Genomic DNA, 72,089 nt, shown 5'->3' with positions numbered 1-72,089 from the left:
TTGACCATCTCTATTCACATGTCAGTATAGTGTTCAAATTTAGTCATTACTACCTTGAAAAATCATGGGGCCCACTGCCCAGGAAACCATAATAGGAAAAAAAAAGAGTTGACCCGAAAGTATGGACTTTGGAATTACACAAGACTACTTTGGATTCTCACTCTGATATTTAATTGCTCTGTGACTTTGAGCAGCTAGGTCAAACTCTCTGAATACCAGTTTGCTCAAATGGAAAGCATGGGAAATATATACCTATCTCTATGGGTTATTCTGAGGATTAAATGAGGTAATGTATGTAAAATACTTGGCATTGTAACTAGATCACACATGTGCACATAGCATATTCTCACTAAATGTTAGCTGCTATTATTAGCTTTATGTCACCAGATTTACTGTTCCTTAGGTACACAGTGAAGGGAGAAGCCACCTCACTATACCTGGCACATAGTAATCACTCAGTAAATGTTGGTTGAATGAATGAAAAAGTTCAACGTTTATTTCTTTCCCTGCAACAGGGGCATTCATTTTGTAGAACAAGAGCTCATCCTATTGAACCAAAGTTGGTGTCCCTCCCTTTCTCTTTCTCTTTTTAATAAGCTTACTCTAGAATTGTATACCTAATATTCCCTACAATTCTAGATCATTTGTGAGGACTGCATGCAGAAGCAGTGGTGATGACCTTGGGAAAAGTGGTCTCATGCCCCAGACTGATACCTGTCATTTATTTTCTGTGGGATTCTAAACTCTATGATCACTCAAGGTATTTTTCAGGGGCTAGCACTTACTCAGATTTACTTCACTCATTTCAATTCACCTTATTGAAAGAAGAGAAGGAAGGAAGGAAGGAAGGAAGGAAAGAAGGAAGGAAAATAAAAGGGAAGGGAAAAGAAATAGAAAGGAAAAGAAAAGAAAAGAAAAGGATCATCTTTCTGTCTCATTTGGGGCCCCTTTAAGGAAGCAGGGAGCAAAGTGGACCAACATGGATTTTGGTTTATATCTTTCCCTTATTCTGTCTCTGTCCACTGTATTTAACCGCTCAGGGCCTGGCAGTCATACCTGGCCGGCCTCTTCCTGACTCCCATGGAAAGTCACCTCAACAGTACCTGCTGACATCTGTATCCATCCAGGCCCTTGAGGAAACCACTCTTTCCCATCCGCTGACATGCTGCTGAGCTGCTGGGCCAGTTCAGATGCTGACACCTTGCTTCGGTGGCCCACTTTCCTGATGATGACCTTAGAACTCTTCCTCAGCAATCACCATCTGGCTCCACAAAGAACGACAGTTAGGAGACAGGTGCTCGTATTTCTACCCTTGCTTCTCAGAGAGCCTGGCCTCCAACGGGGAAGGGGGTAGGATAGAAACAGGTGGCTGCCCCCACCCCCCCACAGCCACATGTGTCACATGACTCACCAGATCCACATAGATCCTGCTTGGGGTCTGTGAGACTGCTTTTCCACCTCACTACCCAAAGGCAGGTTTTCCCAAGGCTGTTCTTTCCATTGTCAGCCCCTTCCTTGGTCAGTTGCTAATTTCCAAATCCTATCTGTTTATAACTCTGCTTTTGTGATGCTGGGACTCTGAAAATTATATTTCTCATTTGTCAGCTGGCACCCTGCTAGGTTTTGCCAACAGGGATTTCGAGAGGGAGACTGTTCTGGGCTGAATTTTGCCCCCTGCACCCCTCCAAATTGTTTACTTTGAAGTCTTAGTGCCCAATGTCTCAGAATATGACTGGATTTAGAGATAGGGCCTTTGAAGCAGTAATTAAGTTAGAATGAGGCCTTTAGGATGGGCCTTAATGCAATTTGACTGGTACCCTAATAAAAGGAGGAAATTTGAACACACAGAGAGACCCCGGAGATGTACACAGAGGAAAGGCCCTCTCAGGAACTGGTGAGAAGCTAGCCCTTTGCAAGCCAAGGAGACAAGCCACAGGAGAAGCCAAATCTGCCTACCCTTGATCTCGTCTTTCCACCCTCCAGAACGGGAGAAAATAAATGTCTGTTGTGTAAACCACCTGGTCTGTGGTGGTTTTTGTTAATGGCAGCCTGAACAGTATGAGAGAGAGTGCAGATAAGGGGCAGGAGGTGGGATCTGCTTCGTGGACATGCTAGCTGTTCCCATCAGTACTGCCCCAGCAGGGCCTTTACCACCCAACCCTCCCCTCGGCAGCAGCTCTCCCAGGCTCCAGTCCTCTCACCAGAACCCCCAGGACCAGCCCATCATGCCCCCACCCTCCAAGGGCTGAGTCCCCCCCAGCTCCATGGGCCCCCTTCTGAACTTCCAGTTTCTCATAACTCCAACCCTTGCCCTTTGTTTTCTCAGCCCTGAGGGGAGTTAGTTTTGTGTGGTAGTTACTATCTTTGTTCACTCTTACTACCTTCAAAGTCCCCGGGCTCCTCCCTCCTGGCCTCCATGCCATCCACTTCACACCCGCTGGCCCACCCCAGGATCTCCTTCACCAGCCACGGTCTGTCAAAAGTTAGAATTGCTGGGGCGCTTGGGTGGTTTAGTCAGTAGGGCATCTGACTTTGGCTCAGGTCATGATCTCATGGTTCATGGGTTCAAGCCCCCTGTCGGGCTCTGTGCTGACAGCTCAATGCCTGGAGCCTGCTTTGGATTCTCTGTCTCCCTCACTCTGTCTCTCTCTCTGCCTCTCTCTCCTTCCTCCACTCACACTCTGTCTCTCTCTCTCTCTCTCTCTCTCTCTCTCAAAAATAAATAAATATTTAAAAATTTGTTTTTAATTTAAAAAAGGTAGAACTGCTGAGTGGAGAAGATATTTGCTATGAGAAGTTCTGTCTGTATGAGTTTTCCATTGCTGCTCTAACAAATTACCATGAATTTGTTGTTTTGAACAATACAAATGAATTATCTTATAGCCATGTAGGATGGCAATCTGACCCAGCTCTGTCTGGGTGAAAATCAAGCTGTGAGGAGCAGGTTGTGTTCTCTTCCGGAGGCTCAAGGGGAGGGTTTATTTCCTGGTCTTTTCCATCTTCAGATCCAGCCCAGTTGAAACTCTCTCTTATGCCACCATTTCTCTGGTTCTATGCGGCCTGAAAAGGCTCTCTGTAAGGATTTATGTGGTTTAGATTTGGCCCACCCATATAATCCAGGATAATCTCATCTCAAGGCCCTTAACGTTAGTCGTATTTGCAAATCTGTTTGCCAAGTAAGAGAACAATTCACAGGTTCCCAGGATAAGGGCAAGCATAGGTCATTACTCTGTCTACATAGGATCTTTCTAGCTTTCACCTAATCTTCCTTCTTTCTTATTTGACATGACTTCCCACTTCAACTGAGAGCTGAGTATTCTGTTTAGACATATGGAAGCCTGTCTGTGTACTTTGAAGGGGCCAGTGGGAAACACAGAGTTCCTATGATCCAGGTCCTGGAAGCTAACAGTGTACTTCCCTTCGTCCTCAATTTTCTTATCTATGAGAAAAGTCGACCCTAACGATACAAGCTGATGCTAAAATATCGGGATTCCCGGGGCACCTGTGTGGCTCAGTCAGTTGAGCATCTGACTTCGGCTCAGGTCATGATCTCGCCATTCGTGAGTTCAAGCCCCACGTCAGGCTCACTGCTGTCAGTGAAGAGCCCACTTCAGATCCTCTGTCCCTCCCCTGCTGGTGCTCTCTCAAAAATAAATTTAAAAAAACATTAAAAAAAATAAATAAAATATTGGGATTCCAGGGAAAGGCTGTGCAAAGTACTCTCATTACTCTATGTGAGGAGAGCTAAGAGTAAAGCAGCCTGGCTGATTACTGGGCCCTGGTGTCAGGCAGATAGGCATCAGTAATATATTGGCCCCTCTCACCTCAAGCTCAGTTTTCTCCATTCTCCTCGGAGTGGCCTCTGAGTGGGGGTGGGGCCACCCCTCACATGATCCCTGCAGCTAAAGGGGCCTATTCTCGTGCAAGGCCACGTTTGCGGTTTTCAATAGCTATATGAGGGTTAGAGTCTGATCTTGGGACTCATGAGTTAAATTGAAGAACGTCCTCAGAGGTCATTCTTACAAGGGAAGGACTCAGAGAAAAGAAGTGGAGTGGAGTAGAGGGGACTCAACTGGTTAGCTTTCAGGCACATTTTCTCCCTGTTCTTTTTTTTCTTTTTCTCTTTTCCTTTTTTTCCCCTTTTCTTTTCTTTTCCTTTCTTTTCTTTTCTTTTTTCTTTTTTCTTTTCTTTTCTTTCCTTTCCTTTCCTTTTTGAGAAAGAAACAGCATTGGGAACATAACTAATTCCATGCAGGATTTGGACCCATTCCAAAACTCAAGGCTACTCTTCCTTTACTTTCAGACCAGGTGATTTCTCTAAGTTTTATGCCAAGCATACCATATCTTGGGACTTACTGAAGAACTGTTTGTCCATGAAATTTGGTGCAGGCAATTCCAGAGCACATCAGTGTTAAGTCCGTGTCGTTGGGTTTCCTGGGAGAAGGTGAGGCCTCGCAGCTCTACGACGCCCTTCACACTGGCGCTGTCTTGCCAGTTCTTTGCCGTGTGTGTTCCTATATCCTTTGAGTGTGTGTGGATGTGAAGGGAAGAAAAAGAAAAACGTGCTTCACTCCCTGATCTACGATCAGTTTTGCACATACTTTCTATTTTTTAGGGATTTATTTTTCTTAGTGCTGGGCTTCATTGCAGAAGGCATTGGGGTGGCTCTCTGATGATTTATTTGTGTAGAAGAGTGAGGTTATTGGTTTTTCCTCATTTATATGTAGGGCCCCTCATGGAGAAATATTTTTGGAAACATTTTTATTTCTCCTCATATTTTTTCCAGTTACGGTGTATTTGCTTGCTCTGGGGGCCGGCTGCCTGTAGCCCTTCAGTGTGCCGAGTTAAGAAAAATTTAAACAATAGGAAGCCTTCGTGGCCCTTATCACAATTTCATTTGTGTAGGTGTCATCTGATTAATACCGGAGGCGTCTCGAGCTGCTTCCTGAGGTGGTGTGGCTTTCATGGACGCTGAGGCCGAACATGGATGCTAAGAGGCACCGCATTCCTTCTACACTGTTCTACCCATCTACATTCATGGATGAACTGCACTGTTGACAGGTCTGATTTTCTTTCTGCCACAGTCAGCTCTATTATCCTGCCTCAGGCTTGAACCTGCAGCAGCTGAATCTTGTATTTGCTCTGCCCGAGGCCTTAACCTGCTGCTCTTCCCTTCATCCTTTATTTGTTCCTTCCCTGTGCCACCTGTTTGTCTCATCTGGCACTATAAGAAGGCATCCCTCCATCTCCTTATTTCACCTCTAGTATTAAAAAAAAAAAAATCCCAGGTGTCTTTCTTTCACCTTGCGTGTGCTTGAAGCTGCCCCAGCAGCTGTCGAGATGAGTTTTCTTCAGGCACATGAATTCCAAAGCCGATTTCCATTTGTTCTGTAAGAACAGACCTCGCTACAAGACGTCAGAAAGGCACATGAGTAATATGTAAACACTTAAAAGAAAAATTAACAAACAGAAATGGTGATGCGTCCAAAACCGATGACACGGAAAGGCAAAGGCCCTACTAACATTTCCTTTTGAGTAGAGACTCGAAGCATAGCTCTTACCAAGGCCAACAGATGCCACCTTGCTGCCTTTCTAAAGCACAGTCCCCGCACCCCTTGCTCTAGAACCGTGCCGTGCAGTCTGGTAGCCACTCGTCACATGAGGCTACGAGCAATTGAAATGTGGTCGGGGTGGGTTGAGATGTGCCATAATTGGAAACTGCACAGCAGATTTCAAAGACTTAGTATGGAAAAAGATGAATATGGAATATCTCGTTGATAATTTTTTACACTGATTACATGTGAAACGAAAACATTTTGGACATCCGGGTTAAACAAAATATGTTACTTAAAATTAATTTTGGGGGCGCCTGGGTGGCTCAGTCAGTTAAGCGCCTGACTTCGGCTCAGGTCATGATCTCACGGTTCATGAGTTCAAGCCCCACATCAGGGTCTGTACTGACAGTGCAGAGCCCACTTCAGATCCTCTGTCCCCCTCTCTCTCTCTGCCCTTTCCCTATTCATGCTTTCTCTCTCTCTCTCTCAAAAATATAGAAACATTAAACATTTTCTAATTCAAAAAATTAAATTTGCCAGTTTTTTACTTTTTTCAATGCAGCGAATAGAAAAATTAAAATGACATGGCTTGTATTATATTTCTATTGAACATTGCTGTTCTAAAACTTGGTTAAGAAATGACACCAGATTTTTGTTTTCTACCACTCTGAAAAATAATTTTAAAACACTGACATTGAGGAATATGTGATTCTTTAGTTTCATTTCAAGAGATTTGGCATGATTGAGTCACTAGAATCAGTTTTTATAAAATTTGGACATATTTATTATGAAGTCAGTTATTAAAAAGATTGCTTTTCGGGGTGCCTGGGTGGTTCAGTCAATTAGGCGTCTGACTTCGGCTCAGGTCATGATCTCACAGCTTATAAGTTCAAGCCCAAATTGGGCTCTGTGCTGACAGCAGCCTGGAGCCTGCTTCAGATTCTGTGTCTCATCTCTGCCCCTCCCTGCCTCATGATCTGTCTCTCTCTCTCTCTCTCTCTCTCTCAAAAATAAATAAACATTTAAAAAAATTTTAAAGATTGCTTTCCACTTTTATGCACTGGTTTTTCCTTAACATTGTCTGGTTTCTTTCCTTAAAACACTGCCTGTCCAACACACTCAATCTGTTTTGAGATTAGTTTAACATTTATGAAGTGCTCCCAGCTTGCACAAGAACTTATAAAATTATATACTCTCTGCCCTCAAGGAGAATATACTCCTAATGAATAAAAACTGGCAAAGTGGAACTTCCTCTGTTTACAGAATTTTAATAGACCAAGTTTTAAGTATTATAACGAAAAAAGGGGCATGATATAGATTATATTTCCATCATGTTTTGTATGTTTTTTGGAAGTGACTTTTCTACAAAGTTTAAACTAAGGGAACACTATGGCTTCATTGCTAAGAAACCCCTAGGCACAAATCACTGAGTTGTGAAGTCCTGAAAGATATGTTTCAGGATTTGAAAAATATTAATAGTGAGCATTTATATAGCACCTTCTACGTACTAGATACTGGTAAATACTTTGCATGTAAGACATCATATAACACAAGAATTCCATGAGGCAGAAACAGTATTCACGCTCACGTTACAGATGGAGAAACTGAAGCATAGAGAGGTCGAGCAAATTTTCCTAGGTCACACAGCTAACAAGCCCGTAGGGAGTAGTGATCAACGCAAGCATTCTGGCTGAAAAGACTGACTTTTAACCCTGTGCCGCACTGTTGCACGGAAGTGATATTGGACAATTCACTATGACAACTACATCCTGATTTTGCCTGCTAAACTTTGAAGGCCACCTGAAGTTTGAGGGACTAAATTTTGCTCTCACTTTGATTTTTATCCCACTACATCCTTTACCACAACTTAATATGTGACAAAATTATTCACCTTAGTTTCACCTTGTTTTCCTTTGCATTAGTACTAACTGACCCTGAAATAACTAAAACACAAGTGAAAAAACAGTGCCAAGATGTGGCCTAGACTATCCATCAAATATCTAGAATCTTGTTTTCTTTTCTTTTTTTTTTTTTTTTTGCAGCTCTTTAGTGAACATAGGCCAAATCTTACTCTTGTTCATGGATTTCTATAGAAAATCCATTTGCATATCTGAAGAAGGAATGTGGCTTTTAATGATCTTAATGGAAACTAGAAATATATCATTTTCCTGATAAGTTGTCATTTTGGATGTTCATCTCCCTGGCACCAGAATACAAGCATGTAAATCTATGAGCCACTTGCCTGTCATTAAAGGAACTAATGTGACATTCCCAACTCCTGCAGTCTGTCCCCACACCTGATTTTTGTACTACATGCTGGTTTGAGTTCATTTTTCTCCCCTCTGGATTTTTGTTCTCAAAAGCTAATTTCCAATGTCAGCTCGTAATGATTCATGTAACTCGTGACACAAAAGTGCATTATTTACAGATAACACTCCCTGGTTGATCCAAGGATTCTCTCCAAACAAGCCTCTGAACTACCCTGTGCAATCTTTAGCAATATTCCTGGAACCTTCTGACATTATTCTTAATTAAGGTTTACATGTTAATATTGAACGATAAAATGAGGACCGCATAATAACACATACACACACACAAAACAGAACCAGAGTAATTAGCAGCTATGATATTTCTTCATTGAATTGTATCATTGCACGTATGTGTGCTTGGCAATTTATAATTTTTTCAAGTTATTAATTATAGCTTCTGAAGCAGTATCTTTTAAAATACCTCAGGAGCCATCTCCTAAACGTCCCTAGATTTAATGAAAAGCTGGTGATTATTGCCTTAAATAGCAGTAGAGATGCCTCCCCACCTTACTGAAATCAGTTAATCTCTAATTTCTCTTGTCTGTGTGAACAAGCAACTATTATTTCTCACATTTTTCCTGAAGTTCATTACCAATAAAATAACTTGGCTTTGTTTACATATTCCCTACAACTCAGATGGGATTTTTTTTTTTCCTTGTCTCTGGGTTGCTTTCTTTTTTTGAAGAAGAAAACAATACCAATATATTTTATGGTTGAAAACTATTAGGAAAAAATCTAATAGATATATTAGAAATAGAAAAGTTGTTTAAAAATGTGCTAGCAAGTGGGGGAAAAAAAGCCCAAGGTGTGTGAGACACATAAAAATTACTTTACACATGTCCTTCAAAAAAGTTTAATACATAGTCAGGTCACATTACTGCACATCAAATTCTCTAGGTCTCTGGCTGCCAGTAGCAATTATCTGTAAAAGAACATGTTTTCCCCAGTGACTCGCTATCGGGAATTTTTGAGTATACCTAAGCATAGCCTTGAGCAAAACTCCTACGGGGCATATTTGGAATACAGGATTTCATTTGGATGCAATATCAAGGTTTCAGTGCAATATGTCTATCTATATATTTTTACATCTGTTTTAACATATTGATGTGTTTATCTGTTGGCTTTAATTACATGATATAAGTATATATAAATGTAAATAGTACTCCTGAGCTTCCACTCAACTTTTGTCATGAGGTATACAAATATATTTCCCTTGATGCCTGGATGATTTTATATTATAATGATGCCTCCTGAATTTTCATGATTACTTTGCTAAAAAGGTGTTGAATATTTGCAGACTGCTGAGGCATCAGGTCTCATTCTATCTGACCAGGTCACATTTCATTCGTTTCCAATGATCAGGGGAGTCTCAGCTAGTAAAATCTTTGGTGTCCATCCTGATTCTGTTCCAACTAATGATGATGTCACATTTTGAAGGCAGTTAAAATATGAGGCCGATTTTTTCAAAACATTGCTGTGCCATTTTGCAGAGTCACTGAGAACTGAAAAAATAGGTGTTTTCAATTGATAATTGTGAAGGATTCATATAAGCAAGTTCAGATACTCAGAGGTTTAAGTGTATTAATGCCATCCCAGGAGTTTCAGGCATTGACTGTGCGTGCTGTGGTTTGGATCAGGATACCCCTGTAAAGAGATAGCAGTTCCCAGAAATATATATTTTTTTAATATATAAGTCAGTGTTGGGGTGCCTACTGGGTTAGGATTTAGAAAGTAGCAAAAAGGTGTCATTGGCTGGCAAAAAAAAAGGGGGGGGTGTGGGAGGATTTATCTAAGAATCACCTTTAGTGATCAGCCTTTTTCTTAGCAAGCTTTTGAGTAGGGAAGACTTTCTCTACATTTGAGGCATTGAGCTAACCCAAATGAAACAATTCACATTTACATCTGTTTTCACATGGCAGTACGTGTCACTCCCTATATCCCCACCAGCCCACTCAAGGTGGCCTAAAGAGACCACAGTCCCCCCCAAAAGCAGTGATAAATATGTTGCCGGATTGGTAAGGCACTTCATTTGTAAATGGCTCACTGATGGAGCCCAGACACTGGTGAGTAGGAGCTGGCTCAGGTGAACAAACGGGATGAACAGTGATGCTCTAATACTTGAGTTGGGCCACATGTCCACCCAACTTAGCTGATGCGAAATCCAAAAAGGATCTTATCAACCCTTCACCGTGGGGACTTTCCCAAGAGATTTATGAAGGGTGAGAATCTGGAAGGTAGGTTTATAGGTAGCCTGGGATTTATCAAGAATATATCATCTGAGGGCTTCAGGTGATCCTTCTCTAAGAAAAAAGTTTAGAGGCCAGCATTTCCTGTAAGCCCACAATAGTTGGGGAAAGCTGGAGAACATCAGTTTTTACCCTAATACATTAGGTTTAATGTTTGCAAGGGCCATGTAAACCATTCGGGATTTTTATAGAGCCATATGCACTTTTATTACTGCAAAAGACAACACTGTTACAGTCATGATAAATAAAATTATTTGCAGGCCTTTGCAGCTTGGCCAATCCAACAGTACTGCATTTTAACTTCTGCGGCCACAAAATGTAAATGAAGTTGAAACGGCAGAAATTTTCATCTTTTCCACTTGTAGTAATTCTCACAGAATCATGAATGCCTTTCTTCCTCCTTCCTGGATCTCTCCAAATAGATCCCATTTATCTGATTGGATTTCTGTCCCATCTTTCTACATATTACAGCTAATTAGTACCCCCTGATGAGAAACAGTCCACTGATGGAAAAAGCAGTTAGATAAGATCTGCATTAACAAATGTAGTTCATTTAATATCATTTGTGCTGCTGCATTATTAATAATACATAATTACCCTGCACAGGCTGGAAGGGGAGAATAAAACTGTTCTTTAATTTCTTGGCCTTTGCAGAGAAACAGTATATTAGAGAGAATAAAACAGTATTGGACTATTGGTTGCCATCCATCATAGAGCTTTATGTGTCACACAATTTTATTAACTTTGGGTCTAGCTACAGTTTCTATATTTCAACACAATCGCAGACTACCCAGAGACAACGACTTTGTGGGATTTTGAACCGTCAGTTTCTTGTTTCAGCATGTGAAATTGGGAGGTCCAACCGATGGCTATCAGAAAGTTGAGATTTTCCGCCTGTCATCGAGAGTATTTGATAGCAGTAGTTAATGAACGCCATTGTGGTCAATAACCAAAGCTCATGAAACCTGATGGAACACGATGGAGGGACCTGACTTCCTTCTCCCCATTCTCCAGAGTTAGGGTGTGCTGGATTAGAAAGATGGTGGCATAAGACCTGTCTTAAAATAATAAGACAAGCAGTGGTGACAGCATCAGAAGGAGAATAGCCAGCATTGACTGAATGCGTGCTTCACACCAAGTTTCAGGCTAAGCTTTTTATGTGGATTCATTCTCATGATAATCCTATGCTGGGGGTTGTTACCATCTTTATGGAAGAAGTCATCCAAATCTGGCAAGACCTCTCTCACTGTCTTGAAAGAAAAGTCTTTAGAAAAGAGGCCACACTCCCTGCATTTTTCTTTGCTGTTGCATCCTCCCTAGTGAAGCCAAGCCTCTTGAACACGGTTTGCCAGATGGGACAGTGTGAGCACGTGCAGAGCCGTTGTAAGTGTGTTTGTTTGCACAGGTGAAGCAGGCCAGCTATGTAGGCAGCTAGCTCAGGAAACCAAGGATCCTCCAATGTCAGGTCTGGTTTAACCCAAAGGAATGAGGTGTGTTTGTTTTCTCTAATTAAAGTAACACGTAAACCACTCTACTGCATTCATCAGCCCACTTTTTTATTCGTCAAATAGTTCCTGAGCCCCTACGAGAGCTGTCATCTGATAGGGGAATAATTCCTCAAAGGAGGAGTTTGAAATATTATATGGGGATAAGAATATGGTATCAGAGAGCTCCTATGCTGATCTAAATTATAACAATCCAGTGTGTTCCAGATACAATGTGGGCACAAAGGAGGGAATGCTCAACTTGGCCCAAGTGGGTCAAAGGAGGTATGACAAAGAGATAATAAACTGATTCTTGCAGAATGAATGCTGTTTTCCAGGTAACCTGGGAAGAACTTGTTTTCTCTCTTTGCAGTGATCTTATTATCATGTTAAACAATAAGCTACAAATACCACGCGGCCTAATAGTTGACTGTATGGAAATTCTGTTGCTTAGTAGAACAAGGTATCTTCCTTCTGAGAATCATGATTACCTATCAATATTTCAATATTGCTTTGAAATATTTTTAAACTGGAAGCAGGGAGGAATGGTTTGTGTATATGCCAACAATCCTGATAAAGAGAGAGAGAGGGGCGCCTGGGTGGCTCAGTCGGTTAAGCGGCCGACTTTGGCTCAGGTCACGATCTCGCAGTCCGTGAGTTCGAGCCCCGTGTCGGGCTCTGTGCTGACAGCTCAGAGCCTGGAGCCCGCTTCAGATTCTGTGTCTCCCTCTCTCTCTCTGCCCCTCCCCTGTTCATGCTCTGTCTCTCTCTGTCTCAAAAATAAATAAAAAACGTTAAAAAAAAATTTAAAAAAAAAAAAAAAAAAAAAAAGAGAGAGAGAGATGGGTAGTATGTGGATTGGTAATGGGATTTATAACATAACTAGTGGAATATTATTAAAGCAACTTTATCCATGGTGGATTTTTTTTCATGGCACATTCTCAGATGAATCACAATTTTGAAATACAAACGATTGTGTCTTTCCCTCCAAAGACTTTGGTGTCTACAAGGTACTACAGAACAGAATAAAAGCCCTCTGAAAGTTAAGACAACATCTGTCCCGTCAAAAGCAATTAGTTCAGGTTTTAGTGCATCAAAAGTCATTTCATCTGTGATTTTCTGTGTCATCCACTTCCCCTTGCTAAAAAGTGGACACCTGGCTCTCCATTTCAGACTAAAGGCGCTGCCACACTCTGCCTGGGGCATTGCATAGAAATTCACTAAATTCACTAAACCATAGCGAAGACTGCCAAGTCTTCACCCAAACTCTCTTCCTTGTGCGAAGGCAGCTGGACTACATTCACACTCTTCCCTGAAGTTGGATAGGGCGTCTGACTGAGTTCTAGCCAGGTAGCTGTTGAGCGGCAGGGATGTGCCCCCCACCAAGGCTCAGCCCACAAAATCTCCCGCAGGCACGCTCCATTCTCTGTTCGTCCTCTGCCTGGAAGTAAAGTGGAGAACTCTGTGGAGAATGGAGACTCAATATGGACGGAGCCCGAGCCTACATCCCTGCTGAGATGAGAGCAATTCAGGAGCGCACCAAACCAGGAATGCCTATTCTTAATTGTTGCATAAACAAGATATCAACTTCTATTGTGAATTTTTAGCTTGTCGTTTGCTTTGGCAGTCGGCCTATGCCCTTCGCTTAGATGACCAAAATAAGTAAGATATACAGTGTATGGAGCAGAAGATAACTGAAGACTTCACATGAAGCACTGTGACCATAATGCAGATGAGAGGCAGAGGTGGGTGGCATTGAGTCCTACCATTAGAGGTAGGGGCTAGAGCGGCACTGGTCACCACTCCCATGGGGGGTGTGAGAGGGCACTGAACAACTGCCATGCAGGGGGACTGGAGATTTCTCAATTTAAATGTCACATCCTTTTATAAGGCTTTCCTAATCCCACTCAAGTTGGGTCTCCTGTTATATGCTTCCTTAGAATATTGTACTCTTCCTCCGTGGCACTGTAGACACATAATTAAATAATTGATTTCTTTGTTGTTGTTGAATGACTGTCTTCTTCCCTAGACTATAAACTTTCCTGAAGACTGGGACTACTTCCTTTGTCACTGCATCCACCTTGTCAAGAATTGTGCCCGATACACAGTTGTTTATCAAATATCCACTCGCTGGCTAGTGCCTCACCGTTTGGTCATTTATTCCAGCTTAGTCTTTCATCTTCCCAATAGACAAGAGATTTTTGTTTGGGAGGTTCCACTCAATGACCTGCAAAAACCCCTGTGATTATCAGAGATGATGATTTCAAGCGCTCATTCCGAATAAACACCCACTCATACACCCATAGAAAACAAATACATATACATAAAATGCTACCACCATAAATGCACACAGATATCCGGCCCCCCAAAGATTTTCTCAGATGCTCTTCAAGAGCCATCCCCTTACCACCTGCACAGCTACCGACATGCATCCCAAAACACACACAAAACAGCCAAAGACACCGAGACCCGAACATACCTCCAAAGACACCCCCCTCTGGTACTGACACATGCTCAGACAAATACATGCACACACGTTAAAAGCATTTAACACCTGTCATTTGGGTGACATTTATTCTATGCCTTTCTACCTCATCCAATAAAAGAGAAATGCATAAATCTAAAATTAAAATAACATTCTCACCTCTATTATCTATTCTGTTTTTGGAGCTGCTTTCCTTAAATCAGTGTCCTCTGTGGGAAGACGTACACGGGGCACAGAGGGGAACAAATGTCTCTCCCAAAGTCTTCCATTATTCTATCATTTACATTGCAAATGTCATCAAAAATGCAAATATATGTGACATCTCTAATTGTTTCCAGATCTTATGCTACAATAAACATTGGCTTGGTTAAATCATATTTCCAAGAATAAAAGAGATGGAGGTTCTGTTGTTGCTGTCCTTTATATTTAAAGGTGCTTAGAGAAGGCTACGATAATATTGTTTTTAAAAGTTATCCATCCAAACTAATATATTTAGCACTCAAGGTATACAATATTTAGATTAAAAAATACTATAGACAATGTCACAAGTCCATTGGCAATCTATGAGGATTATCCATGAGTATTTAGCCTGCTGGGGAAGGAAGAAATCAGAAGATATGAAGTATAACAACAATAATAAACAAGTCACTACGGGGTACCCTCCAGGGTACCCCAGGGTATATAATCGGCTCTGTTTTTTTCTTTCCATCTGGAAGTTTATAAACATGGCTGCCCCACCTCAGAATAGAAATTATTGTTCTGTCCATTCCCTGAGTAGTCCCTGATGCCCAGTCCACAGACAGAATAATATTTAGGAGAACGTGGTCAACCTCTTTCAGATGCTGAGTAGACAGGTCTTGGCAACATGAGGAGAACCAGCAGTCAATTGTGCCTGGTCTTTTGCCCCACATACCCTCTTTCTTTTTCCCAATGAGTCTCATCCATGCATGTCATAAAGTTGCTAGGATGTAGGCCAGAGCCAGCCTGAATAGGACATAAAGTGAATCAGACTGTTGTTCTTTTCATCATTGCTGCAAATTAACACACACATCCAGCGTTTTATGCAGGGAGACCAGGGACAATGAGCATCGAGGGCAGCACTCAAGAAGGTGGCATGTGAAAGACAAGTGGTGGCCCCACCCTTTTGCTGGTTAGACTTTGACTATATAAAAGACTCCGTGCTTTATCTGAATATCAGTTTCTGAAGCCACTTTCTCCCCACCTTCTGTGTTTCTCCATTACTATCTAGCAATAGATTTGCTTAGAACTGTGCTTCCCAGTGGGCCTGAGAAAATACATATTTAGAGCAGTGGTAATGCCAAGAGGAAGTTATCCACAAACACTCTAGGGAAAAAAACAGGTCTGCACTGACAGAGCTTTCATGAGAATTTGATGAAAGCTATAGATCCTCTCTCCAGAAAAAGAAATGCATATATCAACACGCAAGCATACTTTTGCATTAAATCTCATATGTTTTTTTTATTCTTAGTCAACCCTTCCATAGATTCCAGAACTCAAGTCCCTAGAGTCTGTGTCAACCTGCTCCAGTAGTCAAGCTTACTGCTACACCTTGTGGAAAGAGCATGGGCCTGGCAGCTAGACCGGCTCCACGAGATTAACCAAGTCCATTAACTTCACTTAATGTTCATCCCGGCATTCCGTAAATAAAGACAATAATAATACCACTACATAGAGTTATTGTTAGTTCTAATAGAACATATCTTTTTCACCACCACATCCCTGCTGTTTTATGACTCATGTGGGGCATATCAGAGGCTCAATGCATGACCTTGAATTACTGAATATGTGTAAACCCCCAAGTATAGTGACTGACACCAACTAGGTACTCAATGTTATTTTCCATGTCTTCATTGCAGAAGCAGGAAATAAATGCTGATTCCCAGGTGCTCTGTGGCTGAAAACCTCATCCCTCTCCTGGGTTGGCCATTCTAGGGCACATTTGAGCAGCAGCAGTTAAAATGAAGGTGTCAGAGGGTTCTTTAAATGACATCATTGTCAGTCATACCGGAATATTTTTTAAATGCTTTCACATATACCTTCATCTTCCATTTATCCCATTGTCTTGTGAATTCCCCTCATTGAATTAATGGTATTTATCCACTTGAGGGTCATCATTTCAAAGCTTATTCCTGTTTTGAGTCAGCAGACTGGAAATAGACTTGAGAATCAAATTTATAGCGACAGAAAAAGGAATCCTAATTTTATTAGGTTTTAATTAACCAAGAAACAGCGTCAGACATGAGCAACTTGACAATAGAGTATTACATAAGGGAGGTGCCTTCCGGAAAGAGAAGGAAGAGGAGAGCTTGTCCTATCTGGTTGGTGGAAAAGGGAAATGGGAGACACAGAGTCAAAGTGACCTTGGAGAGGCATGGCTTCAGGCTGACGTCTGATAGTAGAGGGAGGGGAAAGCTGAATCCAGGCAGAGAAGGGGCTTTTATCCCATTCTCAAGGACTGTCCCAGCCGTCCTACTGGCCACCTGCAGCATGGGCAGACAGACAGGGAGTCTGAGTTGGAGAGTGAACCACGTTGCCCTAGGCTCTCCTGCGGCCTGGGAACAACAACAAAATAACAATGATAAGGCTTCTTTTGTGCCAAACTGTGTTCTAATTTCTTTACATATTAAGTCATTTAATTTTCAAAGAAAGCTATGAGGGAGTTATTATGATCTTTGTTTTACATATGGGAACACTTAAGCATAGAGAGGTTAAATAACTTGCCACATCCTATTTTCTAGTTTTCTACTAGCTAATACTTACTAAGCATGTACCCCGTGCTTACCAAGCACAATTCTAAACACTTTTCATGTAGTCACTCCTGTAACCCTCATAAAGCTTCTACCCAGAAGGTAGGTATTATGAATAACCCCATTTTACAGAGGAGCAAATGGAGGCACAGTTATGTTAAGCAGCTTGTCTTAGGTTACTAAGCTCGTAAATGGCAGAGTTGGACATCAAACCCATCAAACCCAGGTTGGCTCCAGAGTCCGTGCTGTTAATGAAGGTTTCTTTAATTACTCTGATGAGGGACACAGAACTTAGCTGAAAATCTGGCTGTGGACTTGAGCAACAGAAACCTGTTGAGTGAGTGTCATTTGAGTGACCCTGTGGCCAACACATACAGACTGGGCCTCTGAAATTGAGACCCGATGAGAGTCAGAGCCAGACCTTAGAGGGTGCACAGAGCCAGAGCGGAGTAAAGTGAGTCCAAGTTGACAAGGAAGGGGACCAAGCTCTCCGAGAGTCTTATATATGCAAGAGAACAGACACTGAGTTGTGTCAGCTATTAACTTCAGTGTGGACAGCAGGGTAGAGGCAGAACTACCACACCTCAACAGGCACACTCACCAGGGCACACTTACTAAACTGAGCACCTCCGACTACCACCATAGGAGAGACCAGCCCAAGGACCTGCACAAGGTTAGGAGGGTCCAAGCCTTTTAACCCAATTCTACCAGGTCGCATAAGATTCTACCAGGTCACATCTGAAAAAAGAGCCGGGACGAAAGCAAATCCGGAGGCTGAGCATTCACTCCCTCCAGGCTGCGTTCAAAACAAGACCACTTAACCACAAAAAAAAATGAGATATTTCAGACTGGAAAGTTTAAAATAAAGCTATTTTCATCTGCAAGGCACTGGGATGAGAAGCTCATAAGGAAGATTAGATTGGTTATTGGAAATAAAGGAACTACATTTTCTTTGAACATCTGAGTGCCGTGTGAATGCATGTGAGCTTACAGCTCCAAAGGACTCCAAGAGCCTGTCTAATGAAACACCTGCAGTATATTTATTAACAATTAGGATGAGGAAATGGACAACATACTGATCAAATTTGTGGTTGATGCGAAGCCAAGAGTTACAGTGAATGCATTAGGTGGCAGAATTCGGATCTCAAAAGCTAGCCACCAGTGAGCCATGCCTAGCCAGAACAGATTTTATCTGGAGAGAGTTAAACAGAGGTACAAAGAACCAATTGTACAAAAACAATGGCTGAAAAAGAGTGCCCAACTCTTTGAAAGTTCGCTCTATAGAAGATGGATTAGATTATAAGGTCCAAGGGAAGACGAGTAAGAACCATTTCTTGAGTCCTTACTATGTACCAGGTGTACATATACACCATCTCACTTAATCCTATGAAGTGCGTAGTAGTATTTCTATTCTACTGCATCAGGAAGCTGTGGTTGAGTTTGACTTCAAAGTCTAGGTTCTTTACACAAAACTGCCTCCCAACATATGGCCAATGAACTTAAGGAGGATTCTAACAGTCAGCACTTTGCCCTGAAACTAAGCTCTGGGAACAAAGTGTGACCAACCCCAGGGGTACTGTGGGTACTTGCCATAAGCAAGACTACTTATTCTGAGACTTCATGAGTCCTATCTCTGGAAATTTGCAGAAGCCATAGTCTCTGTATCAGGTGGCTTTTGCTGCAAACACCCCCCCCCCCCAAATCTGCATCTCACAACAGAAAAACCTTTATCTCACCCAGGGATCTGGGTGCCAGTAGGGTTCTGTTGGCCTCACCTCGCTTCTCATTCTGGGCTGCAAGTTCAGGGAGTAACCGCTAGCTGGGCATGTTGTTCATGTGAGGGCAGGAGCTCCAAAGCACATGTAAAGCCTCTGTTTCAGATGTGAGCATCTTCGTATTTGCTTGCACTCAGTTCTCCGCCAGAGGAGGCTCTGTGCCCACTCAGTAGCCTGCATTTGAACCGCGGCAGAGTTCAGCCATTCCCCTGGTAGAGAAAAAAATCAGTTCTTATGAATTCTCCATTGCCCATGAATGGTACTACTCCACTGAGACTTTGTTTCCTTTTACTTTTGGCTTGTTCATTTTGTTTTGCTTTTGTTTTACCTGCGAAAGAAACTATCAGAGGAAATGGCAATCTCAGAACAATCTAGAATAAAGGGGTGAGTGAAATGAGGTGAAAGGAAATGTTCCAAATCTCCCCATAGCGTCCATGCTACGATGAGTGTAGATTGTTATGTGATTGCATCTTTGGCTATGGATGCTTATTATTTACGTCTTTAAACTTTGGATACATTTCTCACATATAAGCCCCAGGGCACATTTACAAGCACTGTTGAAAGAAAAAAAAAAAAAGAAGATTGAGAAAGCTGTGTTATCTATTTATTCCAGGGGAGATTTACTTCATTTTTTTCTTTATTTATTTATTTATTTATTTATTTATTTGATTTATACAGCTGGGTCCAGCACAAGCCCCTGGGCACGTTCACATCAATTAAAACCACAGATAGAAGCAGAATGCTGAATACAAACAAAATCAACAATTAATGGACTATCCCCAACTGTAAAGCACTTCGGCAGAAACTTCAAATCATTCCTCCCCACGAAGCCCCTTGGGCAGGAGGCTGGGTTAACAGATGGTTAAACAATGTTAAGAGAAGACAATCCAACACGAGTACTGAGTACCGTATGTGGAGGCTGGAAGAAAGAAGGTACGTGAAACCCACTGAAGAATTTATCAGCAGAGCTATCGCTTGAATTCATGAACTTGGAGCTGGAGTTGGATGTAGCAGTAATCTGGCAAAAGTGAGCAGACAGCACAGTCCTAGCAATAGAAGGAGGAAAGGGAAGAGTCAGACATTAACTAAAATGAACTTAGTGGGACTCTAGCCAATGAGAGTGATCTGGTCGGGATTAGTCGTTCATTACAGACACAATCAAGTTTTTGACTAAGCCACAAGTTAACTTTCCTTAATCACGTGCTACTTCACCTGAGCACCCATGTAGCTGCTATATACCGCAGTGATATCTTTGGACGGGGATGAGAATAAGGCACGCAATTTTCGTTTTTGGTGTTACACTTTAGTGAAAATTGGTAATATGAGATTAAGAAAAACCTACAATTGTTGTTATTATTTTGAGGTATAACACATATACAATAAATACAAATATCTTAAGTAATAGGGCAACAAATTCTTTACTTATACATTATGGAAATATGGAACATACACATATACATACATATGCATATACAAATGAAAATATGGAACATTTCCAGCATCACCAAAGTCTCCATCAGGCCCCTTCACAGGCAATATTCCACCCCCAGAGATAATCACTATTCTGATTTCTGTCACCATAAGTTAGTCTTGACTGTTCTCAAACTTCATGTAAATGATATACAGTATGCATTCTTTTGTAGCTGGCTTCTTTCACTCAATATTGTATCTGTGTTACTTATTCATGTTGTTGCAGGTAGCAATTGTACATATTTTTATTGCTAGGGGGTATTATATTGTATGAATACACTGCAATTTATCCATTCAATTGTGGATGGACTTTTGGATTGTTTTGTGTTTTGATGATGAGGAGGAGGAGGAGGAGCGTGGGAAGGAGGATGATAGAACTGCTATGAACAGAGTAGTGCATTATAGTACATGACTATATAGCACAGGATAGTCTTTGGGCATTTATCTAGGAATGGCATTGTTGGGTCATGAGATAAACGTATGTTCAGTCTCAATATGTATTGCTAAACAATTTTCCTAAGTGGCTGTACCAATTTACCTTTTCATGAAAAATATAAATGTTCAAGTTGCACCACATCCTTGTCAACACTTGGCATCATCAGTCTATTTAAGTGTACCCATCATGGTACATGGTGACATCTCACTGTAGTTTTGATTCGCATTTTCCAGATGATTATTGCACAATCTTTTATAGCCCTGTTGACCTTTTTGATATTCTCATCTGTGAAGGCCTACTTAATTTTTTTGTCCAGCGCTTTATTGGGTGGTCCGTCCCTGTCTTTAAATTGAATTTGTAGGAATTTATAATACATCATGGATATAAGTTCTAGCTGCGTGGATGTATTGTCAATTTCTTCTCTTTGTGGCTTGCATTTTCACCCTCTTAATGGTGTTTTTGATTAAAAGGAGTCTTAAGTTTTATTGAAGTTCAATTTATCAATCTTTCATTTATATGGTTAGTGAGTTTTGTGTCCTCTTTAAGAAATGAGAGCCTATTCCAAGGTTGTGAGATTCTCCTGTGTTTTCTTCTAGAAACTTTATTGCTTTACCTTTCACATTCAGGTCTATCCATGTCAAATAAATTATTGTTCCATACTGATATCCCATTGCACCCTTCACTGAGGCGTCCATCCTTCCCCTACCAAACTGCAATGGTGTCTTTGTTGTAGAGTAGGTGGCCATATATGTGTGGGTATGTTTCTGCATTCTTTATTCAGTCTCTTTGGTCTATTTGTCCACCTTTGCACAAATACCACATCCCAAGTCTTGATACTTCAATTTTAGCTCCACTAATCTTTAAATTTTTTTAATATTTATTTATTTTTGAAGTACAGAGACACAGCACATGAGCGAGAGAGGGGCAGAGAGAGAGGGCGACACAGAAGCCGAAGCAGACTCCAGGCTCTGAGCTGTCGGCACAGAACCCGACACAGGGCTTGAATTCATGAGGCATGAGATCTTGACCTGAGCCAAAGTTGGACACTTGACCAACTGAGCCACCCAGGCTCCCCTAACTCCACTAATTTTAATATCTTTATATGATTATCTTTCTCCTTTCCGTGATTTTGTTGGTTTTTCTTTTTTGTCTCTGGATCTGATTCTTGACTGAAACTATCTCTAGAGCCTATTTCTCTTCCATGACTTTATTTCTTTCTCCCTGTTATGTAAGGGGGTCCCCAAAGCTACACAGTGTATGTATGATATGGGGCTTATTTGGAAAACACTTAGAAGCAGAAAAGAAGCACACTGCCCCTGAATCCATGTCTGTTCCATAAATACGTTTACATGAAAACAACAAGGCTTCAGTGAAGCAGGGCCTGCCTCAGCCAGCAGGCTGGACTTGCTCCCAGGAGCACAGCAAGACAAAACAAGCTCTGCTCCACACTGTGATACGTGTTTATAGGATAGCTTAGGAAGAGCTAAAGAACACCTAGCTTCTCTAAGTGAGATCTCTAACAAAGATAGGGAAGGATCTCCAAGCTCAGAAACATTGCTAAGAAGTATATGGACCATTGGGCGCCTGGGTGGCTCAGTCGGTTAAGCGTCCGACTTCAGCTCAGGTCACGATCTCACGGTCCGTGAGTTTGAGCCCCGTGTCGGGCTCTGGGCTGACGGCTCAGAGCCTGGAGCCTGCTTCTGATTCTGTGTCTCCCTCTCTCTCTGCCCCTCCCCCATTCATGCTCTGTCTCTCTCAGTCTCAAAAATAAATAAACATTAAAAAAAAATTTTTTTTTTAAAAAAAAGAAGTGTATGGACCGAGGGTCAAGGTCTTTATTCTGAGGTCCCTGGGAACAGTTTTGCCTGGCAGGACCACCAACAACCAAATGTCTTTTCTCTGATCAAGCTGAGGCAGCTCTCTGCTAAGCTACCTAAAGGAGGAAGAAAATTTGCCTCCAGACCATCTGGATTTATCTGTCATCACTCCCCACTCCCTACATTCTTTACTGTTTGTTATATTTAAATTTTAGTTAGTTAACATACAGTGCAATATCAACTTCAAGAGTAGAATTCGCTGATTCATCACTTACGTAAAACATCCAGTGCTCATCACAAGTGCCCTCCTTAATACCCATCACCCATCTAGCCCATCCCCCCACCCACTTCCCTCCGTCAACCCACAGTTGTTCTCCATCACTAACAGTCTCCTGTGGTTTGTTTCCCTCTCTTCTCTTTCCCCCTGATTTCCATATGTTCATCTGTTTTGTTTCATTATTATTATTGTTATTATTATTATTAAATTATGTTACGCACCAACATTCCTTGAACGCCTACTATGCAGTTGACATGCTACCAAGCTTTCCAGATATAAGGTTACACGATATGGTCACTGCCACGAAAGCATCCACATTCTCATCAACAAGCATGGTATAGAGATCTATCTAACTGCGAGGATAAGCAGTTGCCATTAGGCCCAGTCCCTCTTTTAAAGTAAAGCCCAAACTTTCATTATTCTAAGATTTCAAATGTATTTATGGCTTGTACATTTGTAAAATAATTGAAGTGAGTAGTTTTTAAAATTACTTGTTGCATTATATTTGTGTCTGCTAATTTTAAAAGCAGATGTATTTATCACTGCAAAATTTAGAAACACTTTAAATATCCAGTAGGAAGGGAATAGTTAAATAAATTATGGTAAATTAACGAGATGGAATATTAATGTAGCATTAAAAGTGATCATTAAAAAGACCAAGTAACAAAACGGAAAGTGCTCCAAATTGTGTATATGCAAAAATACTAATATTTATGGACAAAACATGATGCAAATACAAAACATGTTGCAGTGATAAAATTTTAGCAAAACACAATTGTTTTCTCCTAAAATTTCCTTTAATACTATTATTTTTATAATAAATTTAAATGTAAGAGAAAAAGAAGCTAGTCTTTATTTCTTTCTCTTTGCCCATATATATTTCCACTGTATATTGATATAGACATAAAATAAGCATTTTTTTTTACTTGTGTGAATATGTATACATGTACGTCAGTTCTCCTCCATTGAAAATAGATCCTATATGGGGCGCCTGGGTGGCTCAGTCGGTTAAGCGGCCGACTTCGGCTCAGGTCACGATCTCGCGGTCCGTGAGTTCGAGCCCCGCGTCGGGCTCTGTGCTAACAGCTCAGAGCCTGGAGCCCGTTTCAGATTCTGTGTCTCCCTCTCTCTGACCCTCCCCTGTTCATGCTCTGTCTCTCTCTGTCTCAAAAATAAATAAACGTTAAAAAAAAAAATTAAAAAAAAAAAGAAAAAAAAGAAAATAGATCCTATCAAAATGGACACAGGAGCAGTGCCACTCAGGATGAGTAGCAAAGGAATTCATCCTGGAGTCTTGAACTTAAGCACTGAAAATTCTCTTTGGTTCTGTGCTTTCCATTCCTAAGAGAGCAGTAGGTAATTGCACCGTTTCTTTTGAACAACAATAGAAACAAATGTCAAAAGCACATCCACTTCCCTGTAGTACCCTGCAAGAACTGTGGCCTCTCTTGCTCCTGAAACCAGGAGCTTGGCTCTCTGGTCGTGCTACGGGAGGAGAGGGCTGGGAGCCGCTGCCCATTCCTGGTGTTCCTCTCACAGGGAGGGAGTGCCACTAGGGTAACCATCCGGCCTCTTTCTGCACCCCCTCACTCCTCTCCAAGAGCAAGCCAGGTGTAGGATCTGAGCATGCAGGATCCCTCTCAAAGCCCCGCTTTGCTGTAATTTACAGGATGAGGCTTTGTCTCTGTGGGGTGAGTCTTGCCCAGCCTTGTGCCGCTGGGGAATACATGGGTGTCAATCTATTATTCAGGATGAGGCAGCACAGTTCACGGTTGTATTTCACATTTTGCAATATCAGTTTTATCAGTAATAACAATGATATTTTGGTTTCCAATCTCTTTTATTCTTTTGTCTTATTTTGGGTATGCTCAGAATTCAAGCAAGTAAGACGGATGCTATTTATTGGGCCCCTTGAGCCTGCTGCCAGTTCCTTTTGGGAAGCTGACTTTGAGATAGGACTAGTGTACAAGAAGTTTATTAGGGAATGCTATTAGAATATCACCTGTGACAGAAGAGAAGGAAGCCAGATTGGGCAGAGGGAAAACAAGGCCGTCAACCAACTATATGAGGAGCTCAGGCCCTCAGATGGTCCCTTCAGAGTTCTACTTAGTTGGGATGAAGGGGCTGAGCCTTTATGCCTCTGCTTTTCACCACAGACCAATTATTGGATGCTAAGGAAGGGGGGTGACCTTGAGTGAGACTGCTCTCTTCCGCCAAGGACACTGCACTGAGAGGGCTGAGTGAGGCCTGAGGCCTTCAAGGAACAGATTTCCCAGAAGCTGGGGGACACTCATTCCTTCCGCGGGAGATGAGGCTCCAGATTTAGCTGTGTCTGCTACAAAGCCAGTTTCCTGAGTCGTAGGTTCTCTCAAACTAGCCTAATATTCGGCAAACAGTTTTCAAGGTCATGTGGCATACATGTACGTGTATTAACTAAATTCTCTCTGAATGTGCATATATACACATACGCACATTTTATCTGGATATTACAGAGCCCTTACACTGTTAAAATGAGTTGGCAGAAATTAAACTCTAAGCAAGTCCTCAAACTGCCACTGTGGTTGTATAGTACATTCAGTCGTTCATTGGTTCCACGAGCTTTTACTGAGTGACTGTCAGGTGCTATGTATGAAGATACACGGTGCATAAACCGTTCTGCCTACACCGAGGGTTCAACTCTCAGCTCGAACATTTGTTCCTACCTGAGGCCCTCTCAAAGCCCTGAATTACATTGCCCCTCCACCAATCTATGTTCCCATATGTGATATACTTCTTCACGCTAATTTAATCATTGATACTTTTAAAATCATCTATGACTTTGATCATCGTTATCGGAAACTATATCTGCTTTATTCACCACTCTGTTCACAGTGCCCTACAGTGGTTGGCACACAGTAACGAATTAAAGAAACCTGTTGAATCAATGAATGAATAAACAAACTGAAGAAATGTGTCCAATACTGTGACAGATCAAAACAGGAAAGCAAGCTGCCTGAGGGGCTCAGAAAATCTTCACAAAGGGAAAGACAATCGAACAAGCTCTCGGCAGCAGTGTAAGAGTCTGCCCGGTGAGTAAGGTGCAGGGCATTTGAGGGAAGAAAAAAGCTCTCAAGGATGCACAATCACATCAAGGTCTAGTAGGTTTAGTGATCAGTTGTTAATTCAGTGTGGCCAGAGCACAGGGTGATGAGGCTGCAGATATTAGATCAGGTTAGGGTCACGAGCTGCATGAATTAAACATTTCCGAAGAGAAAACTGGGAGTCAAATGAATGAGATCACGGGCAGAGTCAGAGCCAGGGGAGAGAAATACACAAAGGCATGAAAAGCACAATGTCCATCGGCTGATGCTGCAGCCCTCATTTCACATAAGGCAAGCCCCTCAGGACATTTGGCACTAGTTCAGAGCAGAGGGTAGAATAGCAATCTTGGAAAAAATGAAATAGAACCCCTGGTTCTGATGCCCAACAGCAGATGGCCTATAGGGCCCATGCACCTTTTCTTTCTGAGGCGGGAATACAGCCATCAACCCCATGAAGATTCCTCTTGCCAATGTCACAGAAAACCATCTTTTTTTCTTTGGTTGGACCAAAATTATTTTCTAAATAAACATGAGCAGATTCAAGAGGTGCTGAGCAAGAAGTCTGTTGGCAGCCAGGTGAGACAAGGACTTGACATGATCCAACCTCTGCACAAGCAGATTCAGCAGAAAGCAAGAAGCTGGCAGGTCACGAAGCTCCCTGGAAGAGTTCTCTGGAGGAGGAATCAAAATAAATAAATAAATAAGTAGATAGATAGATAGCTAGATAAATAAATGAATACATAAATAAATAAATCAGGCTTGGGTTCACCGTTAACCAGGTGCAGCAGCCCCAAAGCTGAAGGGCCATCATTAACTCCATTAGCCATGCACACAAAATAAACCCAGGGAGGTAGAGGCAGGTGAAAAAAAGAAACTGGAACATCTGAGGGAACGTGCCAAGTTTCACACACTTTCTGGCCAAACCTTTGACCATGGAGATTGAAAGCTGAATCTGATTTTTCAAAAGTGTTTGTCTAAGACTGCCAGATTAAAAGCCATTAAATTTAGGACAAATTGTGGTTAAATATTTAAAAAATATTTTTAATTTATGATTATAATTAGATGCCTACATATGTGATAGAGATCCAGAGAGATTAACTCCAGTTATCAGAACCGAGTCAAAACAAAACAAAACAAAATTTAGCAAAGTCGTGGTCCTTGATCATCATCTTCCAAATATAATTTTAAGAAATGCATTTTCACTGCCATTTTTAGAAACTCCAATCAATTCCTAGCTCTAGGCTTCTGGAGGTTCTTATAGATCTGGCGCCTTCTCTCCTCTTTGCTTGTATGCCCTAGGTTTTATTAGAATAAAATTTGTACTTAATTTTTTTAACATATATTTATTTGAGTCTCCATCCTAATCATTGTTCACACACACAGAATCTGGTTCAATACTCTTATTTTTGGAATTCTAACCAATGAAATGACCTGGGGAGGTACAGGTTTTCAAAGATCTTAGAACTGCCTTTGAAAATAAAATCATACCTTCTCACCGTATTTATAAAACAGAGGAGAGTTGGGTCACTTGGGTGGCTCAGTCGGTAAAGCATCTAACTCTTGATTTCGGCTCAGGTCATGATCTCGCAGTCTGTGAGTTCCAGCCCCGCGTCCAGCTCTGCACTAATGGTTTGGAGCCTGCTTAGGATTCTCTCTCTCCCTCTCTCTCTGCCCCTCCCCTGCTCATATGTGCTCTCTCTCTCAGTCTCTCTCTCTCTCTCTCAAAATAAATAAATAACCTTTAAAAAAAAAAAAAAGAAAAGAAAAGTAAACTCTTGTTGAAAGCAGGATGGGGAGGTGAGGGGTGAGAGCCAACAGGAGCACTGCTCACTCGGCGTCCCTTTCACTCCAGAAAAGCTTTCAGATCTCTTCGAATTCTCAGACTGGTTTTGTTGAGAAACCAGTCATGTGGCAGACAGAGGCCTGGACTAAGAATCAGAAACACTGGGCTGCAGTCATGGTGTATCACTAGGAAACTGACCTTAACCACTTTTGTAGAGACTCTGGGCTCAGTCTTTCTCAACTAAAATAACAAGAGTAGAAAAAATAAATCAGAAAGCTCAGTCTAAGTAAACAAATCTTAGTATCCTGAGAACCGAAGTTTCATTCATTTGGATGAATTATGCCTCTTTTATTAAAAGCCCAAATGAAAATTTGGGCTTGTCAGAAACTTTCTGTTCTCTGATTAATAAAAGTCTCCCTTTTTTATACTCTAAGATCATTTGAAATGGCACAGTTTTTATCCACAATGGTCTTTCATCGACAGATGAATGGATAAAGAGTGTGAGGTGTGTGTGTGTGTGCGTGATGAAGTATTACCTGTCATTTCTTCTTTTTTTATTACCTATCATTTATGACAACATGGATGAATCTGGAGGGCATTTTGCTAAGTGAAATAAGCCAGTCAAAGACGAATACTGTATGATATGACTTATACGTGGAATCTAAAACAACAAAAGTTGATCTCCTAGAAACAGAGTAGAAAAGAAGTTGCAAAGGTCTGGAAGGTGGGTGAAATAGGGAGAGGCTGGTAAAAAGGTGTAAACTTTTGGTAACGTGAATAAGGTCTGAGTATCTAACGAGGTGACTGAAGTTGATAATATCGTGCTGTGTAATTAAAGTTTGCTATGAGATTAGAGCTTAAATGTCAAAAAAAAAGAGGGAAAAAGAGGAAAATATGTGAGGTGATGGATATGTTAATTAGCCTCATGGGGGAAATCCTTTCACACTGCATACATGTATCAAATCATCAAATTGTCTACCTTAAATAGCTTACAATTGTATTTGTCAATTATACCTCCATAAAGTTGAAGCTGCATAGTTAGAATCCTATGCCTGAATGTTTTCCAGTTCTCTTAAAATTCCTTCCCTTTCACAGTTTTGCTGTGGAATTACATCTGTCTGTTCTCCTCTCCTGTTAAGATGCCAGTCCTTCTCAGATCCAGGGAACACATCCGCCAGGCCCAACCTCCTCACTCGTGGTTATCACTTTAGGCTGACACACCATGGACACTTTTCCCCCTCAGTTTCAATCACTTCCACTTCATCAACCAATTCCCCCTTGTGGTTCAGAATTAGGTCCAGACTAACAGTTTCTCCATTCCCTTTCTCTCCCCTCCAGGAGTAGGAATTATCAGAAATTGTCGCCTCCTTTAGACATGTGGGCAGCGAAGCCAAAACCCATAATCTTCCTGGGGCTTAAAGTAGCTCACTGACCACCCCTTATCAGTTGAATGGGAATGAAAATTGGCCAATTTCTAACTTCTGAATTCTCATCAGGACAAACCCATTAAAAGCATTAGCATATAGAGTGGGGCTTGCAGGAGTCACTCAGCAGCCTTCCCCTGGCCCTCAAGGATGTACTGATTTGGCTGTCATTCAATGGTCCGGACGGGCCTGTTGCTTCACTTGGAACTTGTTGTGCAACCCCTGGGTGCCTGGCACATTCTTTCTCTTAAATACAGGTGAATGAATGGGGACAAGCAAATCTGTGACGTTTATGAGAGGTCCACAGGTACAAAAGATGGCCATGCCTCCCAGATTTTTCATCACGTCTTTATTTCCCTTCATAGTTCCTAATGGAGTCTCCATTTGGATGTCCCCAGTCACTTCAAATACACCATATACAAAATCAACATCATCTTGGTACCGAAATAGTTCGCTTTCCCAAACTCCCATTCACTATTGCTCCTGTTCTCCAGCCTCTGTGGCTGGGGTTACCTAAGACCATTCTCTCCTCCACGACCTTTTAGTTAAAACTCATTCTGCTAATATTATTGGTAATATTTATTATTGGTAAAAATAAATTTGTTATTGGGAATAATTTATTATTGACAATAGGTCATGGGAAAATGTACCCACTTTAAATGTGTTTTTTTTCTTTTAATTAAAAAAAATTGTGCAAAGCAAAGTACAAGCTAGGGAATTTTGAAGGATTCATGTATTTTGTCGGTTTAATTTCTCATGAGTTCCAACACAATCTGAGGGTTAAAGAACCGTAATTAGGGAGGTTGCCTGATAAATGGTTTTTCAGAGAAACAATTTTGAATGTCCATTTGCTAACTGGTTTTTCTTTCTATGCCAAATGCATTAAGAGTTTGTCATATTTTAAACATAATATAACAGGTACAAATTCCACAAAAAAGTAGACATTAGAGAAGTTTTGACCCTAGTTTTCTTAGAAATTATTAGTAGTTATTATTTTCTCCAAATCGATATCCACAACCTCGTGTGCAAAGCCACAGGGATTGCCTGGCATCTAGTCTGACTGGGGGCTAAGAAAGGAAATAGCATGGAGGCCGGGATCCCCGCTAAGCTTCAGGGTGCTCAAGGAAATCTGTGGGAACCTCTCCTTATATCTTTCCAACAGAAAGCTGAATTATTCTAAATCTCACACTGTGAGAAGGATACAAAATAATGAAGATTTTAAAAATCAACCCAGGAGCAACAGGCAAAGATTACTGCAGAGAAAGAAACCACATAATGGGCCCAAGTGGTTTCCTTGCTTCCTGGTGTCGCTGGGCGAAGCTTTTGGAAGCACAAAGCCTGCTTTGGTTGCTAACATCCCACATTCAGATGCAGAACCATGCACTCCATTGGAGGCAATGCAGATTTAGAGGAGTAAACGGAGGTGCCCAGGGCTTGAGGAAAATGTGGACTTCGTTTTTGAGAGTAATGGGAATGAGAACGGGAGCCATTTGAAGTAGCAGAGACCTGAAAGAATCCTAATTGCCCGGCTCAACCTAAGATTAGAACTAGCAAAATTACTTTCCAGGTTCAAAGAGAGGGTGTCTTCAGGAATTGTCACACAGGGCCAGACCCCACACTGCTGGGCAGATTGTGTTTTAATTTCAGAGCTGTGCCTCTGCACATTTTTTATGCCTGATGAGATCTTAAAGAAAACTCTCCATTTATATGGGCCTTAGTTGTTTTCCTGTTTGTTTTTAATTGTTGTTGTTTGCTTTTTGGTTTGTTTGTTTTTGTGGGTTTTTTTTTTTCTTGTTGTTGTTGTTAGCTGTGGGGCAAATTATTTGGTGTTTTTTTTCTGCGATGTGCAGAGAGGATTAATTTGGGGGTTTGGTGTTTTCCTCAGTCACTGTGGCTATTTGGAGGCAGAATAAAAAATTGCAGTATCTGTTCTTCAAAAGCTTGGAAATGATCACATTTCTGATGATCTATGGCTTTTTTTCCTACCCCCAGCAGTGATCGCATTCCTGACATCGTAAGCCACACCATTAGAAGAACTGAATCATTTGTTTGTACATTAAATCTGTTCTTCTGAGAAAAGGGGTCACTATGGACATTAGGTTAGGTGAAGCTGCTTGGGAATAACTTGAGAAAAAAGATTTTTTTTTTTTTTGAGACAGAGAGACAGAGCATGAACGGGGGAGGGGCAGACAGAGAGGGAGACACAGAATCGGAAGCAGGCTCCAGGCTCTGAGCCCATCAGCCCAGAGCCCAACGCGGGGCTCGAACTCACGGACCGCGAGATCGTGACCTGAGCCGAAGTCGGACGTGTAACTGACTGAGCCACCCAGGCGCCCCATCTTGAGAAAATTTATGAGTGAACCAGAAGAGGTCAGACTGCAGATGGAGAAAATGGGTTCTTGGGTTCTATCATGTTTGTTTTCATTTTGTTTTCTTCTGCTGTTTTGTTTGTTGGGAGTTTTTGTCCCGCAGGTGAAGGTGGTGAAAGATGCAATTGGTTCCCTGCTCAGATTCCCTCTACCGAATGGATCCACCGGTCCCGGGCGTCTGTGATTATGGTGTACGGTGATTCACAGTGGCCCAGGCCCTAACTTCAAGACTTGTCCTTAGCAGACAAGAACCCCTTCTCACCGAGGAAATTACACTCACACAGCCCTCTTGGCCCCAGCCCCCAGGAGGCAGCCCACAGTGTCTTACTTAGAGCAAGGAGGTGGGAGAGGCTTGTGCTGCCCCTTCTGGACAACTCTGCACAGTTATTAATGCTCCAGAACTCCCTCTTTCAAACAGGTCAGGCTGCCAAGGCCAGACTTGCCCTTTCCCCATCTCTAGCCTCACCCTTTCACAGGTTGTTTGTTTTGTTTTGTTTTGTTTCTTGAAGAACACACTCAATAAATCAAGGGCACAGGAATGTCACAGGCACTGATCCTTGAAAACCCAAATTAAGACAGGTGCTGGGTTGTTTTTGTTTTTGTTTTTCCTTTCTTGCCATAGATTTAATACTCTCTATAATATAGGCAAATCATTTCATGACGATGAGAAACCTAAACCAGATTATTAACTACTTAAGGGCTTACTGCTTTAGGTCCTGTGGGAAATCACTATGAGAGGCAGTTCCAGCCCACAGGGGAATGACATTTGGATGGAAAACCATAACAATGTATAAACAAATCAAATGGTAAAAGTAAATCTTTGAAGATGACACCAGCTATGTCAAGACAGCACATGATTAATCACCAAATGTGGAGACAGCTGCTACAGAATTCGGTACCACCAAAAGTCAGGCGAATTTGGTTCTGTTTTGCTTCCTGTGGGAACGGGCACGAGTTGCTTGCTTTCTCTGGGCCTCAGTTTTATTAGCAAAATGAAGGTTAATGACTGGATAACCCCATAGGCCCTTCTCAGCTCTGTACTGTGTGACCTGGTAAGTGTGCTGCCTGGGGCCAAGGTGGCTTCAGGGACGAAGTCTATGATGTCAGAGAAGGACAGAGTGCATTACAGATAAAGTGAGAACATGTACAAAAGAGCAGAAGTAGGAAAGCAAGTCCATTTGGGTGACTGGCATTAGAGCATTTTGGTAGAGCGTCTTGTGGGGGTGGTACCACCAATAGGGGCCAAATGGGAAAGGTATTTAATGCCAAGGTTAAGAAACATAGATCTTGTGCTATAAAATATAACATCATCTCATTAGCAGGGCAAGGATGGCACCCTGCCGACCTTTTCTACACCCTTAAGGCCATCTGCATATACTCTATGCAGGCATAATGTACCATCTGCAGTTTCTGGAAAATACCAAGGCCTATCATGCTCCAAGGCCTTTGCACATGCCATCCATTAGCCAAGAACACAGCCCCCTCATTACCTCCTTATTAACCCATTTCATTAAGATAGAAAGAAAGAAAGGAAGAAAGAAAGAAAGAAAAGAAAGAGAAATCTCCTTTCTTAAAACTCAGTGTAACTACCATGTGCTGTATGAACCCGCCTCCCCCACGGCCACCAGGCACAACTTGTTCTTGCCTTCTCAGTAGCCCCCTGGCACTTTGTCTTTATCTATAATACCACTTGCCACATTGTATTGTAATGATCCATTCTCATACTTTCTTTACTCATTAGCAATTCACATGTTCTTTGAGGTTAAAAGCTGGGTCCTCTTCCAGTACCATTTCACCCCACTTTCTTCCGCCCCCCACATACGTCGGCTCTAGTGCAGTCCCTGACAAACAGCAGGGAGCTCATAAATCCTGTTAGAATGAGTGAATCTGGACCACATAATATCTTGCATGGGCCCTGGGCACTTTTGCATTCTTGGGTCACTTTTTTCCATTTTTTTAAATTCTATCTTATAATCATATTGGTATAAAGATGAATATATTAATATCATCTATTAAAACATTTTCTTTTGTGGCACCTGGGTGGCTCAGTTGGTTAAGCGTCTGACTTGGGCTCAGGTCATGATCTCACAGGTTGTGGGTTTGAGCCCTGTGTCAGGCTCTGTGCTGACAGCTCAGGGCCTGGAGCCTGTTTTGGATTCTGTGTCTCCCTCTCTCTCTGTCCTCCCCTGCTCACACTGTTTGTCTCTCTCAAAAATAAATATTTTTTAAAAATTCATTAAAAATTTTTTTCTTTTACCTAAGCTAATTTTTTCCTTCTGATTTTAAACTAAAACATTCTTGTGTGGTCCTGAAAATACTGTGGATACCACATACTATGCATACTGAGCCTAACAGATAAGCCACTCCTGAAATAAATGGCCAAATTTTTTAATCAATGAAAGTCATCTTACAAATATTAATCTTTACTTACCTATGCTGATTTAGGTTTATTTCATCTGTTCTAAGATATTAAATGTTTGATTATATGTTCCTTTGGCTTTATTTTCTTTTCCTTTTTTTTTTTTTTTTTTGCCACAGTAGTTATTTTTTTAATCATATGTAACATCATGGGAAATTTAATAAAAATGTTCGTGTGAAACACTACTCAGTCTGTTTTGGATAGCAATTTAAAATGAATGGTCAAAATTATCACTAGGAGGGCACCCTACCATTCTTTGAATAGAACAAGAGAAATGTATTAAAAATCAAAAGGGAAAAATTAATTTCATAGTATAACATAAGGAATGATGATTTCAAACAGCACTGTATATTATTAGTTCATAACGACTAGCTACAAAATGTCAAGAAAATTAGATTTCAGATGGTAGATGAGGTTTGTCTCACTGAAAAAAGGGTTTTAATAAATATTAAGCACAGAAGTATTTGGGGATGATGAAGATTCGGTAATTAAGCATTGAACATTCAGTGATCCATTTGACACCAAAGAATTAAAGACACAAAAAATTGGTTAGCTAAATGCAACTGCCAAGGGGGTTGAACTCACTATTTTTGTGCTCTAAAGAATAATAATTCATCTAGTAGCAAATCTTTCTTCCCCACTTACAAGTTAGAAATACTGCATATCAGGATGAAATAGGATTTTTGAGACACAGATTCTTAGAAATGAGGCAGGTCTTTAGCAACCTACTTCCTACTCTGTATAGAAATAACATCTTCAGCATTCCTGGAAGATGTTAGTGATGGCTACGATATTCTCAGAGATGGGAAACCCACTGCCTCACAAAGCAGCCTGTTTGCTGCTATAAGTCTTACTTTTTAAAAAATACCCTGTTCATGTCAAGCAGAAAAATATACTCCTCTCCCCACCAAAAAGTACACAAAGATTCACATTTCACTTATGTGTTATTTTGGGGGAATTATGGATAGAACAGGATTGATTCAGTTTCCAGATTAGCAAACTATACCCTTAGGCACTAAGATACTTTTTTTTTTTTTTTTTTAAATCTTAAACAGTTTTTGATTGGCATCTTTCAGGTTGTGTAGAATAGTGGACAGAGTGGAGATTTTTCAATCAGAGAAATCTAAGTTTGAATCCTGGCTCACTTATTAGCACTTGTATGACCTTAAGGAAATGGCTTAAACTCTGGAAGTTTCATTTCCTATCTCCAAAACCTTGAGCACTGAGAGGATTAGAGATAATGGATGTAAAGCACCTAGCATGGTTTTTGCTACAAAGTAAATACCCCAAATATGCCAGCTACACTTTGTTTGTCTCCTTAAACATTTGACATTTTAATGATTTTAATAAATTATGAGCATTTATTATTATAGAGCATTTTGAAATGAGTCACAATGTTTATTATTGCTATAAAAGTATCCTAAACTGCTTTCTCTGGCTTTATGGTTGCTTTTAAAAATACTTCTCTAGCCCTCCTGGCTATCAGATAATTCTGTCCCTGTGTCAGCCTTTCTCATTACCATTTCTGTGTCTCCTCACTTAGTTTTTTCCAGTCTTGGAAACAAACAAATTAACAAACCCAAATTTGTTAGAATTGTGTTTTTTAAAAGTGCCTCCGGGTTCTGCATAGAAAGTCTAAGAAACTCTTAAAGAGTTTAGTATTACCATTTCAGAGCCTATGTTTTAGCTCAAGTGTCTTTGGCTCATATTTTAGCCAATGCCAGAACATTTTCTTACCTCCAGGCTCATGACTGTCTTTCAGAAGGTTGCAACTGTCCGATAACTGACCTGTAGATAAGTACTGAGGATAGAAAGATGGTGGGTGAGTGAATAGATGGATGGATAAATAGATGATAGATAGATGATAGATAGATGATAGATAGATAGATAGATAGATAGATAGACAGACAGATAGATAGATACTTGTCTTATGAGGTACGAACTAAAATTTTCAAATTGTTGCAGTGAAAGATGGTTTAGTCAATCTGTATTCCCAAGGTACTGGAATCACATCTCTATTTTTCATCTGTAAAATGGAGCAAAAAACATTGAATCTGACCTATTTCAAACTGAACTATGAAACAGCATAGGTCATATAGGAAAGATATAAAGAACAGACATGAAGGTGCCTTATAAATACAACTTGTCAATGCTATTATGTATTTTGCACCTATCCTTTAAAAGGTGGATGAGGAATCTATTTGCATTTTTATCTAGTAGAGTAAAAATTAAATATGTTGGCTTTCAGTTATATGGCTCCTTCTTTTCTTGAGATCCCACTGTTATGGTTTCTTTCCAACACCTTTCTTTTTTTTTTTTTTTTTAATATTTTATTTATTTTGAAAGAAAGAAAGACAGAGAGAGCAAGTGGGGGAGGGACAGGGAGAGAGGGAAAGAGAGAATCCCAAGCAGGCTCCATGTTCAACATGGAGCCCCATGCAGGGCTCCATCCCATGACTGCAAGATCACACGACCTGAGCCGAGAGGAAGAGTCAGAGGCTTAACCGACTGAGCCACCCAAATACCCACTTCCAACACCTTTCTAAGCAGAGTTCCACGCACAGATCCCGTTTGTGAGCCCTCCCCCTAAACTGTGTTGTGATTTCGTACTGTGATATGCAAAGTGTTTTTTAGCAATGCCATGTCATGCCTGACTTGTTTACTAGTGAGTAAAAATAAAATATCTTTGCTTATTTTTTTCTTCTATGAAGTCTAATAATATTCCATCCAATGATTCTACTAAGTAAAAGGAAAAATTCATATAAAATCATCCTTTGATTAGATCTCCTCTTCTTTTTTTAATGGTGTAGGTGATACCTGAGTGCAAAGACCCTCGTGAAGAAATAAAACGTTGATTTCCACTATCATGTGAAAAGATTCAAGTTGAACGAAGTGTAAATATCCCTGTGGGAAGTACTTACCTATTGCTGTGTGACAATTTACCCCCAAATTTAGCAGCTTAAACAACCACAGTTCATTACCTCAGAGCTCTTGTGGGTTGGGAGTCTAGGTGTGGCTGACCTGAGTGCCTGGGGCTCAAGGCGGGTCAAGCTGTTGGCTGCTGCTGCAGTCACGTCAAGATTCAGCTGGCAGTGGAGGACCTGCTCCCAGTCCTGCTCAAGAGGCTGTTGGCAGGAGGCAGAAGTACTTCCTATCCACCCGTGTGGGCCTCTCCACCGGTTGCGCGCCGTCCTCCCAATGGGGCAACTGGCCATTAGAGAAAGAGACAGAGAACAGGGGGAGAGAGGGAGATGAGAGTGAGTAGGAGAGACGCCCCAGAGAGTAGTCAGGAAGCAAGTCACAGTCTTTTTGTAACTCAGCCTCAGAAGGGCCTTCCCACTTCTGCCGAGTTATGTGCATTAGAAGGGAATCACCTGGGCGCGCCAGAGCGTCTGACTTCCACACAGGTCATGATCTCGCGGTCCAGGAGTTTGAGCCCAGCGTCAGGCTCTGTGCTGACAGCTCAGTGCCTGGAGCCTGCTTTGGATTCTGTGTTTCCCCCTCCCTCTGCCCCTTCCCCACTCATGCTCTGTCTCTCTCTCCTTCAAAAATAAGTAAACATTAAAAAAAGGGGGGGGGCGGGTAGAATCACTGCATCCTGCCCACATTCGGAGGAGGCAGGAATTACACAAGGGTGAGAATACCAGGAGATGGGACAGGGCGGGGAAGGGGGGGCGGTCACTGAGGGAAATTTTAGAGGCTGCCCTACTGCGGTGGGAGAAACCGTCTGGGGTTTATAATTACTCAATTTTTATTTACCTTGAAGGTTTGGATAGCACATAGCTTTCTTAATTTTTTTTTTTTTTTTTAGCTTAGCTAATGATCTTTCAACAGAATGGTGAACTGGGTTCCTGTTGTATTTACTACAGAAACATCCTGGTTAAGCTAATACCAAAAAACATCCCAGCAAACACAGTCTTTTGTTATATACAGCCCTCATGGCATATATCAGTTTCCAGTAAAATTATCTGTGTGCATGTGTCCCTCTGTCCGAGGGAGCAGGGCCCTGTGAGCTCAGGGCCGTGATGGAAAAGGGAGCTAACGTTCACTGAGCCCCTTTGAAGGGGCAGGCCCTGTGCTAGATGTGTTTACATAAATTATTTTTAATCTTCACCCAAACCTGCTAAGAAGGCCCTCTTACCCACAATTTATGAGTGAAGAAACTAAGGTTAAGTCACTAGCCCAAGGCCACACAGGTAAAAAATGGCAATGGAGCTGGAATTAAAAGCAAGGTTACAGGTGTCCAAAGCTCATACTATGTCCACTGATAAACCACACTGTGCCCATGTCATTGTGCCAAGGCCTTAATTGTCCCCAGGAAATATTTAATGAACAAATACCACATTTTGGAAATTTGAAACAGGAGATCACAGACGCCACTACTTCCAAAAGGCTTATGAGCAAAAAATTTAAAAAATAACAAATCAGTAGTAATAAATATGTTGTAGCTGGACATATATCCCCCTCATAATTCATGTGTTGGAGTTCTAACCCTCAGTACCTCAGAATGTGACTGTATTTGGAGATAGGGCCTTCAAAGAAGTAATTAAATTAGAGTGAGATCATTAAGGTTGGCCCTAATCCAACCGGTTTCCCTAATCTAACTGGTTGGCCCTAATCTAACTGGTTTCCCTAGAAGAAGAGAAAACTTGGACGTGCAAAGAGACGGCACACAGAGAAAAGCCCGTGAGAGGACCCAGAGAGAATGGGGCTGCCTCCAAACCAAGAAGAGAGGCCTCGGTAGACAGTAAATCTGCCCACGCCATAGTCTTGGACCTCTGGCCTCCAGAGCTATGAAAAAATAAATGTCTGTGGTCTAAGATACCCAGTCTGTAGTATTTGGTTATGGCAATCCTAGCAAACTAATGCTTCACATCTATATACATCTATACACCTTTGCTCACACATTCATATGTACAGGCAAATACACTAACATATAAAAATAGAACATATCAAAGCAGAGACGTACTATAAACATATTATGTATATGTTTGAAATCCTTAAAATGAAATTTTATACAAGATACTAAGTAACATTTTCCATATCGGGATTTGTGTTAGGTTAGTTAACTAGGTATTACGCTAGATTGCTTTACCTGTCATTTTCCAAGAACTTCTGAGGCGCTCTGGTGGGTGGCAGAGAAGCAGTTAGGGCATGAGCAAAGAGAATTGGACTCAGACAAACTGGCTTTAAGTTTTGGCTCTGTCATTTATTTTCAGCTCTATGACCTTGGGCAATATGCTTAGGCTTTCTAAGCCTGTACTTCCTTATTTTTCCACTTCAGCTAACATTTCTTGAGTATCTACTACAGGCCAGACTGTGCACCGATCGCTTTTGCATAAATCATCTCAATTTGTAAAATGTGATAACAATGCCACCTAGCAGAGCTGCTGTGATGATCAAGTGGGATAATGCGAATGCGAGAGCTTTGCAAACTGCGAAGGCTCATGCAAATATCAGGGTGTGTCATTTTTCTGTTTTCTACATCAGTGCTTCCAAATGATAAAGCTGTAATTTTGACCTTAGCAACAACTGCTCATCTAGTTTTATTCTCTAGCTAAATGATCCAAAGGTAATCTAGGAGTTATATTAATCATTCCCAAGCTCAGCTTTAAACCTATCACTCCCCTGCTGAATAAACAAATAAACTTCAAAACCCTGAATCATATCCAAAATACCTGCATAATGTGTGAATTTTAGGTCTTCCATGATGTAGCCTCAACCTACCTCTCCAGCTTTACCTCCCATCATGTATTCTGCATCAGGTTTCCAACAAAGCAAAATGATTAGCCGGCCACCTATTCAAACCCTGAACTTTGCATCCTTATGTCCTGTATGGGGGATTCCCTTCTCTGGTTTTCTATTGCTGATACATGCGAAACATTAGCACACAGCCTGGGATGTAGCGTGTTCTCAGTAAATGGTACCTGCCGCTATTTTCCCTACTGCTGCTACCATCACGCAAATCAGTGAAATATCTCCTCCACTACAAACCTTGCAAGTTACAGATGATTTTGCTCTCCTCTGCATGTCCGGAGCACTATATCTTAAACTTTTGGGGGATTTTAGTCATTTTCTACAATATACTTAAGTTACATATCCATTCATTCAAAATATATGTGTTAAGAACCTACTTTGTGAGAAAACCTATGTTAGAAAGGATACTTGGACAAGATGTGCCTTTGCTAAGAGAGCTTGAAATCTAATGGAGGAAGAAGACAACGAATCGGACATACTCATATTGCACCTGGATCATACAGCCAGCAGCGGTATCTGAACTTGTCTCCCTGTTTCTAGCACCTTTATAGCCCGTCCTCAGCACAACAGCTAGTATACATCAGATGACATTGCTTCTCTGCTAACAACCCTGCCATGGATCTCTATTTTACTCATTTTCATTTGCAGGGTCCTGGGGGACCCCATTGCCACCTGACCTTGTGAAACTCCCCTGCTTTCATGCCCTGCTATTGTCTAGCCACCCTGGCCTACTTCTTGTCCCTCAACCTGCCAAGCTTGCTCTCACCGTTGGTACTGACCATTCCCTTAGCCTGGAATCTTTTTCCCCAGGTATCTGCTTGGCTAACTTCTCTTTTAAGTCTTTGCTCAAATACCACCTTCTGAAAAAAGCCAACTTTGATCACACTGTTTACCTGACTACGCAGCCCTCTCATTTACCCTGATCTGTTTTTCCTTTGTCTGTTGTATGTACCCCCTTCTGGCCACTGCATACCTAGCTAAATTACTATGTTAATTGCTAACTGTTGGGCTCTCCTCTTTAGCTCTGTGGCAAGGAGCAGGAATATCTTTTTTTATCCTCGATGTACTTATGGACCTAGAACAGTGTGTAAAACAAAGTAGGAGCCCTATGTTTAGTTTCCTTATTTTTGTACCCTCAGAGTACCTAGTATGGCACAGTACAGCTAGGACACCTTGAATGAGTATTTGTTATTGACTCACCTTTAGTCTCTTTAAATCATACGTCCGGTATTTCCTAGGGCCTTCATTGTTCTATGATCCACTTTTATCTTTTTACATTTCTGCTAGAATATATTTCAAACAGATTGTGTGCGTGTGTGTGTGTGTCAGTATGCGTATATATCAGGATTTCAGGTATTATTTTATGAACATGTGAGGTTTTAAGGAAAAGTTTTGCTTTTAAGTTTTATAGAAGTCATCAAAGTACACACTACATGTTTTTCAGGCCTTTTTTTTCATACTCAAGGCATTGATGTACATCGTGGGCATTTGTCATTGGTAGAGCAATATATCTAAACACATATTAGAGGGGGAAAAATCAATATAACTCAGCAAATATTTAATGAATATCTACAATGTGAAATATTTTACAGGTTTTACAAAGAGGGAAAGAAACACTTCTACTCCAAAATTGCTTGTAACCTCCTGGGTGAGAGAAATATATGGACAACTCACTATAAGACAAAACCAATATGAAGAAAAATACAAAGTAGTGTGGGGTAACTTGTTAAATTATGCTCATCTGAAAAGAGACATTCATCTTTCTGTGATCTTCAGCCAAACCCCTGCCCTCGGTAAGCTCTGTCCATAAATAGGTTAACAGTCAACAAACCAGAAGTTCCATTAATCAGAATGCCTTGCTCCTCCAACTTGTCCAGTAACAAAGGAGCTGGTGTTCTTTCATTCTTTTGTGCATCTATGCTACTTTCGAAAGGCAATGTAAGTAATAACCCTGAAGCTAGACTTTAAAGCTGATCACAGTTATTTAGTAACTTGACCCCCCTCTCCCCCATCTCCCCTCCATCCTGATGGATTTAGACAGGGGCTGCTCTGAGTTCCTTTGTAAGAATTTATGCTCAGGAAGACTGATTGACAAGTGGAGCTTTTTCCTTTTCTGGGGGAAAAGAAATTTCCAGGGTCATGCTCCTGGTATTTGCAAAGAGCTCTAAAAGCTCCAGAGAGCGAAAGAGTCAAAATTGACTTCTTGCTGATGATCACAAACTTCATGACAAGGGGAAAAAAAAAAAAAGGGAGATTGAGGCCGCAGTTCCGAATGTCAGGATAACTACCGAGGAGGCCGATTTTGAAACAGGCTTCCAGATAAATAGGAAGTTATATACTCAACTGGAAACCACAGGCATTAGATAGAGGGTGCAGAGGCTGAAGAACTTCCACCCCAATCAAGATGGCAACTGCACGAGCAGCCTGTCAAGAGAGAAGGATGACCCTGAACTGTGTGGGTGGCTTTCTTTAAAAAAGACACAATGCCCATCCGAGTTTACGTGAACTTGTTATTCCTTCAGTATTATACAGTGTGTGTCCTCGTACGTGTTTGAGTTGTTGCGGGAACAAAATTATATTTCTATCACCCATATTCATATGCCTACAAACTGTATCTGTATTCTAATATTCATCCTGATTTATTTATAAGGGCCTGCAAAATTCATGCTTTAGTGAGGAAATGTTTTAGCTCTTCAGATCTCTTTTGTGGTCATTTTCAAAACCGAATGACTGAAAGGTGGGAGTTTCAAGCTCCATTCGCTTCTAGAGAAAAAAAAAAAAAAAGAGTTCTATATACTTTAGATCTTCATTTTTAACAACAAAGTCCTGGATTTTGAATAGAGATATTTTTATCCCCAGGAAATAATCTTCTTTAGAAAAAAAAAAATAGCTGGAAAAAAAAAAAAAAACTAGTTATATTGGTATGTGTTTAAGCCTTTATATTGAGAAGGGAGATTATTAGCATAGTGGTTTGAGAAAATAAGTAGGATTCCTGTTTAATGAAACCCATTTTCATTACTGCTTGGCTTCGTGACTAGATAGCCAAAGGCAGGGAGGGTGTGGAAACTGGTGGTGAATGGAGGTGCTTTAGAGGCTCAGAGAAATGAGCTGATCACCCTGAAGTCACAGGAGACAAAGTGAGAGGACACAGGACCTGCAAAGCCTTGAAGAGAAACTCTGAGAGGATGGCACGAGAAAGGGATTGGCTCCAACATGTGTCCACCATGTGCACGATACCAGGAAAGCTTCTCCGACTCACGCTGCTGAGGAAGCTTCAGATACGTTGCCCGTTCCGTGATTTCCTCACTAGCAAACACGACGTAATCACCAGTGAGAATGAAAACCGTCAGATTTCATGCAATACTATTCCCAGGAATTCATTTCACCCTGGAACATCGCTAGTTTTACCATCAAAGCTCAGAAGCAAACAAAATAAAACTATGCTCATTTAGCTTTGCACCAAGAAAGCACCAAATGCACAGGAATCGTGAATGGTTAATGAGAATGTATAGAGGCCTAAAAATGGACGTTTCGTGTATGAGTGGCCGATTTAGGGAGCAGCCTTTAATGAGGGATGCAAAACACGAATGTAAGATCTGGTTCGTCCCCCAAGAAAGAAAGTTCAAATCATTATGGCCAACCGTAAAATGAAGAGTAAATAAATACATACTTCCCATTTGACAGAGGGATATTAAAAGGTTTAATTCAATAATTGACATAAGGGGCATTGAGTTATTCAAATAAATGAGGTTACATAAATGGGAAGAATCATAAACTTTCACATCCATGTGTCATTCCTGATCCTCCGGTCATTAAGCAAGGTCTGTACGGAAGTATTTTCCCCATAAATCATTTTCTCAACATCAAGTTAAAAACCCCAATGCCCTGGAAAACATAAAGAAGAGCCACCCTATATAATTAGTTGAGAATGGAGTTCTGCTAGCCACTCCTCCAGTGCCAACACTGTCATACAGCCTCAAAAACATTCAATCAAGTCATCCAGTTGTTTACAAATCAGAGGCAAACCCAAATACTGCAAGGTTAGCCTGTTCTTCAAATAACTACACTTCTGGCACAATTCCACAGCAAACTAGAAATACAGAGATTCAAGAGGTTCTCTGTTGTTGCTAATCTTTCCACTCCAAATTATGCTGCTGCTCCTGTATTTTCTGCAACATTTGCTCTTTTTCAGGTGGAGTTGACAATTCTGAGGTCACACTGCGTCGTCAATGGCAAGCTGACAGTAGGATATGGCTGTTTGAGCCAAGTTACTAATAAGTGAACCCATGGAGTGCCATTTCATTAGCGAATGTATCATTAAAAGCATCACCTCCATGACTTACTCATTGTTCTTTGCCCAGCCTGGTCCCTGCCTTGAAGCCTTAAAAATAAAGAAACCATGCTAGCCTAGTGAAGGGCTGGGACCAGCTAATTAGTGGCCCCCTTCCTGCATATTCTCTTCTCTCTACGGGCACCGAGCAAGAGCACTTCTCTCCCCACCCACAACTATAGTTATGAATTGATTTGTTTGAAGAAAAGAGGGAGGAGGACAGGAGATAATGAACCAAATAAGAGAAATAAAATCAAGGATCAAGGACAACAGCAGCTTGGGTCCAGCGGCCCAGGATCAATAACTATACTGATGATAGTATAGTTATTGCTTGATCTTATAAGTTGATGTTGGGGTCAATCAGCCCTGGATATAAGCCCATCTCCACCACTTACTGGCTCTGTGACCTCAGGCAAGTTACCTGAGGTTTCTAAACCTTACTTCCCACATTTATAAAATAAGAATAATCAGAATATCTGTCTCCAATGAGACACTTAATGTAAAGCACTTAATGCAAATGCCTAACTACTACTATTAGCTTCAATATTTGGCACTGACATCTCTAAAATGACTCAAACATTTCCTCCCCAGGGTCTACTGGGACATCTTACATTCCCCATGCCCTAACGACCTTGTTGTCAGTCTGAATCCAGTCTCCAGACTTTGTGCTCTCCAAACACTTCTTTCTCACAGTACTTACTAATCCATATTATCTCCTGTTCAAAATCATAAATACTTGAGGACAGACACAGCTGAAAACAAAGTCACATCTTTCAAGACGGCTTACTAAGAACATTATCTAGGAGGCAAGGCAATTGGGTATGTTATGAAATAGAGAGAAACTTGACCTGGAAAAGCCTTCATTTATTCTTCAACACACACTTATGAAGAACTTCCTGTATGCCACATGCTAAGATAGAGTGGTAAACAAGATACAGATTCCTTACAGTCGTGATAAATGTTTGCAATGCGTCATAGTCTTGAGGCCGTTGGAGGTTCTCCTTGAGGAATGATATATTAGGCAACTATGGCTGCAATGAATGCTGCATAATAAACTACCTTCCAAACTTGGTGGCTTTCAACAGCAAGCACTTCTTATGCTCACTGACAGGTCTGCAGGTTGGGGCACCTCTGCTTCAGATTCGGGTGCCTGGGATTGGCTACGAGCCTTGGGTCAGATGCATGTCTGCTGCTCTGTGTGCTTCATTCTGGGGCCCCAGGTGAAGAAGCAATAACAGCATAGGACTTGGTCTCCTCATGATGAGCAGAGGAACCCAAGTGGGCAGGCCCAACCTCATGAGCATACTTAAGGCCTTTGCTAGTGTCATATCCTCTAATGGTCCAATGGCCTAAAGCAGGGCAGGTGGCCAAGCCTAACATCGATGGAATGGGAAATAGATGCCACCTACTCTAGCTCCCTTGAGAAACAGTCTCTCCTTGAGCAAATTTTAGTCAGGTTCCCCTGAACTCTCTTGTCAACTAGCACCTAACTTTCGGGCTGCTGTGTTCATTTCTGCATTGTCCAATTTTGCAAGAATCCTAAAGCAGTTTAATCAGAATCTCCCATCCTCCACTGTTGACCCTCAGTATCTATCAGGTTCTCAATCTCTTCCATCCCAGGTGATGTTTGATCACCAGCCTTCTTCTCTAGCTCCCCTACCATGTCCCTTGAAGACATGGGCAGTGCACCCCAATGGTTGTAAGGGTATGTCGAGGGACTTTTTCCCATTCCTAAAGAGAATTCTGTGAGCCTTAAAAGGCTATAGAGGACAATATGACTACATGTTACAAATGGTAGCACTTATTCTCCTTAATTGAAATGTAGGAGTACTGTGGAACAAGGGCAAAAGTAGGATTTGTCTATCTATCATTGTGACAAATGGACAGTTTATCGCCTTGCATTTGCTCAGCACTGCAGGAAAAGGGTAGAAGTTCAGAAAAATCTATTTCCCACAGAGCAATTATCAATTTTAATATTAAATTTTAAAATGATTTTTAATTTATCAACTGGCCCCTGAATTCAGGGTGGGCACTGTCAGATCTCTGCCTTGGATATTAGGCTGATGATGGTTCATATCCAAAGTCCATAGATAATGAACGCTTTGTAAATCTGTAGTGCAGTTCTTTCTTCCCACCCCCCACCCCACCCCCCATTGTAAATTAATTGATCTTTTTTGCCATTAGGGAGATAATCCACTGCTGTACTTTTCTCTCTGTCTCCTTCACTTCTTTTTTTGGTTCAAACACAAAGCAAAACATTCCCAAATACAACCCAATTTTAATTAAAGCTACCCTGGTCCCTGGAAAAGCTGTATCCTCCTGCTTCACTGAGACTTTAAAGTTTCCTGCTTTGATGCAGTGTTGAAAGAGCAATAAAACAGGGGTGAGCGGCTTTAAAGTGAGAGGTCAGAAAAGTATTTGTCTCCTTTTGCCCTTCACTCTCTTGGCAGTAGAACCTTCCTCTGGTCCACAGTTCAGAGTCCAGGAGAAAAATCTGCATTCAGTAAAACCACAGACCAAAGTCAAATCCTGCTCACCAAATCTCACACATGGGAAACGAAGGCTGCTGCCACCCTGCGTGGCCTTGACTTGAGGCACACAATTCAAAAGCGTTTGTGGAGGTCAAACACTGGGATCCAGAGCTGTGCATTTTAGTTAACAAAAACTTAACTTTTCTCCAGTGCTTAAAAAAGCACCAAGGTCCGATCCAGGTTTAAGATGTATAATAAAGCGATTGAAATTCTCTTCACTAATCAGGTGAACTGACTGAGAAATTAATATACTATATTAATTCCTAGTCTTCCACATAACTTCTGAAAGTCTAAATATACCATGACTTCTTTTTTTTCCCCACCTTTCAGAATTGCTCTAATATCTCTAAAAGCCCATTACACCGTGGGAGAACTGAACAGAGTAATTAGTAGATTATTGTCAAGATTAGTGAATCCAAAGGTAAGCTCCTTATCACAGCTATCTTCTTTGGCAAAAATATTCTTATCATTTTATATGGAAATGAGAACAACCAACTACACAATAAATAGTGGGTATAATTTTCTCCCCAATTTAATGGAACCTAATGGGCCTACAGCTCCATGAAGGTAAGTGCAACGTCTGCTATAGTCACTGCATCATCTTCGACACTTTGCACAATGCCTGGCGCGTGAGAGGCATCAAAATATTCCATGAATGAATAGATCAATATTTAAGTGTATACATACATGAAGGAATATGTAAATGACTGCCAAGCCAGCACAAGACTGTTGAATAACACAAAATAACCCAAATCAGAAGAAAGGAGAGAAAACCTGGTTGTCTGGTAAAAGGTGTGATATTTTTCCCCAAAGGAAAAATTTCAAGGCCACTTTTTTCCCCCCCAGGGAAAGAAAAGATCAATGCCAGCATCCCAGCAGTCGCCAGAAGCCCCACAGAGTATGCAAACCTGATGGAGGAGAGAAAATTGAGGTGAGGAAATAGATTTCACTTTTGAGCTTTAAAGTAGTCATTATAAGCAATAGGGAAGAAATAATTATTTTTTAAATGATAAGCACTACCTGGACAATGTGACACTCTTCTATTTAAATGGAACTTTGTGAAATGTGTCTATTTGGTGGGGACATGGTTCTCCTGCCCTGAGTGCCTTAAGGAGTCTGTCAGCGTGAAAAATAATTTTAAGAGTCAAAACACATCAAGCAGTAAGTTGTTGGTCACTGTCGCCATTTTCCTAAAGAGCATGATAGAAAGACCTCTTCGCTCCCATCAGATGACAATAACATCCATGATTTGGAGAAAATGATTCTGATTCCCTTTATGCAAAACTAAAGAGTAAAGCCTTTTCCAGGTCATGACTTCGGTGGCGTGTTTTATTTTGTGATTTTTTTTTTTCTTTCTGATAACTTACCACCTCTTCAATTACGGAAAGAAAAAATAACCGAGAGATTGCATCAAATGGGACTCAGCTTTGGGAATTAGAATCTGTCCTTCTCTTCCTGAGCATAAAATTCGGCCCCTGCCTTTTAACTGGCTCCTTTCATCCACCTATCCTCAGCCCCACATCTCCCCAGCCCACAGGGTCATTTCAGCACCTAGTTCACAGAACACCTACAAAGGGGACCAGGAAAAATCGTCTCTTGCCCAATGTGTCTTTTCAGCTTTGCCACCCCTTTACACGAATTCTAACAAACTGCAGCAGCAGACAGGAGCTATCAGCAGTCCCTGTCTAGCCGATCCGAAGCAATCAGAGAGGAGTACCCATAAAAAAAAGGCAGAACAAGTAGAGCAGATAAAAGGACTGACCTATTTTCTCTTGAAATCTACTGACCCTTGTTTACCAGATTCTTAGTCTTCAATAGAGTTGACGTTAGGCTTTGTAATGCACGATGGCCCTTAAGCACCAAACAATTGGAGCTGTTTAACATGGAAGAATTGTCACCAAAGAGACACCTGGAAATTGTGTGAGGTTTGCCCGTTCACATCAGAGCCAAGGTTCTGGAAATGAACCTTAGTTCCAGACAAGGGGGTTGGTGATTAAGTGTAAGTGGCCTTGGAAGTAAATACTAACTCTTCAATTTCATTTTTAAAAGTCCAAAGCAACTAAAGATCTACAGGAGAACAAAGGGCCAAAGGAAGCCTCAGTTCAGCAGAATAGTCAGGGCCTAGGCATCCTGATAAATATGGAGTGGAAGCTTTTGTGCATTTCTGGAAATAAGCCATTAATATGTAATTATGTAAACACATATATGTGCAAATAGATAGATGGATAGATAGGTGATAGATAGATAAATAGATAGATTTTGTTCTGTTCTCAATCCCTAAGATTTATTATTCTTAAGAAGCTGGCTTAGCAGCAAGACCAAGTTTGTTTCCTTTGCCTTCAAATACTTCATGTCAGCTCATAAATGTACAAATCAGTCAAATATCTAAACTAACAGCATTTCATCAGTCTTACTTTGCCCTTAATAATTCATCCCTCTTATGTTTACTCTAATACTTCTGCAGCATAAATATGCATGATATGAGGCTGTGTATGTTCAAGCACTTTCATGGATAGACTAACAGCGGGGGACTTTTGACCTTGGTCTGAAGAGGGAAAAGTTACTGCAATAACTAATGACAGAAATGACAGTCTCACACTTTAAATTAAAGAGGAAAGGGGAGAAAAACATTCCCAAGGGAGAATTCCTTAACAGCAATTTAGATTTCAGCCTAAGAGGTGCTTTTTGTAAATTTCATTTGAAAACAGTTGCTTTTCCTGCACCAGATTTAACAAGGATAATACCCATCCTCTTGCCAAAATCTCACAGAGATGTTGTGAGAAATAATAAAAGAATGTCTGTGGAGCCTCTGAGCTACTTGGAATAAAGATGCTAATAAATACAAAGGCTTCTTATTAATTATAGTAAATATCCTTGCAGGGGAGAAGAAAAGCCACAATAAAAGTGAGATTTGGGCGAAATCTACTAACTCCTAATCCAATTATTTTTGATGTTTTGGTTATTTTTTTTCTGACTCCCTTAAATTTGTAAGGAGTGTATATTAAATATTTAACAGCTTATTTTCTCCTTGTTCAGAGGTTTTTGGTCCTCCCCATCCTGATATCTTGGCAAATAATCCCAGGTATTAACAAGGACCAATTTAGGATCTTGGATGGCTGGCAATTCAGCTTCTCCACTGCAATCAAAAAACCATAAAAACATAGACTTGTTGCCTTTGTTGTGCATCACATGTTTTCAATCTCAAAGGGATTTTTCCAGATGTTTCAGCCAGTCTTGTTGGTATGTTTGAAAACTCTGGTCTGTTTTCTGAGTCCATTTCCCCTAAAATACACAAACTCAAATGCTCAGGCCGAATTGAACTCAATCATCCTTCTTTACCATCTTTCAATGAAGCATTCTGTTCTGTCATTAGGTGAAAGGAAGAACAATACCTTCAAGATCTCACTTGCAGATATAATATTATGAGAAACTTGACACAGATTTATGTACCAGCTTGTAATGGCACAATTAGGATCTTTATCTGTGCCGGGAAACGTAGGCCAAAAGGCATTTTTCATTTTCTGAACAAGTACCAACCAAACTTGGAAGGCTGTTGAAGCTAAATGAGAAAGACATGGGGTGCTTTGGTAAGTTTTACTCAGTGATGCTATTCCTGGGCCCAGAGAATGACAGACTCAGAAAATGCCATTTGTCCTAGCAGGGATTCGAAAACTATGCTGCAGGTATTACTTATGTTGGTAGGGTCACAATTAACATACCAGATGTGCAAAGAAAAAGGAACTTCATTATTTTCTACAAGTGATAGAATCTTTCTTATAAGCTCTCCCCCTGCTGGGTAGCTGCTGATGGGGGTGAAGGGTGGGTAGAAATAGGCTTTGACTTTAAATCTGCCTATTAATGACATTTCAGCTCCTCCTGGTTACATAGTTTTTTGGGGATAATTTTCCAGTAGATTCAAAGCTCGATCCCTAATGAAACTGCTTCTTCCTTTCCCCTCTTTCATCAGATGGTGCTTTGGATATAGAGGATGAGTTGCAGCCGTCATGATCGGGGGATGCAGAGTTCTCGGTTTCATGGCAGATGTCCATGATAGGCTGACAGACTTAGCCTTTGAGTGTGCCCTGGCTGGACATCCGATTGTGCTCACCTTTGAAATGAACAGCTGTAAATCAGCAAAATTCTTGGACAACTAGGCCATCTCCCTTGATGACTGTTTCCAAAATTGGATCTCACTAGCCCAACTGGAGGTCTGTGACCTACCTGTGGTAACCACCCAGATCCAGATCAGTTAGTCAGAACAGGTTTTAAATTTGTTTCCTTAGCCCCACCTTTTCTCCTTCTACATCCCATAGGACAGAAAGCACAATCCCTTCCTCCATAACCAGAATATCTCTTTCATCATTGACTTAGCTCAGGCTGCTGTAACAAATTACCATAGCCTGGGTGGCTAAGATAACAAATATTTATTTTACATAGTTGGGAAGTCTGGGAAGCCCAAGATCAAGGTGGTGGTTGATCTGGTCACTGGTGAGAGCCATTTCCTTGGTTTGCAGATAGCCATCTTCTCATGGTGTCTTCATGTGGCAGACAGAGAGAGAGAGAGAGAGAGAGAGAGAGAGAATGGAAGCAAGCTCTCTCATGTTTCTTCTTAAAAGGGCACTAATTCCATCATTAAGGCTCCACCCTTATGACCTAACTACCTCTCAAAGGCCCCTTCTCCAAATACCAGCACATTGGAGATTTGGGTTTCAATATAGGAATGGGGTGGGGGTGGGGTGTACACATTCCATTCTTAGCAATCACAGTTTTGATTTCTTTATTCCGGGTGGTACATTCCCTAACTGATACTTTCCCAGGGATCATACCATTCGTGCTCAGTCTTGGAGGTAGAAGACTTCAAGGGAAGAAGATTTAAAGGGCAATAAAATATGTAGCTTAATATTTTTACAATATTATCCCTACTACAGAGCACCAAAATTAAAAGACTTTTTTTAATGGTGCAAAGTTAAGAAATTAGCAGTGTCTGCATGTATGAAAAGGCACGCATGTGTCTGTGTGTGCATGCACATGTGTGTGCGTGTGAATGGTTCTCTGTGTCTGTGTGTGTATGTAGACACATGAGGTAGGGGTCTGTAAAGACTCATAGGGAATGCAGTAATCGCAACCTATGAGGGCAAGACCCTGTTGAATTATTCCAACCTTCACCATGTCAGAACTTACAGAGTATTTCATCACCTGCCATAGGTAATGATGCTTTGAAAATAGACATGAGCTGTCAGCCCAAAACACACTCCCCTCTAGGAACCTGAATATTTCCTCCAGGAGGTATCAGGAAAATGTCAAATCATTGGAGACTGCCTTTCCAACCCCAGCTGGCCTTGACCTGGGATAAAATGCATGTTTCCTGAAAACACCTCATAATTTAGACTCTATGACAGAGGTCCCTTCTGGATTTTCCACACAATATTTATTCTGCTCTCTCAGACTTCCTCATGGAGAATAGACATAGTGCCTCTACTCCATTCTATGGATTAGGCTGATGTTTAGACAATCTTTTGTTTTCCCTCTGGAATAAAGTAAGTGTATGTTTCTCTCCCAAATAATATCCCAGAAGTTATTTTTAAATAGACTCAACCTTATGATGAAATAAGGTAAGTAAAGAGGAAGTCAAGTAAATGAAATTTTTTAGGGAAAATTCCATCTGGTAAATAATTATTTGCCATAAACTCTGGAGGAGTAAGTTGACCTAACATGGCAATCATCACACCTCACTTACAACCAATCTCTTTTTACAGCTGAGAGTGCCGTGTGTTGGCAGCTTTCAGTTATGCACATATTATTTATGAGTTTTAGCCACATAAAATTTGCAAGTAAGCTGCTTTCCTCATAACCTCTCTATTGCTGATAATTGAGAGATGAGTGTAATTGAATTAAACTTTATTGATTCATGCATTGATCTTTTTTTTTTTTGTCAAGGATATATATAATTTATTCTATAAATTAATTTATTCTTTGCTTGAAAAATCTTCAGATTGAAGTTACTCTTCTAAGTAGTGTTGTACAAAGAGCTGTGAGTTGGGAAGTTAGAACTAGTTTTAAAGCCTGGCTCACTGTGAGCTTTCTATATGTGATCATCTATATAATGGAAATAATAATACAGAGAAATTAGGAGGGCTAAGTGAAATTAAGCTCTAGTAACTAACAGACCATTCTTGTCACATTTAGAATGCTCTTTCTCTCTCTCCCTCTCTTTCTGCCCCTCCCCTGCTTGCATGCTCTCTTAAAAAAAAAATTTAAAAATGTATATATGCACCTTTATCTTGTAAAGATATATCATTTGTACTAACATAGATAAAAAGGAAACATATTTGTTTGCTTATTTGGGGTCTTCTTGACATAATTTATAGAAACCTAGTTCAAATTAGCTTAAACAGAAAAAAAAGATAATTGTTCAGATTTTTGGATATGGTTGGAGTCAGGCCCCCGAACATTGTCATCAGTGATCCTTCTCTTTATCTCCCTCCCTTCATCCATCCAACCATCTCCTGGTTCTAATTTCTCTTTGTGCATGGTAAGTTCTTTGCACCTGGTGGCAAAAATAGTCCCCAGTAAATTAACTCAAAGCTTCTGTCATCTTTACAGTTTATTGCAAAGAGAAGGGCTTCTTCCCTAACAAATTCAGCAAAATTCCTGAGGATGACTCTGATTCGCTATGTCTGGGTCATGTGCCCACTTATGGAACAATCACAAGAGCAGAGGAGAATAACCTGATTGGCCCAGGTTGAGTCACATGCCTGCCCCCATGGCAGAGGAGGCAACAGCTTGTGACCAACATCTTCACCAGGTTGGAAGGGACAATTGGTGAGAGAAAAAGATGGTGAACAGACAACATAATGATCTATTATAACATGAAATAACAAGCATGAAGCATTTTGGAGGTAGGCCAGGGGAATGTATGAGGCCTTAATGCTGGTTCACCTTGCAAGAGTGTCACCTCTGCTAAAGAACGAGTGAGAATTATCCCTAGAACCTACATATACTTACAATCTTATTCCAGCTCAAAGGAAACGAACCCCTCAAAATTTAAACCCAAACCACAAGCTCATGCCGAAATAGATTTTTAACTCTTTAGAAAAATGACATAAAAAATTCAGAGAAATCTTACCTGGAAGAAATCTTTATGAAACACATTTGGGCATCTAAAGGAGCTAAGAGGCAAGTTAAGTCCTCTGGTACACAAACCCAATGCATGAATACTTCAACCATGGGAATTTCTTCACTGGTCACTTAAAGATCCAGATAGAAAATACTAAGCCTTGATGGGAATTCTGCATTTTAAGGGAATTGTGAGGAAGTTAAGACAGTTCAAACTGGAAAATAGAGATTTACAGAATATAAATGCAGTGAGAGATTAAGAAAATATGGATCATTTAATGAATGAAAAAGAAAAAAAAGTGATCTCTTCATTTTCCTTTTGATTCCCCCAGAGCCCATGTAACAGATTAATTGTAAAAAGATGCTTTAAGCAACCATCAAACAACATGAAGCTGCTGTGTGACAGGAATTGTGCTAGGGGCTGAGGCATTGTGTTGCCCTCAAGGGAGTCACTGTTTTGTGGGGAAGAAAGCCCCTTCAGCCGATATTTTAAATAGAGGTTTTTTAAAAGGTGCTGCTCAACCACATAGTGTGAATTTAAGAGGTCGCACCTGCAACTTTCCTAGTAATTAGGTTCCTCCCTAATGCCTGAAAACCACCATTACAGGTCAATTCATCTGGGTTAGAGATTTACATTTTTTTTTTAATTTTTTTTAACGTTTATTTATTTTTTGAGGCAGAGAGAGACAGAGCATGAACAGGGGAGGGTCAGAGAGAGGGAGACACAGAAACTGAAACAGGCTCCAGGCTCTGAGCTGTCAGCACAGAGCCCGACGCGGGGCTTGAACTCACGGACCGCGAGATCATGACCTGAGTCGAAGTCGGCCGCTTAACCGATTGAGCCACCCAGGTGCCCCAGAGAGATTTACATTTTAAATATCCCTGGTAAGAATATCACTTTAATCAGGGTTGTCAGTTGTTCATATTTCATGTGATTTAATCAATCAAATCATTCCCTGCTAATAAGCACCTCAAATCAGTAAACTTGGGAAATTGATTTTGGGGTTTTGTGTGTGTGTGTGTGGTGGGGGGAGGGGGTGGGTCTTGAAGAGCAAAGGTAATGGAAGAAGGAAATACTGGACATGCAGGATTAGAAAACCCTCAAAATCTGACTTCCTGTAAAAGACCAATTTAGACTCAAGCTGGCCCAAGATACCTGTGTTTACTCCTTCAATACACTGATGCACTATATCAGGGCATTTAGGAATTCTTACTGCTGTACATTGCACAATTGAATAATTATGTCTTATTTGGCTGGTTCTAGGCTCATCAGGAAGAAATGAAATTAATTTCCCCCAGCACACCTCCTGTCTCCCCCACTAGGGTGCCAGGTTTTTGGGTCCTCAAGGTTTGGGGGGAATTTGTCAGGTAGAGATGGACCTCAGCAGACAATCACTAACAGACCTATGCGTACCAACTGAGACCATTACACTGAATTTGTCTGAAGAACTTAACCCTCCATACCAGATAGGGCTTGGTTCTCCAGGCCCTGAAAATTAGATGGGATTTGCAGGTTTTAAGAGAATGTGGGGACCTCAAACCACATCTGAGTAGACTTCACAGGTTGAGTTAGGCACACCACAGGGAGGCACCCTGGATTGAGAGCCAGGACCTTCTTGCATCTTCCGGATCTGTGTAAACAGTAGGATTCCAATGCATCAGAAGGAAGAAGAAGGAAGGAAGGAAGGAAGGGAGGGAGGGAGGAAGGGAGGGAGGGAGGGAGGAAGGGAGGGAGGAAGGAAGGAAGGGAGGGAGGGAGGGAGGGAGGAAGGAAGGGAGGAAGGAAAACCATGCACAGTAATTGATAGAAGACATCTCATCAATCCTCATGGATGGTGATTAACCAGATGTAATCTGATTTTGATAAAGAAATGAAGCAGTATTTGTACACAGGATGGCATGGAATAATGCAATTCTAATTACAGAACCACCTAGAAGTTATTTCAGTAGGGGAGATACAAGATCAAAAGGAAAGATGTTGAAAGGAAAGCACGACATGAATAGTAGTTGACTCTCTGATGTCTGTTATAAAACCTTATCTATCAGTAATTGGATTAGGAATAGGCATCTGACTTCATATGGCCAATGAAAATGAGGGAAGGCCTGATGAAAATTCTGGGGAAAGGACTCCTCATTCCTAATAAAGAGACACTAAAAAATGTCCTCTGGACATTGTATATTCAGATAAGTCTGCTAGAACTGCTGCATCCATATTGCCACCAGTCCAAGGACAGTCAGCACATGGAAGAGTCATGGCTAAGAGAATGACCGAGAAATGGAGCTGGAACCCTGACAGGCCACATAAAGGGCCACATACAGGGCCACATACAGGCCACATACAGAACCTCTCATAGATGAGATGCTGCTTCAGCTTTCTGTCATTTGCTGCCGAGAACATTTGATGTACATGGTATGACTGTTTTGATGGGATCGTTTTGCACTTAGCACAGCTAGTTCATTAGGCTTCACCCAGGTCGGTGTCTTACTGCATGGTGTGATAGTCCCTCTTTTCCCTACTCCAACTGTTCTCTACCCTATAGCAAAGTGCCATCACTCTAAAAGAATCCAGTCAGACTCTATCTCTGCTTAACCACATCTACAGCTTTTTCATTTTGTAGAGGGAAAACTGTCAGTCTCCCCTCACTCCATCCCATGCACTCAGCACACCATTCCAGCCATTCCTATTTTCCCCAACACATTACCCCTCTTTATGTCTTTGGACCATTTATATGAATGTCATGCTGCCTAAAATGCCCTTCCTCATCTTTTCTGTCTATAAATGATCTTTCCATCCATACCTAACTCTGTGAATCCTTTCCCTGACTTCTGTTTCCCCTGTGTTTTGTAGCAACTGTGTCTTATCTACTAGGACCTTTTCATATATTTGTTCAAATATAGCAATGCTCCCTAATTGCCTGTATGCCCCTTGAGATCATCTCTGCCACCTCAGCACCAAGTTCAGTTCTAGACCTGTAATAGGCCTTCAATTAGTGGGATGAATAAGTGAATGAATGAACAAATAAGTTCAACTCCCCAGGATTTAGAAAAGTTAAGAACAAATTCTATACTATCTGGAGTCCTTCTGCTGAGTAAACAACTACTTCCCACATCTCTTGAGGGTATCACAGCTAACCAGTGCTCTAATACTCACAGCCCATACGGTGACTTATTTCACCACCTTAAGCTATATTCCTGATTGCTGCTTAGCCAAAAGCCTGGATCACTCTGGTGGGCATGACATTTTTATACTGTGTTTTAAATGTGAATATGAAAACTGACTTCCAGCCACAACAGGGTTATTTGTGATGGTTGCTTAACACACGTATGACATTGTGCTAAGAAATCTAAATTAGAAGCATTTTAGGTAGTGACACAGGGACCAAAACAAATATCTGGTATATTTTTAATGAACTAGCTCCTAAATGTATTTATTTATCGATCAGACACGAAGCATGTATGTGTTTGTGTTATTTAACACACACATATATATGTAAGATATATATGTATAGGTGTGTAAAATGGTATAATTAATAACTTCTATGTGTGTATTTGTCAATATGAATACATGTTGAGAGAATAAATGTACACGGAAAGAGGAAATAGGCGAGAACACAGAATAAGGTACCTAGGCCTTCTTTTGATGCAATTTTTCTCAACGGCTCTGCCTCAGTTACTTGCCATTAGGACACAAACCATGGCATTTGGGGTTTTGACAAAGCTGCCCTGGTCTCTGGCAGTTTGGAAAGTTGGCTGCAAATGCAGGTTTTCTAAGTGGCTACTTGTGATGCCATGCTGGTGGCATCAGTGCCTGGGAAATACCAATTGCTAAATGCTTCCCCTATTTTATTTTCTAAATTTCATAGCCTGATAGCAGTCAGGCTGCAGGCATTGTATTCTGAAAGGATTACTGCACTTCCTGGGAAGTTAAAGTCACTCAGCTTTGGCCCCTATGGCTTGGGACACCAACTGAGACATGCTGCAATCACACAGCTGCAATAGACTGTCTCTCGTGGCTTATTGCTTAATGATATTCCCAACATCAGATCTCCCTTCTATTATGTAGACTCTTTGCCACCAACTCCCTTTTGCTTTTTTTAAGCCTTTTTCCATTTTTGTATTTACCTTATTTATCTTACCTTCACACTTCCCTGACCTGATTACCCTTAGACATAATCAGCTCCTGTTTTCCTTTATGTATCAGTGGCTGCCGCTTGATATTATGGAGTTATTTTAATATCGTAACGGAAAATGATAAAGGCCAATCAATTACTTTGTATTATCTATCGTGTTCCATAGGGATTGATTTTCCTCTATGTAATCATGTTTGCAGCCATAAAAACAAAGATTAAAAAGGGGTTTCTTTCTATTTTTCATGTTCAAAGGAGTCGTCTTAGTGTCCCTGCTTCATAATGTTGCAGTGAAGAGAACCAAATCTCATCTAGAGGAGTGGAGCCCCTAGGAGGTGGCCAGAGCCACGGGCAGGACTCAGCGCTGGCCCTTGGACTTTGGCTCATACCTTGAGTATTTATTTTCCCTGGTGCTCTTTAGAAAAATCTGGCATCACATTTATTATCTAATAAACGGCAATTCTGTGTCGGCTGCATGTTTTTTGCATATCATAGGAGGTTTGTGCATTGTCATTTTGCCTTCTCCTCGCCACATAAACTGCTTAAAATCTCCCACGTCAAATAACCTAGAAATGTACAGATAATGAATCTTCCCCAGTACCGCTGGGCCATTCACTCACTTAAATTTCAGTTGCCCACTGAGGCTCCCAGTCCTTGAGAATAAATATACATTAGATGCAAGCAGGGCGCACGCAAACGCCAGGAGACAATACAAAGCGGACGAGGCAGCTTGCAGGAGAGACCTGCAGAAGACTCCCTATCTCTCCAGCAGGGAGATTCTCTGAGCCAGGAATGGGCTTCAGAGAGATGGCCGACAGAGACTGAGTCCTCCAATCACTAGCCTTGCACGCCCGGAGACTGGGGGGCTGGGGGGCAGCTCCAACCGGCAGCCGCAGACACTATGAGAACACCCCTCCACAGCCCAGCTCCGCCACCAGAGCTGCCCTCCCTGTGATTCCCCGGACCAAATGGGTCGTTTGTCTTTTGTTTGGTGTAAACATCCATACGGAAACCCTGTCTGTAGGAAAGCTTTGAGACTCCACGGTTTTGTCTGACTTCACTTTTATTGCTCCAATGTTCTGGACTCTCTTTGCCCTCCTCTTGCACCTAGATTGACTCTTTTCCCTGAAATAAGCAAATAGCACGTATTAAAAATCATTCCAGATTGGGGTTGGGGGGAAGGTTATGGGGCGAGGATCAGGGTTTGTGACGCTAACATTCCCCTGCAGCATCCACACGCATCCTGATGCCCGTGCAATCTCGGAGAAGGTTGGTGTCTCTGGGGCAGCAACGAGAGGCTCCCTGGGGACTGGGTTCAGCTGGGCTTCTCCTCTCCAGAGGCCTATGAGATTCCTCTCCCCGGGGCCCTGGGTTCGGGAAATCATTGCTTCTGACAGTTGCCACAGCTCAGACTGTGTGCCCTTTAGGATACGGTGTGGGTGTTATTTTGCTCCTGCTGTTGTGAAAACATGTGCATAACAGAAGGGAGACAACGTGCTATGTACCTGTGTGTTTTGGAAGGTGGCTCACATAACTGTGTTCCGTTCAGCCCCTTCCTGAAGTGTCTGAGTTATGCTTAGCCCTTCCCAATCCTTGACCCTGTGTCCTCTGTTGCAGCTGCCTCATCCACAGAGTCCCTCAGGGGCAGCAGTTGCCTTATGAGCAAACAAGCCTGAGGAAGGGAGGAAGGCCCACTGCAAAGCCCGCCCTCCTCACAACAAAGCCCCAAGCTCCTGTTGGTTCATTTGGTTAAAACAAAGTCTCCACCTGCCTCCTGCAGCACCCTCCCTTTGAGAGTTCATGCTCAGAGCCACCGAGTCATTTTTATTATAGAACAAACAGTGGCTTAAATAGGTTGTCTCCGAACGGTCATTACCTCCCGCTCCACCTCCACCTGCCCCAAGCCTCCTGGGGTGGGGGCCAGCCTCACAGCTGCTGCCAGGCCTGCCCACTGCCCGCCCGCCCTCCGACATAAGCCCGAGTTCCAGCACTGAGAGACTTGCTGCAGTGGGAGTCGTCGAATGATCTGGAACTTTTAAGAAAGCATTCCAAATGTGTTGTGGCACACTTAGCACTGGGAGGGCAGGGCAGCCATGGGAACGGGGTCAGCTTTCTTCCTCGGGGAAATTACTCAAATCGGCTTTTAAATTTATAGTCTGTGTTGTGATAATAAATAAAAATATACCTCCCAAAGTCAGAGTTTCTTTCGCCGAAGAGGTCCTCTGGGGTTGGTCCCTCCACTGCTACTCTCTGTTTTGACAGAAAACCGAAGAGTAGTTTTCTAGGAAATGCTCAGGAACTGGTGCCTCGGCTCTCCCTCGGCTTGCCTCCCTGGGCCACTCGCCTGCCATCAGCTTGCTTCCTCCGCAGGAGCCGTTTCCATCGCTGACACCCTGCCCCCCTCCCCAGCCCAGGTCCACGGTGGTTCCTCCTTCTCCAGTTTTCTCCAGCCGGAGCAGAGAGGCCCTCCCGAAGCAAAGGCAGTTTCGCTCTGTCGGTAACAGCACACTGATGTCTAATAACAAAGCGTTGCTCGGTGCTTCTCAGCCTATTACCCAAGTTGTCCCCGGCCTCCTCCCCAAGGCACCCCACTCCAGCCCACACCTGTTTGCCGCACAGCCCGGAAAGGTGACAGGCAAAATGAAGTTTAAACACTTAAAATCTAGGGTTCCAGGTTTGGGTACAGTTACGTAATCTACGGTCATCCTATTGTAGAATCAGGGTTCGGGGTGAGATTTTGGAGTTGCACTGATAGGTGGGGGATTCTTCCTGTTTTCTGAAAATAATTGTGATGCATTGAAGAGGAGATGTTGTTTCTTCCTAACGCATCTCATGAATTGTGTCCAAATATAAGGACAACAGACTAGTTTTTGAAATACCGACATCTGTCTTAATTTACTGGCTTCTGCATTATGATTCTAATTGCACTTGATATAACCTATTGTTGGATTCCCTCAGGGTCTTGGAAAAACTAGTGAAAACAATGTGGAATGGATTCCTTGTGTGAAATCCACAGACTTTCCCCCCTCCCTTTTTTCCTTTGCCTTATATTAAATTAGAATTTATAACACTCCATAGCCCATATGAAAAGCATTTCAAGTAATATGGATGAAATTATCTTCTGAAACTAATTTCTCACATAAAAATTGAACTGGCTGACCATTCTTGTAAGCAGCTGACAAGTAAAGGATCGTCAGCGAGTCAACTCCAGTTTGGGAATATTCGTCACATTAAGTATATTATTTGGGCAAATAATCCAAGTCATTGATAAAAAGCATTTTAAATGTATGTGTATCTGAAATCTCCTTTTGCACCGATCTTAAATTTCAGGGCACGGCATTATACGATATTCCTGGGGGTATCTGCCACTCTTTAGTGTTGTAATAAAAATAAAACTTGAAGTCCATCTCTGTAGATTTAAAAGACAAATGCAGGTCTCTTGCTCATAACATATTTATTATTGGGGAAAATGATTTGTCCATTATCTCCCTTAATAACAGTTAAGATTTTCTGTGCTTAAAATGGGCTTGGTGCTGTATTAAGGAATTTTAGGCATTATCTCTTTGATCCTCACATTGGCCTTTTCAGGTAGCCTTGTTACCCTCATTTTACAGGTAAGGAAACCGAAGAGGTTAAGAATCACACCCGAGGGGAAGTGGCAGCCGCGAATTGAACTGCATATCACAGAAGCATTATTAAAACAGGAAGACCCAAAAAGGATTTTTGTTGTTGATGACTGTTTTTAACGGAGGCAGAATTTAGCGACCGTAGAATAGCTCACGTTTGAACAGTTAGAGAAGGTCCCAGAGGAAAGAGTCGGGTCTGCAAGGAAAGTAAACTTTTATGACTGTGTTGTTTCAGAAGACTTGGCAGAACTAGTCACTCACAGCTCGCCTGTATCGCTCTGTTACTTAATCAGTATTACACAGCGCCACTTAATCCTTTTTATGGCTTAGCTTGTCTTGTAATGTTGTTGTACTGCTGATAAACCCATTCGCAGAAATAATGTACCTGTAAAAAAATCGACACCAGGCTCAGTTTTTAAAGTAAGGACGCTTTATTTGTGAAAGTTTCCATTATATCACAGCATTCATTACCACACAGACACTAACAACAGGATTACCTGGTAAAGACTCAAGACAGATGAAACCATTTTTAAAACAAGTATTTATTGCACAGCCCTGTGAGATTCTCATTACAGGGCATGAGTCCTCTTGGACCATGGGTTAAAAGCATCCAGATTAAGCTTTTATCGTGACATACATCAAGTTCTTCAACAGTTAAAAGCAGAGTATAATTTTTTTTTTTAAGTGGAAAAGCATCTCAGTCCTGAAAACTTGCACAGATTTCCTTTTTTCGGCTAATAAAAGGCAAAATTTATTATAACCTCCTCCATAAAAGCTTTCTGCAGTCAAATATACAGAATAGCTAGCAGTTTTAATTTCACGAAAATACCCATGCTTAAATTGAAGGATTTTTAATGTACTGTAGTGACAGCATCATTCTGCTTCCTTTGAGAATCAATTAGCAACTAAACAACAATACAGACTCTGTAATGATACATGTCTGTGGTATTTCCCCAAATTACCTGGAGCAAGGTAAAAATGGCACGAAAGCTTTGGTCACCAGGGAAATCATGAAAGGATATACCACACCTTCATAAAGTTATTCAGGAAAAATCCGTAAAGAAAAAAACATTAGTGGCTGAGGCTATACAGCAGCTGTTTCAAATAATAAAATATCATTTGCATCTCTGCTGAGGGTTTTGATTTCATCGGCTGGTTGTGTCCCATGCATTTTTCCTGAACTCACTGCTCAGTTTTTGAGCTTAGCCAGTTACGATTAAACCATCAAGTAGGTACACTTGTTTGTTTCGGATATACGAGAGACAGTAAAGCTTCATTTCAAATAGAGATGCCCAAGAGGAAAAGATTAGAAAGTGCTGTGCAAAGCTGTGAAACACTGACTGGCAATTTAAATTGGAGTCAGACAATTCCGCGTGAATAGGAAAAAAAGAAAACCCTCACATACACAGTGTGTGCAGTGGAGGGGGTGAGGGACGGTGAAATAGGTTTTATTTTTAGAAGACTTTGCTAAGTTCTTTATAAGCATCTCAATCTTTGTTAAAAAGAAACAGCAGATATGCACATTTTCCTTAGGGGAGCATCTTTTTTTTTCATATAAAATTTTAGTAGTTGGCTGCCTAGAGTGAGGCTTTTTGTAACAGAATATACAAATTGTATTTTTTTATGGTTCCTTATTTATAGTGAAACAGCCGTTTTAATAAAATGATTCACTTAGATTATTTTACTGCTTTTCACTATGGATCTTCATATTTTTTCATTTGTTCTTGTCTTTCTCCTAGTTCAAATTAAGATGTTTGACTCTGCAATTAGTCCCAAATGCGTTTGATTTTTGAAGTGCTGTGTTCTTTCAAAAAACCTGTTAAAATATCCTCCTACAAGTATGAGTTTCAAAATCAATACAAGCCATTTGCTCATATAAGGCATCGCTGGACTGTGTTAAACGTTACTCAAAGCAAATATCTATTTATTGGGAGTGAGGGAAGGTGAAGAAAACAGTACACAGAAAAGAACAAACTGTCCTTGCCCCTTCCAAATTATAGGAGCAATATTGATACCTACCTAATGCCCTTTTTCACAGTGGCAAGGCGTTTTGCTTTTATTTGTTCTGTTGGAGGGATAGAGGTGGCTTTTGTTTTGTATTTGATACAACATAACCTAAAGTTTATTCTGTGAAAGCCTTTTTCATGTGGTATGTGTCAGCCTTTATCTTCAATCATGAAGGAGATACATTGTATTCAACAATGTAACTAATGTTAAGGAAAATTCTTAGGATTAAATATCTAGACTCCAGTAAATCCAGTTTAAAGCAACAGAGTTTACACTTGTGGAGATGAGGATGATAAAATGTATCACATCATATGAACGCTGTTTTCATGCCGTTAACAATTTAGAAGCATTGTGAGAGTCGACTAAATATTTATGGTTCTAGAAAAAATTTCTATTGTATCAATATAAATTATTTCTCACGTTATTTCAAATGCAAGATCAAAATCAACGTTGACCACAACTGATGTTATTAATGTAAAACCTACTAAAATTTTTTTGAAACTAGGGAACTTAGTTAAAGAGCACATTGTCTTTGTTCTGAATGTATCTTATTGCTGAACGTTCCATGTATTGCTTTGACAACATTCAGGGCACCTAAAGGATTGTACATAAAGCAAGAGATTCCAATGAGAAAATATATGCAAAAGTAAATGTTGCTTTTATTATTAATACATATTCTCACAGAGCATGTAGCTTAAAATGTAAAAATACACATACACAAGCACACACACTCACAGCCTCTCCTCTACCTAATTTGCTGAGTTAATGTTCCTTCTCAGAAAATATATACTTTGAATAAGATGGATTAAATATGTTGGTTGGATTTTAGAATGCAATAAAATAATTACATTAAAAATGACCGTATTTGAGGGGAAAATAGCTACGTTGGGCTAATTTATTATTATTACTCGTTGCATTTAAAGAAACTTGGACTAGAGATCAAAGTGCAGTTTGATTTGTTTGAAAATTGTAAATGACCCATTCCCAGATTTCCAGCCCCATAAAGTTAGAACGCAGCCTGAGTACTCTGCGCTCTAATCAAGAAGGAAGGGGCTTCAGCTTCAAATGTCAATGCCGTAAACATGTTAAATCTGGAAAATATTTTCGAAGCAAGCAACCATGTGTAAAATTTACCGAACTTGTCATGAAAGGGCTGCAGCTGCAAACCTGCAAACTTCCTACTTCCATGAAGACTCCAGATGTTGAGACGAGGAAGCGAGGTTTTCACGTTGGCTTCCCAGCTGTTGCAACTCGGACTTTGCCTGCTGCTATCGTCATAGTCAGCTTTTCACCAGGTAAAGGGACAGTGACCATTTAATGCCGGCAAAGAAAATCGTGGGCTTCCTTCAGCAAGTGCTCCATATCATTTACTCCGACACTGCCAGCCCAACATTCCACCATAGATTAAGGTTTGCGATCCATCCAGCTGCCCGGATAAACTAAGTTAGTTTAACAAAAGCTTCCAAAATGCAGAGGGAAAATCATCAGCTAATTATAAAATTGAGCATTTGTCATGTGCTCCTGGCAAAGAGGATTCCCATTAAGTTACACTCATGCATCATTCCACGAAAACTTTTTTAAAACCATGTTTGGTGCCTATAACTAAAAACATCTTGGGATAAATTTAAAACTTTGCTTTACTACAGAAATACAAAATCTGCCAGATATCATCATAAACAAAGACAATTTGATGAATTTTTAAAAATTACGAACACTTCTTTTAACACCACTACCATTATATGTAATATTTACAATATGCAATCTTCTTTTATAATGTAAAGTGTTTTTAAAATGAAATCTGCACTTAAATGCCAATATCCTCTCCTTCTGGCTTCTCACTTTATGACACTAACATAGGATCTCATTCACCAAGCCAATTGAAATTTTAATAAAAGAAAGCAGGAGTTTCTAATAAACTCCTGCAGTGAGCTGATAATACTAAACATCTTTAGCAGCATGGTGTTTTTTATTATTATTTTAGCTGTATATTAATATGCTAGTATTTGTAAACTCCCCAGTGCCACTAGATTTATGTCAGAAGCCTTCACTCCATTCTTCTATGGTGAAAAGTTTATCTGACAAAGAAAAATTCTTTTTCAGTGGTTTTCCATCCAACAACTACTTGACAGGAAAATATATGGCTGACAAATGTGTTGTGACTATGCGCTCGGCCCTGGAGGGAAGAGTGACTGATTTCACTTATGTGGTGCCGGTTCTGGACTAACCAGGAAAACTGGCATAATCCACAACTGAAAGGGAAGCAGTGTTGGGCTTTTGCTTTACCAAGATATACTGACCTCCATCTTTCACACTATACCTCCTAGATAAACGTATCTTCCATCGTATCCCCTCAATACCTCCACCCGCCCTCCTTCCCCGGCCCCCCACCCAACTTCCCAGGGAGACCACCATCACTCTTCTATCTTAGCAAAAGGAACTGTGGCTGTATAAAGAGTCCACTTAAAACATAATATACAAGGATCCATGTTTACAATGTAGTTTGGAGTGTGGAACTCAAATAAAACCATGGGGGATATTCTTTTATGGTGCTGGGTATGATGTGGAACTGTTACCATCAATAGGCAATGAACTTCAGCATACATTGTATGGAATAACAGTCGGCATTTAGACAGTGTTTATTGTGTGTCAGGAGCTGTTCTGGGCGCTTTACATATATGAGCCTATGTGATCCTTTCCACAGTCTGTAGGGTAGATACTGTTATTGTTTCCACCTTATAGACAGTAAAATGAGTGGAGGCATGAAGTCCAGCTGTTCTTCACTCTGCCTCTGTAAACTACCTTGAATTAAAATTGAAACTGTCTTAACAACTGAGTTTCACCGGGGCCGCTCCTATGGATTACACCTGTTCCACTGCTGCTTCTCCCATAGACTCTAAGGAAGCAGGGTATCTCTGGTCTTCTTAGTCTTAAATTTAGGGAGAGAAATGAATCCTCTCACCCTATATCCATGCTACACCTCCCAATATGATTAGGTAAAAACAGCAGAAAAACAATTATTGTTGGTGCCTTTAACACAAAGTGGAAAGGAAGACAGGAGCAGCCCCGCTGTGCTGGCCCTCATGGGCCTTTGTGAGTTAAAGTCCAGAAGATGCATGGCTTGATAAGCAGGGGATCCTTACAAAACATTTTATGTTTTATTATTTTTTTTTACTTTTTTTAAGTTTATTTATTTTGAGGGAGAGAGAGCACGCGAGCAGGGTAGAGGCAGAGAGAGAGAGGGAGAGAGAGAATCCCAAGCAGGCTGTGCACTGTCAGTGCCAAACCCAATGCAGGGGCTTGAACTCACAAACCCTGAGGCCATAACCCGAGCCAAAATCAAGACACGGACACTTAACCGGCTGAGCCCCCAGACGCTCCCCCCTTACACAAAATTTAGAAGGTACCCTTTCATTCAGGCTGTCAGAGCCCAGGGAGAAGGGTTGGTGAAAAGACCACCATTCTCAGTGAGCATCCTATACAGGGCTGTGCTGGTCCAACGTGGAAAAAACATATGGGTCCCTGTGGCCCAGCTTGGAGAAGCCTGATGATAAAAGCACACATTTCAGGAAAGGAGAACTTTGTTTCTTCCCAAGCCAGGACACCGAATTGGCTTAACGAGATAATGGCAGCCCCAGCGGCTGAGGTTGGGGGACGGTTTAAGCAGATACACAAAATGCATCCGAGTGGACCCCAAAAATCGCAGGTCTACTTTTTCCCCAAACTGCCTCATTTCCATCATAAGGCCATGTGTTGGTTTTGAGCAGGCTGCAGAGATCAGCACCACGCCATTTCTGGAATTGCAACTCAAAGGTGCTCACATCAGATTATTGACCAGTATGGCTCCTAATAGTCCCTCATATACTGCCCATTAAGTGTTCTGGAACTGGAACTGGTTTCTACAAGCAGGCTACCAGAAGCTGTAGGCACATTACATTTGAAAAAAAATCAGGTAACATTTGGTGATAGAAATACCATATATCTTTGTTTAGAAGTAGTGGCTTCTATTAAATTTAATTACTTCCCCTGTGGCTTTAAATCAAGGGCAGCTTCTGTTAAATTTAATTACTTTCCCCTGTGGTTTACATGGCAAAGGTGTCATTGCTACTTGCCGAGTGCTTCTGGCCAAAGGAAAAGCTTGGGTATGATTTGCTCCATTACACCAATGCCTTCCCTCATAATTTTACTTTCTCCCTCTCTCCAACATTTTTGTGGACATGTTATTCATGAAATCTGCCTTTGGTATCATGAAAATTATTCAATTAGTAGCACGTGATTGACAGCTGAAATCTGAAGAAAAAAAAAGTTTTAAGAAATTTCAAACCGAATATAGCCTGGATTTATTTTCCCACTTTATTGGACAAATGTTTAGTTTTTGTCACACAACAGCATGTTAGAAGTAGGCAGCATCCGCATAAAGGTGCACTTTCCTAAATTTTCTGAGTAAGGCAGTTATTACTGCTTTTATTTTCTTAGTTGCATGCCCAAGCTAACAATTTTTCCTACTGATTATGTCAATACCAATTCCAATTGTCCTCCTGCCCCCTAATTGTCAAAGTGCACCTTCAGTTGTAGCTACTTAGGAACGTAGTCCCTTTATTGAATTGCCATTGGAATTATTCACAGAAGTGAATTCCTAAAAGTTTGCTTCTCTCAAGATGAAGTGGATCTTCATTAACATTCTGAAAATGAAATGCAGCTTCATAAAAAAATAAGGCAGCTTTCAGACCATTTTAGAATTTCAGAGAAATTTTGCATTATCTTTCCCATGATTCTATGCTGATGTCAGGCTGTATTTCAACTGAAATGACAATGAAATCATTTCAATTCCATGCAATGTGCAAAAAAACAGTCAATTTTTCACTTGGCAAGCTGAAGTCTAAAGTAATTAAGCACTGCTGTGTGGGAGGCAGCTTCCTGCTCTGAAGTCAGCCTGAGATAATTACCATATTAAAGTCAAAACATCATGTGCCGCACTGATAGATAGATGGATGGAGAGATTGGGCATCTATTAAATGATCCATTTTGTTATGCTTCCTGGGAAATGTGCCATTGATGCCAATTAAGAAATATATATTCCAAGTGAGTATTTCTAAGTGACAAAACTTCTATCCGGTAAATTGAATTTATTATTTACTGATCATGAAGTACTTAAAGTCATAAAATCTAGATAGAGAGCAACCTATGACGAGAATTACATGCTCTGACTCGGTTTACAAACCCCTCATTACCCAATTGCCACGTTAGCATAAAGTTCCTTGCGATAACGTTTCTGGCCAAGGCACTAAGTTATTTCTGTCTTGAAAACTCGAACCGGAATAATAATAATAGGATATTGCAGATAAAATGTATGCATTTGGAAATTCCAAAGGCACAAACAACTTTAAGTGAAAAACTCATGTTTTATGTGTTTAAAGGAAGGTAAATGAAATACACTTCAAAGAGTAATCTTTCTGAAATATCTTTAAATCTCTGCTCATGGCATTGAAAAATGAAATGACCCCCCCAACATTCAAGTTGGAGAGTAATTTATTAACACAACACGGCTGAATGCACCGCGGCAAGATTAAATTGTGTTAAAATCCTTAGCACTCTCATTTATTAAAAGTTAATAATTTATTAATATTCTTTCTCCAGTGACCAAACATATGGTATTATTTATGCTTTTATAATGATACTTGGTTAAGAATACACTTAATAGAGCTTTTGGGTCTGTGATTTAAATCTGCCCCTATTTATCAGTTTTCATTCCATTACAGCAGACAATAAAACAGTTTATTTTCGTGTAAATATTAGTGAAAGAAGAAGAGAATACGTTGGCTCTCTGAAAGAAGAGGGCATCTCCAAGTCAGGATCTTTTTTTTTGAGTAAAAAAGAATAGGCACCTCTATGCTGCAGTGAAGGTTATGTTTGATCTTCTCTAACTACTTTCTATGGGATTTATTCGCCACCATTTCCACTAGCTTATTCATACCATAAAGGATGGAGAACTAAAGCAATATCCCTTTAAAATCAGAGACAAGAACTTTGAGGATCAAAACTAATATTTCTCTTGTTGACAAAAAAAAAGTAGACTTTAAAATATAAAAATTCACCCATATAAAGATTAAATGATAATTATTTTCCCAAGGAGGTAATCTAAAGAATCAATAGGCTGCCTTAATATCAGATTCTGTCCATGCCCTCTGGCACATCACTTGATCAGGGGTCCCAGTGAGTCAGGCAGTCATTTGAGCAAGGCTGGCATCTCTAAATTCCAGGCTGTTCTGATAGACAGTTTCAGGCCTTTGGTTCTGTGTGTTTCAACAGAAATCCTAAAATGAATGCAATTTTAAATTACCTTGTATGGGGGACAAGGAAAAATGGAGTTTTTATTAGGGCTGGTTTCTGTGCCCTGGGATTCAAAGGGAAGTTCACTACCTGACTTACTGACCTCCTCCTCGCATTTCTAGCAACACCATTCTCTTTAAGTGGATGGAAAGATCGAGAAAAAATAATAGTAATGGAGAGTAGGAAAGGATAAATATTTCCTTTGATTCTGTGTATGTGTATAAGTATTTATAAAGGCATATGCATGATATATACACATGTATCTATGCAATAAACACTTCCCATTTTAAACCAATTTTAAACCAAAAAGGAAAACCATCTGAATTAGTGAAAAATGAAAATTAAGATGTTTTCTTTTGTTTGTAATAGGACTTACTTCCTAGTGAACTATGAAATTTTATTTTGTTTCTACTTTCAAAATTTTCTAAAATGAAGACATACACAGTTGAAAAACTATATTCCACTTTTCCAAGTTCTTTTTTTTTTTTTAATTTAGCAAGAACTATTTAGTCATTTTGTAATACCGTCCAAAACAGAATGAAGCATATAGGCTTCAGGGTGGGGGAGACCGCTTTGAAGCGGACAGTACTGCTAGAAACCAGAACAGGGGCACGAGGTCTCCTCTGAGGATGTCAGTCGTCTGGGAGTGGGAAGCCAGCCCAGGCCAGTGGAAGGGCACTGCAGGTTTATCTGGCCACTTGTGCTCCATTTTGTAGATGCAAATAAACCAACGTATTTAGAATGGTCAGAGGGAGGGCCTGCGAGTGAGAAGACCGAGAGGTCTATTCTGACCCTGCCATGGAATCATTTCGTAAATTGGGACGGTTTAGAACTCCACTCTTCTTTTTCCCCATCTGCAAAATGGGGGCAGTAATATGCCCAGCTTACCCCTTAGCAAAGCAGAATTAGCAAACGGTCTGAGAAAGAGCGCGTCAACATTCAGGACATGATTTGTTCTGAGAGAATTTCAAGTTCTTCATTGTGAATTCTAGCATCGTTTTCAGCTGCCAAAATCCAGGTGCTATTTAGAGAATTCAACCTCAAACACTGCATTTATTTTCTGTCTGTTAAATGTCCATAGTTTTGAGGGTTTTCTCACCATATTAACTGCAACAGTGAAATTAGATTGTTCGGCTTCAGTTTATAGCCCATTTCATTCTTTAATTTCTGCGTTCAGGGATGATGAGTTTGGGTTTGCGTTCACAGTGTTCCAGAAAAATCACAGATAAAATGGGTTTTCATTGAGAATATTTAAACTTCATGAAAAAAAAAATCTGGCTTTCCCTACTGCGCTGGAGTATTGTGAATAGAAGTAGAATAATACACGTGAAAGCAGTTTAGGCTTTCCTGAGAACAGAGTCCCAGCTCTTATCCCCACTCCCCAACACACACTTTTGTACAACGAAAACCGAGTTAAAGCTACTTTACGAATTCTGTTTTGATATATTTCAGTTATGTATTGGAAAGCATATTTTTAAGATAGCTCTCCTAACATGCTAAAAAAATGAAATAGATTAATTCTATCTCAAACTCCTAAATCAAATAAACAAGACATCAGTGCATGTAACCTTTCATTCACACTTCATCCACCACCTCATTCTTTACTCTCTTGCACTTCACCCATGGTAATCTTCCTTCTCTCAACAAATGTCATATCCAGTAACTCAATCATACATCTTAATCAAAAGCAATAAGTATAACACCCGACATGAAAGAGCACCTACATAAACATAGTCTTTTGTGCCTTCAAGTCTCTCGTACTGACACTGTTAACACAAGACAGCACTTCTCATCACTAGAAACACCCCCCTGAATTCGTTAAGCGTTCAACACTTTCTCTAACATCATGGAACGACAGCCAGCAGCGGTGGCATCTGATTTTAAAGCACGCTGGCACTAAAGAAGTTTAGGCTTCGGAACTGAGAAGAGGTGAGGGAGTGCTCCTTCTAATACCAAGATAGTTCCCCCAAGTTACTAGAATCATCACCTGACCCTTAAATATTATTTTTACGTCTGATTTGTCCAACCACTCCTGGCGACTCACGTGATAAAAGGGATTTTCTTCTGTCTTCAAATTTCAAGCCAAGGCAGAGAAACACGATTTTTTGAAGGGATGTGCTAACGGGATTTTCATCAGATGGAATTTCCTGCCTTTTTCATCAACACCATCACCTTGGAAAATATGACCACTTTTACCATGTACCTGGGCAGAGTAAGAAATGTAGTCATTCTCTTCCCTCTCATATTTTTACAACTTGATTTGCTTTCTAATATTGTGGGAATAACACCTTAATAGTCAAGAGGGTACAGGCAGAAGAGAGAACTAACATATGTTGAGCCCCTAGTACAGAGTTGACGTCCTGATGGATGTATCTCATGACAATACTCACAACTCTGTCAGGCCAGTATTGTTTCTCCCCATTGTTTACAATGAAGAAAAAGTATTAAGCAAATTAGGAGTTAAGCAAGCAGGTCACAAGCTGGCAAATGAGAGTGCCAGGCTGGATTACATACAGTAGGCTCTCCAGGAATATTTGTGAGGATCGGCATAAATCTGTATCTATATATGTT

General features: G+C 40.9%; 1 long non-coding RNA gene across 1 annotated transcript; it reads right to left on the bottom strand.

The window, feature by feature from the left end:
• Nucleotides 1–19,306: 19,306 nt before the first annotated feature.
• On the bottom strand, nucleotides 19,307–59,925 carry LOC132672910 (uncharacterized). Its single transcript, XR_009607772.3, has 3 exons — nucleotides 59,744–59,925; nucleotides 36,719–36,904; nucleotides 19,307–19,668 (listed from the first exon to the last, which is right to left on the bottom strand). It is a non-coding gene; the product is annotated as an uncharacterized LOC132672910 (long non-coding RNA).
• Between the last annotated feature and the right edge of the window lie 12,164 nt (nucleotides 59,926–72,089).

The sequence above is a fragment of the Panthera onca genome, chromosome C1, assembly GCF_046562875.1.
Source record: "Panthera onca isolate mPanOnc1 chromosome C1, mPanOnc1 haplotype 2, whole genome shotgun sequence".
Classification (NCBI taxonomy): domain Eukaryota; kingdom Metazoa; phylum Chordata; class Mammalia; order Carnivora; family Felidae; genus Panthera; species Panthera onca.
Note: the sequence above shows the minus strand (reverse complement) of the source record. Positions and strands in the feature narration are given on the sequence as shown.